This window comes from Tamandua tetradactyla, chromosome 16 (genome assembly GCF_023851605.1).
Source record: "Tamandua tetradactyla isolate mTamTet1 chromosome 16, mTamTet1.pri, whole genome shotgun sequence".
Taxonomy (NCBI): domain Eukaryota; kingdom Metazoa; phylum Chordata; class Mammalia; order Pilosa; family Myrmecophagidae; genus Tamandua; species Tamandua tetradactyla.
In genome coordinates this window covers 15,997,613-16,069,701 of record NC_135342.1, presented here as the reverse complement: position 1 = coordinate 16,069,701, position 72,089 = coordinate 15,997,613, and positions in this window count along the sequence as shown.

The window sequence follows — 72,089 nt, the reverse complement described above, 5'->3', positions numbered from 1 at the left end:
TTTCACATTCTGTTGTTATTTCCACAGTTCCAGAATGCATAATTGGAATAGACATGCTCAGTATGTGGGGCAGAATCCCCACATTGGTTCTCTAACTCGTGCAGTCGGGGCTATTATGGTGGGAAAGGCCGAGTGGAAGCCACTAGAACTACTCCTACCTAGAAAAATAGCAAATCAGAAGCAATACTGGATTTCTGGAGGTATTGCAGAGATCCATGCCACTCGTAAGGTCTTGAAGGATGCAGGTGTGATGATTCTCACCACATCCCCCATTCAACTTTCCTATTTGGCCTGTGCAGAAAACAGATGGGTCTTGGAGGATGGCAGTGGATTATCATAAACTCAACCAGGTGGTGACTACAATTGCAGCTGCTGTTCCAGTTGTGGTATTATTTCTTGGGCAACCAATACATCCCCTGGTACCTGGAATGCAGCTATTTATCTGGCAAATGTTTTTTTCTCAATAGCTGTTAGTAAGGAACACCAGAAACAGTTTGTTTTCAGCTGACAAGATCAACAACATACTTTCACTGTCCTACCTCAGGGGTATATCAGTTCTTCAGCCCTATGTCATGATCTTATCCACAGAGAGCTTGATCCTTTCTCCCTCCCACAAGACATCACACTGGTCCATTATATTGATGACATCATGTTGATTGGACCTAGTGAGCAAGAAGTAGCAATTACTCAAGACTTACTGGTAAGGCATTTGCATGTTAGAGGATGGGAGATAAATCAAGCAAAAATACAGGGGACTTCCACCTCAGTGAAATTTCTACACATCCAGTGGTGTAGGGCATGTCAGGATATCTTTTCTAAGGTGAAGGATAGCTGCATGTGGCCCCTCCTACCACCGAAAAAAAGGCACAACACCAGGTTGGTCTCTTTGGATTTTGGCAACAACATATTCCTCATTTGGGTGTGCTACTCCAGCACTTTTTTTTAGATTATACCATCTCAATCTTTATTGTCTATCTTTCTGATTTCATTTATGCCCTCTGCCCTCCTCCCTCTATCATTCTCACATTCAGCTTCATTCATTATTTTAACATAATTGTATTACAGTTAGGTAGGATTGTGTTGTCCATTTCTGAGTTTGTACATTCAGTCCGTTGCACAATCTGTATCCCTTCAGCTCCAATTACCCAGTATCTTACCCTATTTCTATCTCCTGATGATTTCTGTTACCAACGAAATTCTCCAAGTTTATTCACTAATGACAGTTCATATCCGTGAGACCATATAGTATTTTTCCTTTCGTTTTTGGCTTATCTCATTCAGCATAGTGTCCTTAAGTTCCATCCATGTTGTTACATATTTCATAACTTCATTCTATCTTATGGCTGCATAATATTCCATTGTATGCATATACCAGATTTTGTTTAGCCACTCGTCTGTTGATGGACATTTTGGCTGTTTCCATCTCTTCGCAATTGTAAATAATGTTACCATAAACCTTGGATGTGCAAATGTCCATTTGTGTCCTTGTCCCCATGTCCTCTGAGTAGATACTCAGCAATGATATTGCCGGGTCATATGGCAATTCTGTATTTAGCTTTTTGAGGAACTGCCCAACTTCCTTCTACAGCGGTTGTAACATTTGATATTCCCACCAACAATGGATAAGTTTGACTCTTTCTCTGCATGCTCTCCAGCACTTGTCATTTTCTGTTTTATTGATAATGGTCATTCTGGTGGGTGTGAGATGATATCTCATTGTGGTTTTGATTTGCCTTTCTGTAATGGTCAGGGAAGTTGAACATCTCTTCATGTGCCTTTTGGCCACTTGTATTTCCTCTTCTGAGAAGTGTCTGCTCAAGTCTTTTGCCCATTTTGTAAATGGGTTGGCTGTCTTTTTGTTGTTGAGTTGAACAATCTCTTTATAAATTCTGGATACTAGACTTTTATCTGATATATCATTTGGATACTAGACCTTTATCTGATATGTCATTTCCCAATGTTGTCTCCCATTGTGTAGTCTGTCTTTTTACTTCCTTGATGAAGTTCTTTGATGCACAAAAGTGTTTAATTTTGAGGAGTTCCCATTAATTTATTTCTTTCTTCAATGCTCTTGCTTTGGGTGTAAGGGCTAGAAAATCGCCTCCAAGTATAAGATTTATAAGATATTTCCCTACATTTTCTTCTAACAGTTTTATGGTCTTACATCTAATGTTTAGGTCTTTGGTCCATTTTGAGTTAACATTTGTACAGGATGTGAGATATGGGTTCTCTTTCATTCTTTTGCATATGGATATCCAGTTCTCTAGGCACCATTTAATGAAGAGACTGTTCTGTCCCAGTTGAGTTGGCTTGATTGCCTTATCAAAGATCAATTGTCCATAGATTGTTAGGGTCTATATCTGAACACTCCATTTGATTCCATTGGTCAACATATCTATCTTTATGCCAGTACCATGTCATTTTGACCACTGTAGTTTTGCCTTAAAGCAGCTAGTGGAAGATCTCCAACTTTATTTTCCTTTCTCAGGATACTTTTAACTATTCGGGGCACTCTGCCCATCCAGATAAATTTGGTTATTGGTTTTTCTATTTCTGAAAGGCAAGTTGTTGGGATTTTAATTGGTACCACATTGAATCTGTAAATCAATTTAGGTAGAATTGACATCTCAACTATATTTAGTCTTCCAATCCATGAACACAGTATGCCCTTCCATCTATTTAGTTCTTCTGTGATTTCTTTTAACAATTCCTTGTAGTTTTTTGTATAGATCTTTGTCTCTTTAGTTAAATTTATTCCTAATATTTTATTCTTTGGGTTGCAATTGTAAATGGAACTCATTTCTTGATTTACCCCTCAGATTGTTCATTACTAATGTTCATTACTAGTGTATAGAAACATTCTATACATTACTAGTGTATGGAAACACTATTTTTGAGTGTTCATCTTGTAACCTGCCACTTTGCTGTACTCATTTATTTGTTTTATTAGTTTTGCTGTGGACTCTTCGGGGTTTTCGACAGATGGTATCATATCATCTGCAAACAGTGAGAGTTTTATTTCTTCCTTTCCAATTCTGATGCTTTGTATTTGTTTTTCTTGTCTAATTGCTCTAGCTACATCTTCTAATACAATGTTGAATAACAGTGGTGATAGTGGACATCCTTGTCTTGTTTCTGATCTTTGTGAGAAAGTTTTCAGCTTTTTCCCATTGAGGATGATGTTAGCTGTGGGTTTTTCATATATTGCCTTCATCATTTTGAGGGATTTCCCTTCTATTCCTATCCTTTGAAGTGTTTTAAACAAGAAAGGATGTCAAATTTTGTCAAATGCCCTTTCTGCATCAATGGAGATGATCATGTGGTTTTTCTGCATTGATTTGTTGATATGGTGTATTACATTAATTGATTTTCTTATGTTGACCCACCGATGTATCTGGTCAATGACATGGCCCAGGAGCTGTTCTGTTCTGTTCTGTTCCTGGTTATTTAGTAGCTATTTTGGAGGATGAACTAAATTGCACACCTTGCTAAGCCACCATCTTTGCACCTCCCCCCTTATGATCTACTGCAACCCATTTATTGAGTGACCAGAATAGCTGCTAATTTTGAGTGGAGACCTGAACAACAGGAGGCTCTGTGACAGGTCCAGTCTGATGTACAAGCTGCTATGCCACTTGGACCATATGATCTAGCAGATCCAATGGTGCAGGAAGTGTCAGTGGCAAGCAGAGATGCTGTTTGGAGTCTTTGGCAGGCCCCTATAGGAGAATCACAATGCAGACACTTATGATTTTGGAGCACAGCTTACCATCTGCTGCAGATAACTACTCTTCTTTTGAGAAACAGCTTTTGGCCTTCTACTGGGCCTTATTAGAGACTGAAAGCTTAACGTTGGTCCTCCAAGTTACCATGAGACCTGAGTTGCCTATCATGAGCTGGGTGTTATCTGACCCACCAAGCCATAAATTTGGGAGTGCGAAGCAGCACTCTATCATAAAATGGAAATGGTTTATGAGATAGGGCTGGAGCAGGTCCTGAAGGCACAAACAAGTTGTATGAGGAAGTGGCCTAAATGCCCATGGACTCCACTCCTGCCACGTTACCTTCTCTTTCACAGACCAGAGCTATGGCCTCTTGGGGAGTTCCTTACAGTGAATTGACTGAGGAAGAGAAAACTCAGGTCTGGTTTACACATGGTTAAGCACCATTGTAGGTACCACCTGAAAGTGGACAGCTACAGCACTACAACCCCTTTCAGGGGTGTCCTTTAAGGACAATGGCAAGGGGAACTCCTCCCAGTGGGAAGAATTTCGAACAGTGCACCTGGTTGTTTGTTTTACTTGCAGGTAGAACTGGCCAGAGGGGCGTTTGTATACTGACCATGGTCTGTTGCTAATACTTGGGTTGGATGGTCAGAGACATGGAAATACCATAATTGGAAAATTGTTGACAAAGAAGTCTGGGGAAGAGATATGTAGATAGACCTTTTTGAGAGGGCTAAAAACATGAAAATATTTGTGTCCTATGTGAATGCACACCAGAGGGTGACTTCAGAAGAAGAAGGTTTTTGGATAAGATGACCCATTCTGTGGATACCAGCCAGCCTCTTTCCCCCAGCAACACCTTTCATTGTCCCATGGGCTCATGAACAAAGTGGGGGCCATGGTGCTAGGGATGGATGTTATACATGGGCTCAGCAACATGGACTTCCACTCACTAAGGCTGAATTGGCTACAGCCAGTGCTTAGTGCCCAATCTACCACCAGCAGAGACCCACACTCAGCCTCTGATATGGCACCATTCCCTGAGGTAATCAGCCAGCTACCTGGTGTCAGGTTGATTGCATTGGACCACTCCATTCATGGAAAGGGCAGTGATTTGTTCTAACTGGAATAGACACATTCTCTGGATATGAGTTTTCTTTCCCTACATGCAATGCTTTTCCCAAAATTACCATCTGTGGGCTTACAGAAGGCTTTATCCATCTTCATGGTGTTCCACTGAGAATTTCTTCTGATCAAGAACCATACTTCACAGCAAATGAAGTGTGGGAATGGGTACATGCTCACGGAATTCTCTGGTTTTACCATGTTCCCCATCATCCAGAAGCAGCTGGGTTGATAGAATGGTGGAATGGCCTTTCAAAAACTCAATTATGGTACCAATTACATGGCAATAACTTGAAGAGCTGGGGTAATATTCTCCAGGAAGCTGTGTGGGCTCTGAACCAGCATCCACTGTATGGTGCTGTTTCTCTGATAGCCAGGATCCATGGGTCCAGGAACCAAAGGGCCAAAATGGGAGTGGCACTAGTCACTGTTAACGCTAGTGGTCCACTAGGAAAATTTTTGCTTCCTGTCCCTGTGACCTTGAGCTCTGCTGGTCTACAGGTTTTAGTTCCAAAAGGGGCAGTGCTTTCACCTGGAAAACAACAGTGATTTCATTGAACTGCAATCTAAGACTGCCACATGGTCACTTTGGGCTACTCACGCCCCTGCATCAACAAGCTGAGAAGGGAATTACTTTACTGGCTGGGGTGATTGACTCTGTCTATCAGGAGGAAACAGTACTGCAACTACACCATGGCGTTAAAGAAGAGTTTTTCTGGGATATAGAAGATCCCCCTAGGGTGTGTTTTAGTACTACCATGCCCTGTGATTGAAATCAATGGAAAACTGCAACAACCCAATCCAGACAAGAGTACCAATGGCTCTGAAACTTCAAGAATGAAAGTTTAGGCCAGCCACCAGGCAAAAAACCATGGCCAACTGACATGCTTGCTGATAGTAAATGGAACATGGACTAGATAGGGGAAGAAAATAGTGATAAATATAAACTAAGACCACGTGATCAGTTACAGAAACAAGGACTGTAACACTATTTTGCTCATGTTATACTATTTAAATTGTAAGCTTTCAAGTTTAAGAATGAATATTACCCAAGGACTTGCACCTTATTCTGGGGAGATTTAGTGCATTTCCGGTTATATGCAGGACAGCTGAGTATGGTTAGGTGAGGGAAAGAATGTGTCTTTTATTGTTTTCTATTTACAAATTAGGTGTGGTTTAAGGTGATGGGTATAGCTGTCAAGTTAACAGTCAGCTTCATGGGTCTACTTGGCTATGTAGTGGTACCTATTTGTCTGGTTGGGCAAGTGCTGGTCTTTCTGTTGCTATGAGGACATTTCATAGAATTAAATCATGATCCTGCCAGCTGAATCCATAGCTGATTCCATTTGTAATCAGCCAAGGGGAGTGTCTTCTGCAATGAGTGATGCTTAATGCAAACACTGGAAGCCTTTTAAGGAGGATTCAGAAGAGACAGTCTCTCTTCCTGCTTCAGCCAGTGAGTCTCTCCTGTGGAGTTCATCCAGACCCTACATTGGCATCATCAATTTCACAGCCTGCTCTATGGATTGTGGAGTCTATGTTCCCAAGGTTACATGAGACACTTTTATTAATTTTATCTATATGAATATTTCCTGTTGACTATGTTTCTCTAGAGAGCCCGAACAAATAAAGGTGGCCTCCCCAGTGTTCCCAGCATTCAGAGAGAGGTAGGCCACTGCATAGGTCCTTGGAAAGGATGCAACTGACACTTTCTAAACACTTGAGGATAAATGACTCTCAGGTTTTGAAATATAATGGCGATTTCCCTGCAAGGTTTTGGGTCCAGTGATCCTTGTATTTCTTCCCATTCCTCCCTATGGTAAAAGAAATATGTATCATATGATTGTTCCTTCTTTGAATATTGGTAACAAATATCTTTTTCTGAGTTTTACATGTCCAGATGCAGAGAAGAATTTTTCCTCAAAACAGACCATGGCTTTTGCTGACTTTGATGTGATTTTGTACAGTTTCTGGCTTTGTATTGCTACTAAAATGATTTAAAGCTTTCTGATATTGTGACGGAATGAATGTATTTTGTATATGGGAAAAAACATGTCATTTTTTGGTTCTAGAGGGTATAATATGATGGTTTGAAAGGATTTATGTACCCTACAAAAATTTTATAAAACATTTTTAGATATGACTTATGTACCCATGTTTTAATCCTGATCCAATCTTGTGGGAGCAACTTCTTATTTTAATCCATATTCAATAATGTAGGATGGAGTATTTTGATTAGATTGTCTCCATGGAGATGCAACTCACCCAAATGTGGTTATTGACCTTGATTAGATGGAGATGTGACTGCACTCATTCCAGGTGGGTCTTGATTACTTTACTGGAATCCTTTAAAAGAGGAAGCATTTTGGAGAAAGCTTGACAACAATGAGATAGCCACAAGAGTGACAAAAGCCCATGCAGCTAGAGACTTTTGGAGGTGAAGAAGAACAATGTCCTTGGGGGACCTTCATGAAACAAAAAGCCTAGAGAGGAAGGCAGCAGACATCAACATGTTCACCCTGTGCCTTTCCTGTTGAGAGAGAAACCCTGAGCTTCATCAGCCTTTCTTGAGTGAGGAAAACCTCTTGTTGGTGCCTTAATTAGGACATTTTTATAGTCTTGCTTTAACTGGGACATTTTCTCAGCCTTAGAACTGTGAATTAGCTACTTAGTAAATTCCCCTTTTAAAAAAGCCATTCTATTTCTGATTCTGACAGCTAGCAAAGTAGAACACCCTGATATAAGACAATTAAGGTATACTGGTGGCCTTGTCAGCTGAATGCACACTGTTTCTGGTGGTCCTTATTAACACCTTTTGGATAAAAAGCATTTGCTTGATGTGCCAGGTCAAAACTGTTGTGTACCCAATAAAAGCCATGTTTTTTAATCATTATTTAATATTGTAGAGTCAGATCTGTTATATTAAGTTGTTTCAATGGAGATGTGACCCACTCAATTGTGGGTGGGATTTTTTTTATTAAGTGGTTCCCATGGAGATGTGTTTGGAGTCCTTTAAGAGAGAATCATTTTGGAAGGAGCTAGAGAGCTGATACAGATGGAGACCTTTGAAGATACAGAAGAAAATGCCCCCAGGGAAGCCATTTGGAGGAGAAGCCAGGAGAGAAAGCTAGCAGATATCCCCATGTGTGTTCTCACTGGCAGAGAATCCCCAAATGTCATTGGCCCTTTCTTAAGCCAAGGTATCTTTTGCTGGATGCCTTATTTTGGACATGTTTATGGCCTTAGAACTGCAAATTTGTAACTTAATAAATTCCCCTTATAAAAGCCAACCCATTTCTGGGATATTGCACTTCTGGCAATATTGACAAACCAAAGCAGATTTTGTTACCTCAGTGAGGTGCTTCTGTTTGCAAATACCAAACATGTTGGGATGACTTAGTAAATAGATAGGGGAAAGTTCTGGAAAAATTGTGATATACTTGACAGAAAAGGCCTAAATTGCTTTGAAGAGACTATTAGTAGAAATATGGACTCTAAAGATACTTCCAATGAAGACTTAGACAGAAATAATGCGTGTTTATTGCAAACTGGAAGAAAGGTGACCCATGTTTTAAAGTGGCAGAGAACGTGGCTATTCTAGTTTACTAAAGCTGCCAAAAGGCAACATGCCAGAGCTGGATTGGCTTTTGATAAAGGGGCATTTATTTAGTTAAAAACTTATAGTTCTTCAGAGCTAACTGTCATCTGTAGTTCATTCTTACATGGGAAGGCCCAGGGTGTCTCTGCTGGCCTTCTCTCCAGTCTTCTGGGTTCCAACAGCTTTCCCCAGGATGATTCCTTTCTGCATCTCCAAAGGCCTGGGCTGAGCTGCAAGTTCTCAGGTGTGGTACACTGAGCTACTTGGACTGTACTGTGTTGAGCTCTCTCCTTTAAGCATCCAGCCAATTAAATCAAACATAATTCACTGCAGCAGACACACCTCCTAGGTGATTGCAGATGTAATTAATGACAATCGAGCTTCACATGCCATTGGCTCATGCCCATAGCAACAGAACTAGGCACCGTCATCTGCCCATGTTGACAGCTGAACCTAATGACCACGCTGGCCAAATTGAATACTGCTGTTGGATGGAAGTTAGAATTTGATGGTGAAAACCCAGGGTATTTAGCTGAAGAAATTTCCAAACTAAATGTGGAAAATTCAGCCTGGCTGCTCCTTGCAACTTATAGTAAAATGCAACAAGAAAGAGATAAGTTGAAAACTAAACTCTTGAGTACAAAGAAAACAGAAATTGATGGTCTGGAAAATTCTGGGCTTCTAGAAAGTAAAAGCCCACTGAATATCACCCCATGTGAGGATTTAACCAAACACGTAGCCATTACCAGACAAGTCAGGATTGGAGATAGTGCTATCCAGAAAGGATGGGTAGAAAATCCTATTGTCTGATGTGTATTATCCCGGTTTACTGCATAGAAAACCACTAAGTGTTGTGGGATCTGTGTAAATGAACCACTGCCTGTCTGGACTAAAAGGGTTGGAAAAGTGACAAATTGAAGGAAAAACAACTTTGAAGGCAGAACCATGGAAGCTAAGGTCTGAAACCAAGGAAAGCTGGACCAGGAGAATAGAACCACCCATATACTTGGAGAGGGTGGGTTTGCCCCAAAGATAGAGGGCAAGACTTCAACCTCCATGTTCAGGAACAGTTTGGTGCCCCAGGCCTTGGAGAGGGTGGAACATCTTCCTTAGTGATTGAGGAGAGCTTTGCTGCCACTTTACTGTTCTGAGGGTGTTGAACATGTGCCCCAGAGATGGCAGAGAACTAGTATGCTGCTCCAATTCTTGGAGAGGGTGGAGCTGAGAAAAAGGTGGCTTCACCAATGTCAACTCCATTGCAACCCTCATCCCAGTGTTTGTAGAGAGCAGGGTCAGTGTGTAGGCCCTTGGAAAGGGTAGGACTGCTGCTTTCTAAAGCCCCAAGGATAAATAACTCTCAGACTTTGAAATCTAATGTAGTTTGCCCTCCAGGTTTTTGGAACTGTTTGGGTCCAATGACTCTTGTGTTCCTTCAAATTTTATCCCTATGGAAATGAGAACATTTATTCTATGACTGTCCCTCTTTTACATATTGGAAGCAGATAATCTTCTCTAAGTTTTCACAGGTCAACAGCCAGAGGAGAATTTTGCTTTAGGACAGTTCATGCCTGTAACTGACCTTAATGAGATTTTGTACTGGTTTTGACTTTGTATTGTATTTGCATTGTTACTGAAATGGTTTAAGTCTTTGTGATATTGCAACTGAATGAATGCAATTTGTAATGGAAAGAACATGTCTTTTAGGGGTCCAGAGGGTGGAATGTGCTGGTTTGAAACAGTTGTGTACCCCCGAAAACCCATGTTTTTAAGCCATATTAAATATTGTTGAGTGTGATCTGTTTTATGAAGTTGTTGCCATGGAACAAATATTGTGGGTGGGACCTTTTGATTCAGTGTCTCCACTCATTCAAAGTAGTATTGTTTACTGAAGTCTTTTAAGAGGGAATCATTTTGGAAAGAGCTAGAGAGCTAACGCAGACAAAGACATTTGGAGATGCAAAAGAATATGCCCCCAAGGAAGCCATTTGAAAGGTGAACCCCAGAGAGAAAGCTAGCAGACATCCCCATATGTCTTCCCAGCTGACAGAGAAACCCTGAACATCATTGGCCCTTTCTTGAGTCCAGGTGTCTTTCTCTGGATGCCTTAGGTTGATCATTTTTTTAACGTTCCAAATGTAAACTCATAACTTAAGAAATTCCCCTTATAAAAACCAACCCATTACTGGTATATTGCATTTCTGGAAGCATTAAAAACCAAAACACAAGATCAATAGCTGCATACCAGGCACCAGAAGATGTGTTGACTTGCTCAAGCAATGATACCACATGTAGAACAGCAGCTGAAATTGGAGTCACCATCTGGTTATGTTTATGATAATCCACTTTCATCCTCCAAGCCCCATCTGTTTTCTGCACAGGCCAAATAATAAAGTTAATGTGGATATCACCGGAATCACTACCCCTGCATCCTTCAAGCCCTTAACAGTACCACTAATCTCTGCAATCCCGCTGGTAATCTGGTATTGTTTCTGATTTACTATTTTGCTGGGTGGAGGAAGTTCTAGCTTCCATTTGGCCTTTCCTATCATAAAAGCCCTCATTCCATGAGTCAGAGAACTAACACGGGGATTCTGGCAGTTGCTGAGTATCTCAATTCCAATTATGCATTCTGGAACTGGGGAAATAACTGCAGAATGGTTCCAGGAACACGCTGGACCCACTGTGAGATGTACTAGAGCTGAAACTCCATTGATCACCTAACCTCTGTTAGCCCCTACTCTGACTGGTGGACCAGAGTGATGTTTTCTGTTTCCTGGAATTAGTGTCACTTCTGAGTCAGTGTCTTCTAATCCACAAAATAACTCACAATTTCCTTTTCCCCAGAGCAGTCACACTGTAAATGGCTGTAGGTCTCCTTGGGGAAAGCTGGTCTGAAGGTTGACAGTGTAAATTCTGGGCCATGTAACAGGATCCTTCCCCAAGGATACCTGGCCTTCCCCTCATTCGAGGGGCTCTGGGTCTCTAAACCGTCTCAAATCTGTGAACTGATTAAGGGACAGTGACTCTTTGTTTCTGTAATTCCAGTTCTACTTCTATTCATTTGCCCTAGACTCTTCTGCTTATACAGCTCAAACAAGAATTTAGGAGACTGCCCATCTATTTTACTTCTAGGAACCCTACTAGCCAACACCATAAGTCTCTATAAGTCAGACTGACTGCTGCTCTAAGTCTGCTGTCAATTATGGTGGCCATGCCCTCCTTGTCTATGCTGATTTGCTGTTGCCATATGGTTTCTCCCAACTCAAGATCTGATCATCCCCATTGTATTTTAAAGATTTCATCTCAGTGACAGCAGTTACTTCAGTAATATTTGACTTACAGAAAACAGCATCTATAGAACCCTTCAGGGATGATGGAGCTAATCTCACAAACTTATTCCTCAAGGTCCTGGTGAAAGATGTGTCCTCTGGACATTCTTGGGGGTATGAATAGGTCTTCCAAGAGAAATCCACTCTATCATTCCAATTTTTCTAAGCCCCTGGATCTCCATCATCTACATTATACCAGGGTAGTTCTGGCATTTCAATCTCAGGTAATGTCAGCCACCTTTTGATCCATGTTTCAGCCAATCACCCCAAAATACTGTTAATACCCTTTCTAGCCCCTCAAGATACAACATTGAATACAGAATGTCTACTTGGTGGGCCTATGTTAATAAATTCAGCTTGATCCAACTTTATATTCCTCCCACCATTATCCCACACTCTTAATATCCATTCCCTCATATATTCCCCTGATTTCTATTTATATAAATTGGAAAACTTATAAAGGCAGTTCTTTGGAGAATAGTTTACCACCTTATGGGTTACACTTTGTATCTAACCTTTCAGGTCCCCTTGGGAGTTTAGTATAGTTATAGGTCCTGAAGAAATGAGGGGTATTGGGTGTAAGTCTTGAAAAGAATCATAAGTACCTTTCAAGCCAATTGCCACAGGGTATTCTGCTTCAGTTTCTTCTGGTGAAACAGGATTAGTCACTCCAGATAGAGGAGTGAGAGCTCTTTCCCCAGGGGAGGTAGTTAGCTATTCAGCAGGCGCTGAAGGGTTAATCCTTTATGTGGAGGTTGGGAAGCTCTTACCTCAGAACAGGCTGGATGTTGGGTAGATGTCTCCTTGGGGTAGATGTGTCCTCAGGGCAGGATGGTAGGGAAAACAGGTGTTTCCTGAGGACAGACATTAAAAGTCTATCTAACTCAGTTTCTATGTCCCCAGTGCCATCATATCAGGCAGTATGTCCCCATTCAAAGTTTTAAGATCTCATTATTTTCCAATGAAAGTCATCATTTTAACAGCAGACACCATGGAAGGTTGAGAATTTAATTTATGTCTTAAGTCTGCACTTACATAATAAGACTCTGGAGTCTGGTTTTCAGGGACCTCAAGTCTGCAACCACAGAAAATAAGATTCTCTTTCAGAACACAGAGAAACTTTTACATGTTTCATATGACATTTAAGTTGCAAACTTGAAGACTTCAGCTCAACCCTTTCCCTCATAACAGAGACAAACAGCCCTAAGACAAACAACCAGCACCATTATACCTCTTAACACAGCAGAACTCTGTTAAGGTGTCACAAACACTCTCACCCAGAGCTTTGTCTTGTCTAAACATATAATTAGCAGAATCAAATGGTGATACATTGCATATCTCTATTTCCAATTCACACCATGGGCTGTCAGTGCCATCTTGATTACCAGGTCTAGAGTCCATAGTGCCTCTGAGTCTACTCAGAGTAGTAAGCCAATTGCAAAAACCAATTTTTAAGATTCTGTTTCTCAAGACCCACTCCCTATACCAAGCCTTATTCATTAGGGTTCTTTAGAGAAACAGAACCAACAGGTGATATTTGTAAATATGAGATTTATAAAAATGTATCACACAACTGTGGGGATATTAGAGTCCAAAATCCGCAGGGCAGGCTCTGAGGCTGGCAACTCCAATGAAGGGTCTTAATGAACTCCACAGGAGAGGCTCACAGGATCAAGAAGCAGTGAAAACTCTCTCTTCTAAAGTCTTCACCTGACTGAATCAAATCCACCTGATTGAATTACATTATTCGTGGGAGATATACTCTTTGCTGAGTGTAGATGTAATCAGTCACAGATGCAATCACCTGACTGATGACTTAATAAGCCTTCTGGTTTATCAACCAGCCATGAAATATCCTTGCAGCAATAGTCAGGCCAGTGCTTGCCTGACCAGACAGCTGGGCACCATCACTTAGCCAAGTTGACATCTTAATCTGATCATCACAACCTTGAATTATATTATTTCTGGCTATTGGGTTCATTATCCTAAAACCCATCTTTTGATACTATAAAACTATCAGAGTTACTGTAGTTCAGGGAGACAGATTTTTAGGCCTGTAGGCCATTTGATTTCCTGCTTTATGTTTAGCAATAAACTCTTTCTGTCTTTGAATCCCTGGTGTCTCAGCAGTTGGTCATTCAAGTGCATCTGGATGAAAACCCATTGCTTTTGATCAGTGTCAACTGCATGGATCTAAAATTATTTTGTTTGTTGTTTTATTTTCTGTAGACCAAGTTGTTTTTCTGTATAGCCAGACAGTAACTTAGTTTCAAGGTAGTGGTGGTGCTGGGGGAAGTGGGTAGGTCAGGGTACAGCCTGCAGCTCTTTTGGTCACCATAAAAACAAAAAAATTAGAAGACTGTGTCATCACACACTTCAGTAATAGCCATCATGGCAAGATCTACTGGTGGATGCTAAAATTAATGTTAAAAAGTTTGAGGAGAAATGGAGTGTCATGTGTTTCAAAGTATCTTTCTGGGGAAAGTTTTTCAGCACAAAATGTAAAATACTATCTTCACACTGAAACCATCCACCTCCAACCCCTCTTGCACAAACCAACTTAACAAAATGATCAAAGTTAACACAGTCAATGATAAGACATATCAATACGTTGTATCCCTAACAGGATGTGTTGAGAAGGGTTCACCACCGTTTCTGGGTATTCTTGACCAAAATGCATAACATAAATCAAATTACAAAAAATTCAGACAAATGCAAAGTAAGGAACATTCTACAAAATAACTGATCAATATTCATCAAAAGTGTTGAGGTCATAAAAAACAAAGAAAGGCGGAGGAATTGTCACAGGTAGAGAGAGACTGAGGAGAGAGAACATTTAAATACAGTGTTGGACTTGGAACAGAAAAAAGATGTTTGTGGAAAAACTAGTGAATCTTAATAAGGTCTGTAGTTTACTTAATGTGGTACCAATGGTAATATCCCATGAGACCATGCCATTCTTACAAGAAGGAGGGAGAAAGAGTTCTGAAGATGAGACAGATAACTGATGACCCTAGTAGAAAGAGAGAGCTTTGAAGATGCTATGCTGCAGGCTTTGAAGATGGAGGATGGGGTCATGAGCTGCTATGCAAGCTGCTCTACCACTTGATCCAAATAATCCAACAGATCCAAAGGTGCTGGAGGTATCAGCAGCAAATAGAGATACTGCCTGGAGTCTTTGGCAGGAGGCCCTTTGAGGAGAATCACAGCACAAGATACTTGGGATTTTAGAGCAAAACTCTGCCATCCTCAGCAGATAACTATCCTTCTTTTGAGGAACAGCTTCCCTGTTTCTCTATGATTCCCACCTCTAGGTCTTAGCAAAGACTGAACCCTTAACCACGGGTCACTGAGTTACCATGAGACCTGAGTTGCCCATCATGAACTGGCTGTTCATGACCCACCAAGTCATAAATGTGAATGTGCACAATTGCATTCCATCATCAGGTGAAAGTTGTATGTACCTAGATTGGGTTAGGATCTGAAGGCACAAGTAAATTATATGAGGAAGTAGCCCAAATGCCATGGCCCCAACTCCTGCCACATTACTTTCTCTTTCCAAGAGCAGAGCTGTGGCCTCTTGGGGGACGTTCCTATGATCAGTTGACTGAGGAAGAGAAAACTGAGGCCAGGCTTTCAGACAGTTCTGCATTGATGCAGGAATCAACCAAAAGTGGACACCTGCAGCCCTAAATCCCTTTTCTGCAATGTCCCTGAATGATAGTCATAAAGGAAAATCCTCCCAGAGGACAGAACTTCAGGCAGTGCACCTGATTGGTTATTGTGCATAGAAGGCAAAATGCCAGAGATGTCTTTATATGCCAGTTCATGGACTAAAGCCAATAGTTTGGCTGGATGGCCAGGAACTTGGAAGGAACATGATTGGATAATCGGTGTCAAAAATGTCAGGGAGAGAGGTATATAGATAGACCTTTGTGAATGGCCTAAAAACATGAACATATTTGTGTCCCAGGAGGTGGCTTCAGCAGAGGAGAATTTTCAGAATCAAGTGGTTAGGATGACCCATTCTCTGGTTACCAGCCAGCCTCTTTCCCCAGCTACTCCTGTCATGTCCACTGGACTCAGGAACAAGTGGTCATGGTGTTAGGGGTGGAGGTTTTGCATGGGCTCAGCAACATGGACTTCCACTCGCCAAGGCTGACCTGGCTATAGTCATTAACTATTGAGTGTGTCCAATCTGCTGGTGCAGAGAACATCACTAATTACTGTTTTTTCCCCAAGGTGACTAGCCTGATACCTGGTGGCAGGTTTACACATTGGACCACCTACAACATGGAAAGGTCAGTATTTTGTTCTAACTGGAACAGCACATATTTTGGATATGAATTTGCCTTTCCTGCATGCAATGCTTCTGCCAAAACTACTGTCCATAGACTTACAGAATGCCTTATCCACCAGCATGGTATTTCACACAGCATTGCTTCTAGCCAAGGAAATCTTTAGACAACAAATGAAGTGTGGGAATGGGCACATGCTCATGGAGTTCACTGTTCTTACCATGTTCCAAACCCACCACCCTGAAGCAGTTGGACTGATATAATGATAGAGTGGCCATTTGAAGCCTGGTTTACAGTATAAATTGGGTGGCAGTAACTTGCGAGGCTGCAGCAATGTTCTCCAGGAGGCTGTGTATACTCTGAATCAATGTCCCTGTACTGTCCTGTTGCTCCCTTAATCAGGATTCATGGGTCCAGAAATCAAAAGGTGGAAATGGGAGTATCACCACTCAATAATTCTCCTAACGATCGACTAGGGGAATTTTTGTTTCCTATCCGTCTGACCCTATGTTTTGCTCATCTAGAGGTCTTAACTCCAAAAAGAGGAGTGATTCCACCAGGAGACATAACAATGATTCCATTGAACTGGAAGTTAAGATCCCCACCTGGCCACTTTGGGTTCCTCAGGCCTTGGAGTCCACAGGTAAGAAGGGGATTACTTTATTGGGTGGAATGACTGATCCTGATTATCAAGGGGAAATAGGACTGCTACCACAAAATGGAGGTAAAGAAGCATTTGCCTGGAGTGCAGGGGATCCCCTTAGGCATCTCTTAGTGCTAGCATGACCTGTGATTCAAGTCAATGGAAAATTGCAACAACCCAATTCAGGCAGGACTGCTAAGGGCCCAGAACCTTTAAGAATGAAGGTTTGTCTCACTCCACCAGACAAAAAGCTGGGTGCTTACTGAGGGTGAAGGGACTATGGAGTGGGTAGTGGAAGAAGGTAGTGACAAATACGAGCTATGACCACATGCAGAAATGAGGGCTTAATGGTTATGAGAATTTCTTCCTTGTTTTGTTATGAATATGTTTGTATATATACATAAAGGAAATATCTTTGGTTTCTTCTCTATCTTATCCCCTTATCCATACAGGATATTATGAATAAGAGTGAACATGGTATGGTGGCGTGGTTCTACACGTGTAGTTCAGTGATACAATTCTCACCTGCCATGTGGGAGATAATTCCCTACTCACGTACTCCATAAAGAAAAAGTTTGTTTTCAACAAAATGGTGTTATGATAACAGGATATTCACACAGAGAAAGAATGAAATGTGACCCCACCACATAACATACAAATAGAAAAAAAGAATGAATATCAGCCAAGAACTTGCTTGCTCTTCTGGGGAAAGGGTTGGTGGGTTTCCTGTTGTATGGAGGACACTGAATTATGTTAGCTGAACTACGACTATGATACTGTATTCATTTAGAGACTGAGCATGGTTTAAGAAGACAGGTATGAGTGTCCAGCTGACAAGGGGTGGTCTGTGGTGGTTAATTTCATGTGTCACTTGGCTGGATTACAGTGTCCAATTGTTTGTTTACAGGAGCACTGGCCTGGTTGTTGCTGATGGATCTAAATAGCTAGTCAGTTGATTGCACCTATGGTTGATTAAGTCTACTGTCATCAAAGGGAACAGCCTTCACCAATAAGGAGAGTCTCGTCATCCAATCACTTGGAAGCTTTCAAGGCAAAATGGAGGATTTCAGCAGCCAGAAAAAAGAATCTTTACTCTATTGCAGCCAGCTTCTCCTGGGGAATTCATCATCACCTTCCTCAAGTTCTGAACTAGCAGCCTGACCTACAGAACTCAGAGTTGCCATCTTCATGGTCACAAGAGCCAATGCCTATAATAATAATGTCTACATATGTACATATATATGTAAATATGTATCTTGTTCTGTTTTTCTGGAGAACACTGATGAATGCGAACATATATATTGCTTACATGACCGCCATGCTGATTTTTCACCTTGCACAATTCAAAGGAATTCTTTATCATTATCTAATAATCAATAATTGAAATGTCTCCACTTTTCTCAATGTTGTCTCTCTGGAATTGGTTTGCTTGACTCAGAATCCAAATAAGATTCACAGTTTGTATTTAGTTATGTCTCTGAAGTCACCTTTATTCTAGAATAATCCCCCTAATTTTTTTTAAATGTGGCTGATTTATTTTAAATGTCTCTTAAAAACAAGGCATCATTAATTTTGTGGTTTCCATCATGATCTGGCAATCTTCGTCTTTATTTGTAATTAAATATACTTTTTAAATTTAATGTACATTTCACATGTAATGTGATTTATATTTAGTGTGATTTTAAATTACATTTTATGTGATTACCTCTCCAGGCAAACTACAGGGATTCAGTCACGCATTCATGGGTTCACTCATTCAAAAGGTATTTACTGCACACTGACTGTGTGCTGCACAGTGCCGTGGATATGGAAGTGCACAAAAGAGGACACTGAACCTGCCCTGGTTCACGAGGTGGAGCACGTGTTCTGGAGAAAAGTACACCAGGCAGAGGGAAGGGCCAGCACCAGAGGCCCTGCTGGCACCTCAGAGGGCAGCGTGGAGATCATGGGCACTGGTGCAGTGCAGGATTTCTCTGAGCTCAGACGGATACCTGAGGCCTTAGCACAGGTTGCAGATGCCCCTGGAAAACCTTCAGCTTTTATTCTCCATGATATAAGGACCCATTCATTCAAGCACTCATTCCTTCATTCATAGATTCATTCAAAAAGTGTTTCCTGAGCACTTCCTGGTCTTTGCTGGGTTATTCTGGGAACACATGGCGACTGTCACAGACCTACTCCAGCCTGTTCCCTCCCCAGGTCTCCATCCAGGCTTCCTGCCTGGACCCTGGTCCCAGTCTTGCCCCCTCCCATCCATTCTCCACTCAGCAGCCGGTAGGGTCTTTCCAAAGCCCAAACCTGCTCCTACCTCTCTCCTGCTTAGGACCTGCCTTGGCTCCCCAGAAGCCTTGGATTAAAGCCACACTCCTCACCCCAGCCCAAAGGCCCTGCAGGGCTGGACCCCTGCCTGGGTCTCCTGCCAATGCCCCTCTAAGCAATTCCAGGCATGGCAGTTTTCTGAGCCCCTAAAATGATTGCTTGGATTCCTCTGCCTCTTCTGCCCTTCCATTGACAATCAATGGAAGGAGCAATCAAATATTTGTGGAACAGATGATGTTAACATAGGAATGATCAGCATTGGGGCAGGTTCATGTCTGTCCTCTCAACCTGCATGTCCGAGGGTGACTGTTCTGTGTGACCTAGTGTCCATCGGCTTCCAAGGGAGGTTGAGGCCAAACTCCTCAATGGCTCCTGGTATCTGAAAGGATGATGCTGTATGTGTGTGTGTGTGTGTGTGTGTTTACGCGCTCTCCCCGGGCATTCCTTCCTTCAGCACACAGTTCCCCAGCATCTGTGCCTGCCTGGCACTGCCACAGCCCCACCCTCCTGATGTTCACAGTCTAGAGCATGTGACAGATGGTCACAAACCAGACTGTCAGCAGCGGCAAGGGCATATCCACACGCGCCCACCCACGTCATTTGAATAGATGAATCAGGGACTATGATGGGGGAAGGAGAGGGGCTGGAGAGGGGCTCAGTACACACCTGACACGGGAGGGTGGGGTGACAGAGGCAAAGCTTCCTCAAGGAGGGGATTGGACAGATGGCACAATCTCAGTTTAGCAGGGGCGACCCACAAGCAGATCTGAGGAACTCCTGCCCTAACACACCGTCTCACACTTTCCTCACCCTTTTGGCTCCAAGGCACGGCTCACCTCGTGCACCGGAACCCCTGCCAATGCCGGAAGTGGCTCCTGTCACCACTGAAGAGGATCAAATGAGGCGCGGGGAGTGGGGGCGGTGTCTCCCACCGAGGCCCTGCACGGCTGCGTCTCCAGGCTGGGGAGGACTTAGCCCCAGCGCACCCTCAGCCGGTTCCAGATCCTTCCCCCGCGGACCCCAATCCCTCCCCGCGGCCCTTCCCTCACCCTCTCTGGCATGGGCTCACCGGGAACCCCCTTCCCCATTGTCCTCACCCCTCATTGACCCGCGCCTCTGACACCCGCTCTCTTGTGACCGCTCAGGGACTTCCCGGGTCTTTTGTCCCCTCCCCTGTTGTTCCGTCCTTCAAACGGGGCGCTCCGGCGCACCTCGGGCAACAGGAAGACATCGACGGCGCGGCCCAGCCCCCAGAGCCCCCGCAGCAGGAGCCACGCGGCGGTGACGGCCCCCAGCGCGCTCAGCGTGGACCACCCCGATTCCATCGCAGCCGGAGCCAGTCACTCACCGCGCCCTGACCAGGAGGCGACTCGGGAGCCTGTATTTGCGCCCCCAGCCTCCCCCGCCTTATTCTAACCCGCAGCCCCGCCCACCTGGACCACCTGGGCGAGCTTCACTTCCCCGCGCTCCCCAGGGCTGGACAAAAGCACTCGCAGGTGCCCTTGGTTTGGGTCGCTGAACTCGGGCATCTGGTGGTCGCTGCCCGGGTTTGATTTTGTGCGGATGGAGGGCGCTGTGTCCCCACGCAAGCGCCCAGGAACCCCGACCTCTGGGCTCCCTGCGACTAACGTTTCGGGCCTTTTCTTTCTATTTTGATCTTTCATTTGCTTGTTATCAGTTATTGAGAGAAATGTGTTAAAGTGTTTACCTGTGATTATCATCTATTTCTCTCTCGCTTCTGTCAACTTTGTGCTTTGTGTGTTTTCATAGAGTCCATCCAAATATACAACCAATGGCTCACAGTATCACCACATTGTTGTGTATTCATCACCATGATTATTTTTAGAACCTTTGCATCATTCCAGAAAAAAAATAAAAAGAAAAAAGAATACATCCCATAGCCCTTATCACTTGTTCTGCTTTGTTAAAGCTTTTGGAATGCAATATATCAGAAATGTAAAGACTTTTTAAATAATATTTTTATTGATAAAATGTAACGTTCTTAATATGTAAACATTTCGTACATGGTGTACAATTAATGCCATCACGCAGTTGTGTATTCATCACCAGGATCATTTTTTGAACATTTGCCTCACTCCAGAAAACAAAAGAAAAAGAAAAAGAAAAAACTCATATGTACTATTCCCCTTGCCCCCCTTATCATTGACCACTAGTATTTCCATCTACCCAATTTATTTTAACCTTTGCCCCCTTATTATTTGTTTAATTTTATCCATATTTTTTACTCTTCTGTCCATACCCTAGATAAGAATACCGTCAGATAAAAGGTTTTCATAATCACATGGTCATACTGTAAAAGTTATATCATTATACAATCATCTTCAAGAAATGTGGCTATGGAACACGGGTCTACAGTTTTATGTACTTCCCTCTAGCCACTTCAATATACCATAAACTAAGAAGGAATATCTATATATTGCATAAAAATAACCTCCAGGTGAACCTCTCTAATTTATTTGAAATCTCTCCGCCACCGACACTTTAATTTTTTTCTCATTTGTCTCTTCCCCTTTTTGGTCAAGAAGGTTTTCTCAATGCCTCGATGGCAGGTCCTGGCTCATCCAGGGACTTCTGTTTCACATTGCCAGGGTGATTTACACACTTGGAAGACATGTCCAATGTAGTGTGGACAGGCAGTGAGTTCTTTTGCTATGTTAGCTTAGAGAGAGAGGCCACTTCTGAGCAACAAAAGAGGTATCTTTGTTCGTACAGAAGTCATTAATGAGAATTATAAAGATGAAATTCAAATTATAATTTCAGTACAAGAGCCATTTCAAATTGTAGAAGAAGACCAAATTGCTCAATTATTAATTTTTCTGTATTATAAAATGGGACATTCAGGAAAGAAAAGAATAAAAGAATTTAGCAGCACCATAAAATAAGAAGTCTATTGGCAAGAATTATTATAGAGAAAGACCTGAATGTATTATACAAATTGAAGATAAATTTTTTAAAGGACTTGTAGATACAGGAGCAGACATTACTATCATTGCTTTAAAATACTGGCCATTAAGCTGACCTCTGCAAACATTAAGCCAGCCTTTACATGGAATTGGCATGGTTAACACAGTTCAACAAAGTGTTAATATCTTATCTTGTAAAGGGCCAGATGATCAAAAAGGCACCATTCAGCCTTATGTTCTGGATATAACAATAAATCTCTGTGGTAGAGACTTGTTAGAGCAATGGGGAGCATATGTTAACATTCTGTTCTTAGCTCCCACAGTAAAAAACAGGATGAAAAATATGGGTTACAATTCACTTCAAAGCCCCTCACAAAATTTAAATATTCAAGGACAAAGTTCTTGCAAAGGCCTTGGCTAGCCAAATTTATAATTGGGTCCACTGCTGACATTACACTCTAACCCATACCTTTAACTTGGAAAACAAATGAGCCTATATAGGTTGAGCAGTGGCCCCTATCTAAAGAAAAATTAGAGGCTCTGACTTAGTTAGTTCAAGAACAATTTAATGCAGGACATATAGGAGAATCTCATAGTACTTGAAATTCTCCAGAATTTGATGTAAAAATGAAATCAAGAAAATGGAAACTGTTAACTGATTTAAGAAAAACTAATGCTGTAATTTAACCTATGGGGTCATTACAAACTGGCTTGCCCATACCAGTTATGATTCCTAAAAACTGGTTTATTATTGTGGTAGATTTAAAAGATTGTTTCTTTACCATACATTTAGCAGAACAAGATAAGGAAAAATTTGCCTTCACTGTGCACACAAACAATCATCAAAAGCCAGTTCATAGATATCAGTGGAAAGTTCTTCCTCAAGGTATGTGAAATAGTCCTACAATATGCCAAAGACATGTTGGACTGGTTTTACAACCTATTCAAGACAAATACCCTGAAGCATGTATCATTAATTATATGGGTTATATTTTAATAGCCATGAAACAAGAAGAACAGTTACAAATTCTTTTTCAAAGCTTAGAACAAAGACTAAATAAAGCAGGATTAAAATAGCAGCAGAAAAAATTCAAAAAACAGTTCTATATAAATATTTGGGCAATATAGGAAATAAAACTACTGACTCCTCAGAAAGTTCAGATAAAAAATATCATTTGCAAACACTAAATAATTTTCAAAAATTAATAGGAGCTATTAATTGGTTATGACCCATGCTTGGAATTCCTACTTAAGCTTTACATCATTTATTTGATACTTTAAAAGGAGATCCTCTAATTAGATAGTCCCAGAAAATTAACCATTCAGGCTGAAAAGGAATTAGAATGGCTTCAAGAACATATTCATTCAGCTCAATTACATAGAATTTGAATTGGAGTACCTGTATGGTTTTTTAATTTTTCCCTCAGAACATTCTTCCGCATGAATTTTAACACAACATGAAGCTATACTAGAATGGATATTTTTGTCTCATTCCACACACAAAAAATTAACAACTTACCTAGATAAAATGGGTCTATTAATATTCAGTGGCAGATTACGGCTAAGACAATTGTGTGGATTAGATCCAGAAAAAAATATTGTTTCACTTGCCAAACAACAAACTAAAAGTGCCTATCAAACTAATTTAAATTGGCAAATAGGCCTTGCAGATTATATAAATGAAATTGATAACCATTCTCCTGAAACAAAATTATTTCAATTTTTAAAGCTTACTATCTGGATTTTGCCTAAAATAATCAGTGACACACTCTTAACTGATGCTGATACTTATTTTACAGATAGGAATAAATCAGGGAAAGATGGATATTATGGAGCAGACACAAAAGTATGGGACACCAAGTGTACTTCGGTACAAAAAGCAGATTAGCAGCAATTATTCAATTAATAAAAGATAAACCAAATTCACTTAATATTATAACAGATTCACAATATTCTGTTACTGTCACTCATTATATTAAAACAGCTAATTTAAACACTGGCAGCTCTGAATTAGGTCAGTTATTTAAACAACTACAAAATGTTGTCTGACAATGTACTCATAAAATTTACATTGTTCATATTCGATCTCATACACAATTACCAGGTGCTTTGGTAGAAGGTAATGATAAAATGGATAAATTATTCATTGGAACTGTGGAAACTTCTAAATGTCATAATCTTACACATTGCAATTCTAAAGGTTTACAACAAAAATTTCATTTGGCTCATGCTCAGGCACAAAAAAATATTCATCATTGTCCAATTGTAATCCTTTACATTCTACATCATTTACAGATGAAGCAAATCCATGGGGTTTACAAGCAAATGAAATCTGGCAAACTGATGTTACGCATGTACTCTCATTTGGAAAATTAGCTTATGTTCATGCTTCTATTGATACTTATTCTGGCTATTTTGTAGCTTCTCCTTTAAGTGGAGAAACAACTCGACATGTTATTGCTCATTTTCTGGAATGTTTTGGACATATGGGAACTCCTTCACAAATAAAAACAGATAATGGATCAGCTTATATATATATAAAGGTCCAATCATTTTTTTCAATTATGAAACATAAAGCATGTGACAGGAATTCCATATAACCCACAAGGTCAAACTATTATAAAAAAAAGCTCATCAAATGCTCAAAATGCAATTTCAAAAACAAAAAAAGGGGAAAATGGGGAGATATTCTCTCTTACTCCTAGAAATCAATGTAGCCAAGCTATGATAATGTTAATTTTTTCATTATTAGAGGAGAAGGCTCTGAAACAGCCACAGAAAAACACTGGTCAAAGGTATCACATAAACAATTTTTAGAACAACCTATTTGGTAGAAAGATTTAGATACAAATGAATGGAAATCTGGATGGGTAAAAATGTGGGGAAAAAGATATGCTTGTGTTTCTGCAGGTGATGGACAGCCATTGTTCTGGATTCCTTCTAGAAGAATCAAGCCAAGCTATGAGAAGGAAACCATAGAAGAAGCAATGTGTGGTAATGCTCCGCACCCAACAAATTAAGCCACCTTCATGGGGGCAAATAAAAAAGTTAGCACAGAAAGTTAAGGATACTCTTAAGGAGTCAGCAAGGAAAGAAATACACTTAATTTGATCCTTACTTTGATGATTGTAGTTGAACTCTCCATAAGTCACTTTGTCTTACACTTTAATAAGCACTCAAATAAATTGATGTTGCTTGTTATCTTTGCAACTATATAAATATACTTACAACTAAAGCTGAAAATTATAGTTATTGGGCATAAGTACCTAATCCTCCATTACTAAGACCTGGTACCTGGCAGGACAATCCTGTAGCTGTTCATATTAATGATTCAATTTATCTTCCTGGACCAGTTGATTCTCATCTTCCTTACTTTCAAAAAGAGGAAGGAGAAAAATTTAATATTTCTGTAATGGCATGTCAAGGCTTTCCTTTATGTCTCTCAAACCATGATAAAATGCTTTGTTTAAAATTGGAATGTCAGAGATGGCTAGGTTATACCCCTAAGAAAAATAATTCTCTAGTTAAATTACATTTGCTTTCTGGACTAAGTTTTGCATATAATGAAAAATCAATTTCTGAGCCTGTTCCTAATGAACTGCCTTTATGTAAAAATTCATATACATGGACACCTGAGTCAGAGGATATTCAATTGGAACAATGCCATGCTGGACAAAAGTCAGTTCTCATTAATGGTTCCTATGGAATTGTAATGGATTGGTCTCCTAAGGGATATGCAATTTGGAATTGTAGTTCTGACTCAAACTGTTTGGTTATGTTACCTTGGTTTACTCTGAATAATTATTCTACTGAGATTTATACCAATGCTACAAATAAAATCTTGTGGCATGGGAGGGAATGGTAGCCCCATCTCCTTTTGTTAACTCAGGTCCTTGAAAAACAGCAACTTGGAAACTGGCCATGAGTTTAGTTCCTATTCATATTTGGAAAAGAAATTACTCTTTAAAAAATTCAATCTGTTGTCTTAAATTTAAAATTGATCAAACTGGTTATATTCAAGCTTTTGTGATTAATCCTTACATTACTTTAACCCAGAACAATTGCTTTTAATTCATCCTCATCAGAGATACAATGTTCTGATTGTCAATTATTTACCTGTCTTAATTCTTCTATTTCCAAAAAATCAGACTTTTCTTCTTTTAAGAAGGCACCTTGGAGTATGGCTTCCTGTGAACCAAACTCAACCTTGGGAATCTTCACCTGATAGATGCATTTTACTCAAAACTTTACAATATGTGCTTAAACATACCAAAAGATTTATTGGTACTTTAATTATGGTAATCTTGGGAATCATAGCCCTCACTACTACACCTGCAGTAGCTGGAATGGCTTTAACAGAAGAAATTCAAACTGCGCATCATGTGCAAAAATGGCATGAAAATACAAGTAAAGTATGGACTCAACAGGTTCATATAGATAAAAAAATTAATCTGTGAGTAGATAACTTAGAACAAATTGTAATTATGCTAGGAGATGAAACTCAATCATTTAAAATACAACAGCACTTGTGCGATTGGAATATCACATCTCTGTATTTCTCCATATTTATGTAAAGAAAGTGAACATAAATGGGAAAAAATAACACATTTATTAGGGCATCAAGATAATTTAACTATAAATATTAATGAACTTCAAGCAAGAGTAGTAGATATGCAAAAGAACATTCCAAAATTATTATAAAGCACTGATGTTGTGAATGGGATTGCTCAAGGGCTGCAACCTCTAAATCCATTAATGTGGCTAAAAACATCAGAAGGATTTACTATTAGCTTAATAGTGATATTAATTCTTCTCTTTTGTCTTTTATGCATAGTCTGAACATGCATTCAAAGAAAGCAACATGAATCCAAATTAAAGACAGCTTCCTTAACCTCTGTCATGCTAGTGCTACAAAAATAAAAAGGGATTTAGATATTAAATTTGTTGATAAACTAAATGCATTGAAATCTGCAGTGGTTTAACTTAAAGGCCAGGAAGCATAAGCTGTCAAGGAGGCAAATTAGACCCTCTTGGGGGGTGTTGCCCCTCCCTCACCTTACATCACTCTGCTTGGCCCTGGAAGATGGCTGATTAGCCAATGACAGGTAAGATTCCTCAGGGGAGGAACAACCTAAGACAGGCACAGTTGCCAGGGGCCATCAGGAGAAAACTTGGACTCTTCATAAAAAATAAAAAAGGGGAAGATGTTGGGGCCCAGCAGCATGCCTCCGATTGTTGGCAGAGCCGTGTCAGATAAACCTTGGAGGCACGGCCCCTTGGTCTCCTGTGAAATGAAGTCCAGCCTGTATGCATCTTATCTAATCTGACCTTACTGTGAGAATGTTCTGCCTCTGCAGTTTCAGGCAGATTAGTCAATGTTCACTCTGCTCTCAAGGATGCTGATTCTAGAGACCAAAGAGAACAGTATAGAAAACATTATGATAAGTATAAACAGTCCCTGGGACAGGAACTAAAAGATTTCAAATCAAAGTGAGAGGTCATTCTGGAAATTACTCTTATGCATGTTTCAGCCACATATTGCAAACTGTCACAATATGGTAAACTCCGGTGTTCTTGAAACCCTGAAGAAACAGCCTGTGCTCTATAAAACTTTACTTATTAAGTTTGTTTTTCAGAGTTTCTGGGACAGGAACTGTGAACCAAACTTTGTAGCTTTGCAGGCATGACAGATACTAAAAATAATTTTGCTTTGATATACTCCCTAAAGCAGTCCCCATGTAACAGCACAATAAATATGCAGATGTCAGTTTATTTGGGACTCTTGCTCCTGATGAGCTTGAGTCCCCTGACCCCACTTAACTAACTTCTTATGTCTGTCATTTCTTAATTCTGCATGGTGCCCCTTCTTCTCCCCTGTTTCCTAGGAAAATTCCAACACTGTATAATGATTCAGTAATCAAAATTACCCCTTAAATCCTGATTTCTCAGGTACAATTCCTCCTTCTCATTTGATAATTATCACTCAATCTTGAAGGATATCTGGATGGTGACTGTTCTAATTGCTTCAGGGCTGTAAAGGGGCATTGTTATTAAGGCAAAAAGGGATGAACTGATGAAACCTGTTGTTATTTTTGGAGAGTCCAGTATCTCTGGGTTTCAGAGCTTCTCTAGCATTGGAACAATCTGGAGGTTTCAAGTCTCTGAAAAACAAACTTAATAAGTAAATTTTTATAGAGCACAGGCTGCTTTTTCAGGGTTTCCAGGAACACTGTTGTTTGGAGGTTACCATATTGTGACAGTTTGCAATATGTGGCTGAAACATGCATAAGAGTAATTTTTAGAATGACCTCTCACTTTGATTTGAAATATTTTAGCAATGCAACTCCATGTCTATTTCCCGTTTTGGTCAACTTTTATGATGTAAGGGCCAGGGTCATCTTTGAAAGTTACATTTCACACTGCCAGGACCAGTTATGTCCTATGATGCCAGGGCTGGTTATGTCTTGTGATGCCAGGGCTAGTTATGTTTCATAATGCCAGTGACAGGCTTACACCCCTGGAAATTGTGTCCCACATTGGGGTTAAGCTAGAGTTTTGCTTAGAGAGAGACCACACTTGAGCAACAGCAGAGATTTTCTGGAGATGGCTCTTAGGCACTAATTTTAAGTAGGTTCAGTTTACTTTTACAGAAATAAGTTTATAAGGGTAAGCTTAAAAATTGAATGCTTGGCTTATTAATTTGGAGCCCCTCTTGTTTAAGAAAAATGTCAGGAACTCTCCAGGTGGGGAAGCTTAATAGTTTTATCTTTTCTAGTCTCTTCACTTTCTGCTCAAAATACTCTGAAATGCATCATTACTTGACATTAACTTGTACAGAACCTTTATTTCAAGTACTAGATCAAATAAAGTTGAATTATGTTGTTTAGCTGACTAGACAGGTTAGATAGTACAAATTTTAGACAAAATAAGCATTTTTCTTTTTTCTTACACAAAAGTAAAAGCTCTAAAATACACACAACATCATTCTTTACCTTGTATATTGATTTACCTTAGTTTTAACCAGATCACTTTTGTCACATTTTTAATTGCTATTTGATCTTTTTCAGTTTTTTGGGTTTTTTTTTTTTTTTTTTAGCCATTGTTGTCTGCGTTCATGCTAATTTTCAGAGCTGGAGAACCAAATCTGAGTTTCAGGTGTCACACAAATTCTTAAAGTTCCAGGAAACTACTGGGCTATTCAAAGGGTAAAGCACATCAGAATTTAATAATAACTGTTAATGCTTGCAATCTGACTTTAATCTTTGTAAGCATTTTAAATGAAACTTCTTTCAGAAATAAAAACATTAGACAGCTGTTTTATATTAAGAAACCATAGCAGATGTTTTGTTCTGTTTCATTTTTACACATTCACCAGAGTTATGATATTTAATAGATAAAATATAACATATATATTTGTTCAACTTTTCTTTTAAAGTTGAGCACAGCCTAGCTGAGATCCAACCAGTATGAACCTCAGCACATCTTCCTTGATAGGGCAGGTGTGTGTGTGGTTGATTAAGCAAAGTCTTACCTCATCCCAGCAGCCATATAACACGCACTTATGAATACCCAGCTTTATATGACCACATCTAATGCATCCTTGTAACACCTTTGTACTATTCCAACAAATATCCTTAATTGAAAAAATAAAGTTGAACACTTATACTTTTAGATAAGCAGTAGAGCAAAGCAGTGCAGCAGCAATTTGGCTGTTTTTATTATCTATAGCCTTTTAAAATAACTAAAACCATGACTAACAACACCATACCATTGCTTAACATCATACAGATTAGTTTCAGGACATAACAGGGACAGTAGAACATTATCAAAGTTTTAGGAACTTGTACAAACTCTAAATATATGAATAATACTTTTTCTATACAAATTTAACCAGAAATAGAATAGAAAATCCCTTTCAACCACTGTAATATTTCCCAAATATGTCCTATGCAAGAGGTTCAACTATTTTAGTACTTTATTTATACAAGGTGAAAGAACAAATTATTTATAACAGTTTTCCCTTAACAATGAGAAGACTTGTCTTCTGAGATAAAGGATAATTCCAACATAAACATTAGCAAGGACCTGATGTCCACATTATTTTAACAGGGGGAAAACTAAACTTTAGTTTTATATGAATACTCAGCGTAACATAAAACTCTTTTCTTTTTATATGATACACAAAGCTTTTGAACCTGCATACTTTTTTCCAATAGCAGTATTCATGAAGGGGGAAAGAGACAGAGATACTACAAAATAATGGAAGAAGGAAGAAATGTATGCTTGGCTTTGAAACACAGCCAGCCATCTATATACTTTATGCTCAGAACACACAGATGATTACCTTATAATATACCTAAAATCCCTCAGTCCAATTCAGCACTACCTTCAGAGGTCAGGAAAGCCCCAAGTTTGAAATATAATCAACTTTTTATATTTAAGGGGTTTATAACAAGAAAAAAATTCTCAACATTATTTCCAATTCTAAATAATGCTAGGAATGTGTTAGTTGACAAAATTAAATTATGGCTTCTAAAAACTACTTCAGAGTTCTATTTGTTTAAATGCTGCTTTTTACTTAAAGGTTTTACATGCCTCATCTCTTCTACAAGGACTTCTTAGGTCATTCTTTATCTATCTGCTTTTTAAATTCTTCCAGTGTTTTTATTCTTTTGTTACCACTGTCAAGCACTATACTGGGTACAAGTATATTCTAGCTAGAATATAAACTCTTTGAAGCTAAGACTTATATCTTTTCTATTCATGACAGTATTTATTAACAACAATTTACTGATTGACCTTAACAAAGCCACTACAAATTCAAATTCTTACATGTACTGAGGTAACAAATGGCCAAGTAACAAAAAGCCAGATTCTTTGGAATCCAGGTAGTCAAGGTTATTAAAAAATCCATTTATTTTTCTCACTAAACTTAACTGATTCCTTAAATAGAATATATTGGAAGCATCAGTATATTCTTAATTATATTTTATTTGTTTTAGTACCACATTCATTGCTCAGTACATGTAACCTAACCTATCTAGTTAGGATACTTTAAGAAGAATTTTGAGAATGTATTTATAATACTAGCTTATTTTTTAATAAGCTTATATAGATTTAAGGAGAACACATCAAAGTATAATAAAATTGCATTTGTTTATTTCAAAATTTATCATGAAATTCCTTTTATCTGAGGTTGAAAAAAATCTCTTTGTTTTAATAATATCTTAAAATGCAAACAATTTTAAAAGTACATTGACTATTGTTCAGTTTGCTAGCTGCCAGAATGCTATATACCAGAATCAGAATGGCTTTTAAAAAGGGGAATTTAATAAGTTCTAGTTTATAGTTCTAAGGCTGAGAAAATGTCCACTTAAAACAAGTCTATAGAAATGTCCAATCAAAGGTATCCAGGGAAAGATACCTTGGTTCAAGAAGGCCAATGTAATTCAGACTTTCTCTCTCATCTGGAAGGGCACACAGTGGACATGGCATCATTTGCTAGCTTTTTCTCCTGGCTTCCTGTTTCATGAAGCTCCCCGGGAGACATTTTTCTTCTCCATCCCCAAAGGTCGCTGGCTATTGGGCTCTCTGCTTCTCATGGCTATGTTATTTATCTCTGACTCTCTCTCTGAATCTCTTTCATTCTCCAAAATATTTCCTCTTTTATAGGGCTCCAGAAACTTATCAAGACCCACCCAAATGGGTGGAGACATGTTGTCACCTAATCCAGTTTAACAACCATTCTTGATTAAATCATATCTCCAGGGAGATGATCTGGCTACAGTTTAAAACATACAGTGTTGAATAGGGATTATTCTGCCTTCATGAAATGGGATTTAGATTAAAACATGACTTTTCTAGGGGACATACATCCTTTCAAACCAGCACACTTATCAAGTTCTGTAAAATAAACTGCAATTGTTTAATTTGTCCCAAGTCTAAATTCAGGAAAAACTTTTCCATATCTCCCAAAGATCTCTCATTTTACTTACTGAAATTTGATTATTAAATTTTATTCAGCTACTCCTACCCCAAGGGTATTTATATTTTAACAATAATCTGATTACTAGTTACCATTGCAAAAAATAATATTAGCAAATATAGCTTATGCTATAGCATTTTTATGCTTACTATTTCTAATCTCCAGACCCAGTAAAAAAAAGAATTACAGACAATACCTCTCCATATCTCTCTGTGCCTAATACTTATCCATAACTGATTTATGTGATTGGGCCATAGGGCAGGACAGGTTGCACAGGCAGAAAGATAGTAGGCTTTCTGAGTTTGGATTTGAAAGTTTTAGGTGAGGAATATAGAATTTTGAGAATTCCTATGCCCTTCTTTTAAGTGTTTCCAGATATTACATTTATTTTACTAAAATGTGTGACCAGGACCATTGGAAAAGGTCATTTTTTTCACAGGTAGTCCTTTGGCAATTTTTGGCTGCCTTAAGGAAATTCCAGAGATGGCTTCTTTCTAATGTCCTGGTTTGTTTACAGTAAATTTCAAAGCTTTTGAATGTTGCCATTCAAAAGAGTTTTTTCTCTTTTTTCTCTTTTACTTCAGAAGTACCAAATTATATATTTATACCAAACACCTAATTATTTCTAAACAGTTCAAATAAAGCTCTTTTAAGAATTTTCTTACTAGTTACTCAAAAACAAACAAACAAACAAAAAATTGAAATCCCAGAAGTACAGAAATACTTTTGAGAGAAACAAATAAAGGATTGACTATATTATCTCATCAATTTATACTTTTTTGCAGAACAATTCTAACTGTAACATCTTTAAGTTTGACTATAATGATAGTATTTTCATTTTAAATCATACCGAGGTCAGATTATACTACAGAAATAAAACTTTTTTGTAGACTCACCGACAAAATCTCTTCAATTTTCAATATAGCCCAAAGGTTTTCTTTTTAAAAGAACTTCTATAATCCATAAGCAGTGATGAACATTTGACCAATATAAATGCAGGTACACACCAATTAATAACTGGACTGAACACACCAGCTAACAAACAGGCATTAAACACTTAACACACTGATTAACAATTAAACAAACATTAACTTTTACTATATCCATGTAACACACTGGCTAGTAACGCTAATTTAAACAGGCTACTTAACTTCATTAAATACCAATTAATTGTTGGATTACTCATTTTTAGGAGTAGAGTCAACAAACAAATTTAGATCATGGCTTCAAACCCTGTACAGAACATACATGGATTACATCACTTAACAATTAAATAGACATAAAACATTTATCACACCAATTTACAATTAGCCAATACCTAGGTAATATGCTGGCTAAAAATTAAACAAGCTGAGTTAATTTCAATAACACCAGTTAATTGTTGGATTAGGACAGGGCTCCAAATTTTGTCCCAAAATCAGAAGGTATAGAAGTCAGAGCAAAGGAATCATTCTGGAAGCATGACCCAGGTCAAAGGGAACTCAAACTGCTTATTTAATTTCCAATCCAATTCTACCTTGATGACCCACTCAACCAGTCAGATATCTGGACCTGGAACTGGAAACAGTTTCTCTCTTTGAAGCTTTTCAAAGCACCAAAAGTTGCTGGAGTGCCAGCAGGAGAGAGAAATCCTAGCTGTCAAGCCTCTAAACTAAATTCAATCCAGTGGCTGCAAAAGGCTCAATTAGCTGCCTCACCTGCTCCACTGGAGCTCCAGAGATTCAGGCATTCATCCCTTCGTGGCCACCAATTGTTACTGGAGAAAGGCCATGGATTCTTCTGCCCAACACCCTTAATAACCAATTCCTGAGATATAGAGGTTTCAAAGAGTTTATTACTACACATGTAATAGGAGAACAGACAGCTTAACAGCCCAAAATCTGTCTCCTCAGGGAAGAGCTTTGAGGGCTTTGAGGTTTTTAAGGATTCTAGCAAGGGGAGATGGTGTCATTTCAGATAGCAAATTTAAAGCAGTAAAGAAAACACTGTTAAACATTGTTAACATCAGCTGAAAGGAAGGTGGGCAGAGCTATCTATCTTTCAATAGCAGAGTCTAGTGGATGCAGTTCACAAATGTAAGGGACTGAGGCTAGTTGATGACTGTTTCCTTAGCATTAAGGCCTACTAAGAAAATGACCATATAAAGGGAATAACAGGTCTTTCAGTTACAAAGGCACCAGACAAGAGATCAGGGCTGTTGTAATCCTTTCAGATATCCAGACAGTTTAATTATAGTTTAGGGCTTTCAGGTATTCCCCTCTGTCTACTCCAATATCCCAAAAAGCAAAAGGAAAATCTGTATAATGATTCAGTAATCAAAATCATCCCTTAAATCCTGTTTTCTCAGTTACAGTTTCATATATGCCCCCAGCCCTTCTCCCTCTAGCATACTCACATTTAGCTTCTGTCAGTATACTTATTTATTGTGCTACAATCAGGAATATTGTGCTATCCATTTATAAATTTTTACAATCAGTCCTGTTGCATAATTTGTATTCCTTCAGCACCGATTACCCAATCTCTACATTATTTCTCTCTCCTGATAACCTGTGTTCTTAACTGAAATTCTCCAAGTTCATTCATCAATATTAGTTCATATCAGTGAAGCCATACAGTATTTGTCCTTTTGTTTCTGGCTAACTTTTCCCAGTATAGTGTCCTCATGATCCATCTAAGTCGTTACATGCTTTATGACTTTATTCTGTCTGACAGCTGCATAATATTCCATCCTGTGTATATACCACAGCTTGTTTAGTCACCCATCTGTTGATGGTCATCTGGGTCATTTCCATTTCTTGGCAATTGTGAATAATGCTGCTATAAATATTAGTGTGCAAATGTCTGTTTGTGTCCTTGCCCTCATATCCTTGAATAGATACCTAGCAATGGAATTGATAGATCATATGGCAATTCTATACTTAACTTCCTGAGGAACAGCCAAACTGCCTTCCACAGCAGTTGTACCATTTTACATTCCCACCAACAGTGAATGTGTGCCTCTTTCTGCACATCCTCTCCAGCACTTGTCGTTTCCTGTTTTTTTTAATAATTGCCATTCTAGTGGGTGTGAGATGATATCTCACTGTAGTTTTGATGTGCATTTCACTAATAGCCAGTGAAGTTGAGCATCTTTTCATGTGCCTTTTAGCCATTTGCATTTCCTCTTCTGAGAAGTGTCTGTTTATGTCTTTTGCCCATTGTTTTAATTGGACTTTTGTTGTTGTTGATGCTGAGTTGAAGAATCACTTTATATATTCTGGATACTAAACACTTATCTGATATGTGATTTCCTAATAATGTCTCCCATTGCATAGGCTACCCTTTTACTTTCTTGACAAAGTTCTTGGATACATAAAAGTGTGTAATTTTGAGGAGTTCCCATTTATACATTTCTTTCTTCAGTTCTTGTGCTTTGGGTGTAAGATCTAGGAAATCACCTCCTATTACAAACTTTATAAGATATTTCCTTACATTTTCTTGTGAAATTTCGGTGGCCTTAGCTCTAATCTTTAGAACTTTGATTCATTTTGAGTTAATTTTTGTATAAGGTGTGAAATATGGATGCTTTTTCATTCTTTTGTATATGGATTTACAGTTCTTCAAATGCTATTTATTGAAGAGTTTGCTTTGTTCTGGGTGAGTTGACTTGACTGCCTCATCAGAGACCAATTGTCCATAGATGGGTCTATATCTGAACATTCTACTCAATCCCGTTGTTCAGTATATCTGTCTTTATGCTAGTGCCATACTGTTTTGACCACTGTAGCTTCATAATATACTTTAAAATCAGGTAGTGTGAAACCTCCCACTTTATTTTTTATTTCTCAAGATATTTTTAGCTATTCAGGGCACCCTGCCCTTCCAAACAAATTTGGTTATTCATTTTTTATTTCTGTAAAGTAAGTTTTAAGATTTTTAATTGGTATTACATTGAATATATAAATTAATTTGTGTAGAATTGACATCTTAACTATATTTAGCTTCCAATCTATGAACATGGCATGCCCTCCCACTCATTTAGGTCTTCCATGATTTCTTTTAGCAATTTATTGTAGTTTTCTGTGTATAGGTTTTTTGCATCCTTAGATAACTTTATTCCTAAATATTTTATTCTTTTGGTTGCTATTTTAAGTGGAATTTTTTCTTGATTTCCCCCTCAGAGTGCTCATTACTAGTGGATAGAAACACCACTGATTTGGGGATGTTGACCTTGTACCCTGCCACTTTGCTGTACTCATTTATTAGCTATAGCAGGTTTGTGTGGACTTTTTGGGATTTTCAACACATAGAATCAACTCATCTGCAAACAGTGAGGGTTTCAGTTCTTCTTTTCCAATTTAGATGCCTTTAATTTCTTTTTCTTGTCTAATTTTTCTGGCTAGAACTTCCAGCACAACGCTGAATAAAAATGGTGACAGTGAACACCCTTGTCTACTTCCTGATCTTAGGGGGAAAGCTTTCAGTCTTTCCCCATTGAATATGATGTTAGCTGTGGGTTTTTCATTTATTCTCTTTATCATGTTGAGGAAGTTCCCTCCTATTCCTATCCTTTTGAAGTGTTTTCATCAAGAAAAGATGTTGAGTTTTGTCAAATGCCTTTTCTGCATCAATTGAGATATCGTGTATTTTTTTTTCTGTTTGGATTTGTTGATATGGTGTATTGCACTAATTGAGCTTCTTATGTTGAACCATCCTTGGATACCTGGAATAAATCCCACTTGTCATGGTGTATAATTCTTTGAATGTGTTACTGGATTTGAGCTGCAAGAATTTGGTGAGGATTTTTGCATTATATTCATTAGACAGATAGGTCTGTAATTTTATTTTCTTGTAGTATCATTGCCCAGCTTTGGTAATAAGGTAATGTTGGCATCATAGAATGAGTTAGGTACCCTTCCCTTCTCTTCAATATTTTTGAAAACTTTGAGCAGGATTGGTACTAATTTTTTCTTGAATGCTTGATAGAACTCACATGTGAAGCCATCTGGTCCTGGACTTTTCTTTTTGGGAGCTTTTTGATGACTGATTCAATCTCTTTACTTGTGATTGGTTTATTGAGGTCCTCTATTTCTTCTCGAGTCAATGTTTGTTGTTCATGCCTTTCCAGCTAGTCATTCATTTCCTCTACGTTGTCTAGTTTATTAGCATATAGCTGTTCATAGAATCCTCTCATTGCCTCCTTTATTTCTGCTGAGTCAGTTTTTATGTCTTCTGTTCCATTTCTGATTTTATTTGCCCCCTATCTCTTCTTATTGTCAACCTTGCAAAGGGTCCATCAATTTTATGAACTTTCTCAAAGACCCAACTCCTGATTTTGTTGATTTTCTCAATTTTTTCATGTTCTCAATTTCATTTATTTCTTCTATAATCGTCATTATCTCTTTCCTTTTGTTTGCTTTGGTGTTAGTTTGCTGTTCTTTCTCTAGTTTTTCCAAGAGAACAGTTAATTCCTCAATTTTTGTTCCTTCTTCTTTTTTGATATAGGCATTCAAGGCAATAAATTTCCCTCTTAACATTGCCTTTGCTGCATCCCATATATTTCGATATGTTGTGTTTTCATTTTCATTTGCCTCGAGATACTTACTGACTTCTCTTGTAAATTCTTTCTTCACCCTCTGGTTGTTTAAGGGTGTGTCATTTAACCTTCATATATTTGTGAATTTTCTGGCCCTTTGCCTGTTAATTGATTTCCAACTTCATTACTTTATGATCCGAGAAAGTGTTTTGAATGATTTCAATCTTTTAAAATTTATTGAGACTTGTTTTGTGACACAACATATTGTCTATCCTTGAAAATGATCCATGAGCACTTGAGAATATGGTGTATCCTGCTGTTGTGGGGTGTAATGTTCTGTAAATGTCTGTTAAGTCTAGTTCATTTATTGTTTTATTCAAATTCTCTTTTTATTATTGATCCTCTGTCTAGATGTTCTATCCATTGATGAGAGCTTGGAATTGAAGTCTCTAACTATATGGTAGAGGTGTCTATTTCTCCCTTCAGAGTTGTCAGTATTTGCCTTATGTGTTTTGGAGGACTCTGGCTTGGTGAATAAGTATTTATGATTGTTTTATCTCCTTGCTTAATTATTCCTTTTATTAGTACATTATTAGTACATAGTGTCCTTTTTGTCTCTTTTAATTGTTTTGCATTTGAAGTCTAATTTGTGGGATATTAGTATAGCTACTCCTGCCCTTTTCTTACTGTTGTTTGCATGAAACATCTTCCCCTAACCTTGCACTTTCAATCTATTTTTGTCCTTGGGTCTAAAATGATTCTCCTGTAGACAGTATACAGATGGGTCCTGTTTTTTAATCCATTCTGTCAGTCTATATCTTTTGATTTGGGGAGTAATAACATTTAATGTTATTACTATAAAGACAGCACTTTCTTCTCTCATTTTACCTTTTGGATTTTGTATGTCGTATCTAATTGTTTCCTGTTTTTACCTTTACTGATAGTCTTCATTTCCACACCTCTCTCTCCTGCCTTTTCCTATCTGCCTATAGTGCTCCCTTTAGTATTTCTTGTGGAACTAGTCTCTTGGTCAAAAATTCTCTCGGTGATTGTTTGTCTGAAAATATTTTAAGCTCCCCCTCATTTTTGAAGGGCAATTTTCCTTGATATAGAATTCTTGGTTGGCATTTCTTCTCTTTTAAAATCTTAACTATATCATACCACTGCCTTCTTGCCTCCATGGTTTCTGCTGAGAAATCAGTGCAGTCTTAATGTGCTTCCCTTGTATGTGATGGATTGCCTTTCTCTTGCTGCTTTCAGAATTCTCTTTCTCATTGACATCTGACAGTCTGATTAGTGATTGTCTTGGCATATGTCTATTTAGATACATCCCCTTTGGGGTATGCTGCATTTCTTGGATCTCTAACTTTATTTCTTTCATAAGAGATGGGAAAATTTCAGTGATAATTTCCTCCATTAGTCTTGCTCCTCCATTTCCCCACTCTTCTCATCCTGGGACACCCATAATGAGTATATTTGTGTGCTTCATGTTGTCATTCAATTCCCTGAGACCCTGCTCATATTTTCCCAATATTTAACTTGTGTGTCATATTTCAGACGTCCAGTCCTCTAGTTCACTAATCCTCTCTTCTGCCTCATCAAATTTAATTACTGTAGTTTTCCATTGTTTTTTTTTCCTCTCTTCAAATGTGCCTTTCATTCCCAGAAGTTCTGTGATTTGTTTTTTCAAACTTTTGATTTGTCTTTTTTGTGCACCCAATTCCTTCTTTATATCCTCCCTCAACTTGGTGATTTAATTTTGGATGAGATTTTCTATGTCTGTTCAGACATCCTGATTTAGTTGTTTCAACTCCTGTATCTCATTTGAATTGTTGATTTTTTTCTTTGACTGGCCATTGTCAAATCCCAGTTCAAGTAGGGGTTGCTCTGGTCCAGTAGCAAATTGAAGGAAAGCATGGGGAGCCAGTGGTAGAGTGGTCATTATTTATTGATATCCTCCACTCTGATGCTAACAGAGCAGTATTTCCTTATATACTAAATCATCCAAAGGTGGTATTTTGCTCACAGGTGACATCATTCATGCGATATATGATTGGATACATGTGTGCTACATCATTGGTTGAATGACAGATGCTGAATCATGCCTGTTATATAACCAATGATGCAACACACACTTGATAAGCTATGCTGTATCAATGTCCCCCAGAGCTTCAGAGCCAGAAGCACTTATGGCAGCCATCTTAGCAAGCTGTGTATAATGAGCAATTTTTCGGGGCCCACATTCCACCTCTTAAATGGCCTGCATTCTAAGGGACACCTTCTAAGGCACCTTAGAACCTTCACAGGGCTGCCCCTTGGTCCCATAAGTCATAACAGCAATAAAGCAAGCAACAAAATATTACTGAAAAATTTGGACAGACATGTTAAAATTACTATTACCCAACACTAAGGTCCCTGTCATAGAGCTCCACCAGGACTATAAAGGATCCTGTGAGAGGGAGTGAATGGTTGTACTTCCTCATCCTTTTCATGCAAGTCACCTTGAATACAATCTTGATTGTCAAGAACATATATACAGCATTCTACATGTAACATTGCACAAGTACCCCCATTGAGCATCTGTCAAGAGATCTAAAGCCTTTCTGTTTTGTAAAACAACTCTTCTCACCTGGGTAGTTTCATCCATCATTAAATTTAAAGCCTGTTTTATTTGACTAAAAGCACAGGCACTGTGCTCAGCTAAAGCTTCAATTTCTAATTCTACTTTAATGGTTCCATCTCCTGGAAGAAATATGGCTAGAGGATAAAACCACCAGGCAGCTTATTTTTTTAAAGTGCCAACAATGATATACCATATCCCAGTTATGGGGTGTTTCTGGGAGGGAGGTGAGAATCTGCCCTTTTATATAGGGTCATCCCCATATGTACCACCCTGTCCAATTAACAGGTAAGTAGGACCACCCATATCATCCACAAATCCATATACACCCTTTAGGGAGCCAATCAGTTGGCTTGGTCCTTATATTTGGATGGCCAGCCCTTTTGGGAACTGTAGATATTATGGTCCTATGACAAAAAAGACTTGGGAATCCACCCTGCTACCCTCTGGGGATCGCCCTGATGTTGCTAAATGCACCATGGTACTTTTTCTCTTAAATCCACATGTTCAGCCATAAGTCATCCCCAACCATTTTGGGTGGCATACTCAAAAAGAGGGAGGGGGAGGTATTGCCCATGTCCCAGGTGAGCAAAGTGTCAACTGTTTGCTGTACTTATTTCCAAGTTGGAGAACTGCGATTATCTTATTCTAGCCATGTCCAGTTTTGTTCAGTGGCTGATGTTATCTGCCATGGGAGCATTTCCTCTGCATCTGCTGGAAGCTTAGTACACACCCAGCAATGAGAGACATGTGGACCTTAGAACAGGTGTGTACCCATGCTGTCAGGCTGTTAGCTGCAAGCAGCCTGGTCAGATAGATAATAAAATTTTAGAAACCATTAGAGGCAAATGCCTTCCCTCGGGGAAGATGCAAGCCACTTGTTCATACTGGAGAGAATAGTGGCAGCCAGGGATTTCTGCCCTAGGTGAGAGTAGCAAACTAGGTCCCCTCGCACTATACAGGTGCGATCAGGATGAAGTTCCACAGGCATAAGGGATACAGGCCAAAAATGTAGGACATACTCTCCTTGCAGCAGAGAGCTTTTCCCATCATCGGGTAAGGACACATGTACTGGAGTTGGCCACCATAGAACTCGTTTGTACCTGCAAACCTCGGATAACATCGTTGCCTAAGGGCAAAAGACATACTGCCCAGGAAGAGGTTTCAGTCAATATTTTCCAGGGCCATGTCCATTCATCCAAGGTTCCTGGTTATGAAACACAAGGGTAAGGTAATAATAACCCTTTTCCACACACGGGGTTTGTCTAATACATCACTGCATTTGATTTGAATGTGCAAAGGCACTGCACATCCTTTAATCACCAAGTCCAAAAGGAGAATATCCAGTTTGTCTAGACTGTTCGTTCAGCAAGAAAATAGCAGTAGCCAGTTGGGTGGTCCACCCCTTCAATGTTGGCTCTCTTGGAGCTAAAACCCAAAGTTTCTCTTTTGCTAAGCCATTGCATTTTTCAATCCTTCCCGCAGCTTGCAGTCTATATGGGACATGCAGTGTTCACTGTATATCCAGACCTTTGGCCCAATCCTGGACAATAAACCAACTGCTATGCAACGGGGGGGGGGGAGGGGGGTGCCTCTATCACTTGCAATTTCTGCTGGTCTTCCAAACAGGCCTGTAATGGAACTAACTTGGTTGCAGGGCAACATAAACAGCAGCTACTTGCCACTCAATGGGGGAGTATCCCATATCTGCTCCCTTTTATAACTGGGACCAAAATCATATGGAGACCTTCCATTTACCCTAATGCTGCCAAAGTCCCCAACCAAAGGCTACTTCATAGGCTGTCACGTTCAGGTGGAAAGGAACTGCTTTATCCACCATCTGTAGCACCTGTACCTGTGCCGCTGCCTGTTTTTGCTACCACAAAATTGTGTTTGTGGTCATCAACCCCAGTCCTAGTGGGTGCCTTTGTTGACCAGGAGCACATACAGGTGGAAAGGGACTGCCTTATCCAACACCTGTAGTGTTTGTGCCTGCACTACTGCCCCTTTTCCTGCTGTGAATGTGTATTCCTGGTCATTTCCCCATCACTGCAGGTTCCTTTTAAACCAGGGTGTATAGAGGGCATAAAATTTGGGTCAAATGGTGGACAAACACTTTCCAGAACCCTAAAAGGCCTAAAAAGCTTGTAGCTGCTTTACTGTTGTCGGTCTAGAATATGCCTGGACCTCACCTATCACAGCTTCTGGGATGACTTTTTGTCTTAAACTACCAGACAACTCCTAGGAACTTGAAAGACAATCCAGGCCCTTGGATCTTTGCCAGTCATTGATTGCCCATCCCCAAGTACATAGTGCATCATGCAGGCCATCTGTGACTTCCTCAGATCTGTAAGAAAATCAGAGGTTAGCATAACATCATCTATATAAACTGTAGACTTATGTAGCCAAGTCCTGAGCCACCAACCCATGGCAACCAACATCATTCTCCACGTGCCATCCAGCTTTCAGATGGGACATGCCAGAGAGTTGTAAGGGCTATGGGCATCCTTATGATTCCTGACTTGTCCAGCTGCAGGATCATTTGCCTTATCTCCTCATGTCCTCTATGCAATTGATATTGCCACACCTTGACAATTCTTCGGGGCTCAGGCAGATGTCCTGGGAAATGGTGAGGATGATTTCTAAGCACAGGCTTTACTACCTGTACCCATAACTGAAATTCTCCTTAGGTGGTTCTTGAAGTCAGTCCTTGCAAAATATCCACATCTAATATATATTCATGAATAGTAGAGATACATACTGTGTAGGCTCAGGAGGTAAGCGACCAATGCCAGGTGCTGCCATGGCTTGCCTCACACAGACCATGCACCTTCCATATCCATCAATGTGAATCAGAAGGCCATCAAGCCAGTCTGGGTTTCCATACAGCAATGTGCATTCTGCACCCGTGTCCACTAGGGCCAAGACATTTTGTATTGTCTTGTGGGGCAACCAGTATATTGAAAGTTCTACATGTGGTTTTCAGTCCCCTGATTCCTCCACCACCTGGGCTCCCTGACCAGCATGTCAGTCAAGCAAGTCCAAGTCATCCCAGCTGCTTTTGCATAAAACATCAAGTAAGCACAAGGGACAGGGCTCAGCTTGCTTTTTCCCCTTTAATTTAATGAATCTTTGTTCCTGGGGCAACTCCTCCCACACTGTTGATCAATTTTCTCTGGATCCACCTCTGTGGCTATTAAATCAACATGCATTTGCAACTGAGATACCTTGGTGGACTGCCAGTTTTACTAATCCTTTTCCAGTCACAGGGTGGCTTCCATTTGGATGGCATTTCGACCCCTTGCTTTACTGGATGTACTCCCTTCTCCCATTTGCATATTATCACATCCTCCAATTGTGCCATTTTGCTTTCTGAGAGTTCCAGTCTGCCAGCCCCATTATCCCACATGCATAACAGCCATGCTAGGAGTGTTTCATCAGGTTTTGTGAGACCTCAGAGTCCCTCTGGAGTATATGCTATGCATGTCATCTTTCGGTGGACCTGTGGGGGAACCACTGATTCTTCCCCTGGAGCCAAGGGCTGGTCATGCCCTACCTGTTGTTTTACTATGGGGTGGGTATGAAATAATGGAGGAGTACTTGCCTGGGACAGCCCCAACTCACTCCTAACTCCCTCCATTTCAGGCAGCCCTGGCACTGCCACTTTCTCTTCCAGGGCTTGGGCATGGGTTTCCAATTCTTGCAATTGCTGCAGTGGTTGGACATCCACTTATGCTGCTAAATATGTTGTTCACACAACATAGTCAAGAAAACCAAGACACCTCCCCCACCATACCTCACTGAAGAACTAGAATGTTGGCTTCAATATCTTTCAAAGCCTTAGCAATTGCCTATGAAGTGGGATCCACATGATCCCAAGCCTCTGGAGTGGCCCATTGCAGCAAAACAGCTGCTACAGGATACCACAAGTTTGTGGAGGGCAACATCCCTTCCAGTCCAGCATCCTCTGGGGCAGAGGGGCCACTCATAGAATCCTGCTGACTATGCTAAATGTCAGGTCCCAGCTCAAGGAGAGGTCACTCTGGTATGGCAGCAAATTGAAGGGAGACACAGGGAGCCACTGGTAAAATGGGCACCCTCTATTGGTTCCCTACACTCTGATGTTTTCAGAGAAGTAGTCCCTTATATACTAAATCACACAAAAGTGGCACTTTGTCCACAGGTGACATCATCCCTGGGTTGTATGATTGGATACATGTGTGCTATATCATGATTCAGCACCTGTGAATCATGTGTTGAATCATGGTTACATAAGCTATATGGTATCATATTCCCCTGGAACTTCAGACCCAGAAGCACTTATGGTGGCCTTCTTAGCAGACTGTTTATAATGAGCAGTTATGGGGATCCCACAGTCATATCTTCAATTTTTCCAAATATGACTCATTATTTTTTGCTGATCTCTAGGCATTTGTTTTCCTTAATTAGTTTATTCTGGAGGCTGATTTCACTCTTTTCCCTAGGGTTTCTTGCTGGATGGATTTGTTCTTGATCTAATCTTTGACACTTCAACTTGTTCTAGGTCTCTAGCAAAGATTTGGTTTAACTGATCAGAATTTTTCCTTTCTTCTATTTCTGTTTCTTGCCCTGCCTATATGGAGCATTTTTTTAGGAGGGACTGCTTAGATATCATAAACCTCAATAAGATTGTCCCAGACCAAATGGCCCTCCTCTCAGGAGGAGAGAGCAGCCAGCATCAGTTTTCCCTCAGAGTGAGACCCAGCAGGTTGACAGATTTTCCTAAGAAGCCTCTTGACTCTGTGTTTTTCCTAACTTGCCCAGAATGTGGTACTTGTCACCCATGGCTTCACACCAGTGTAAAGTGATGTGGTGCTTTAACTTCAGCAAATTCTTCCTGCTGGAGTGTGTTTGAGACAGCGATGAGGTTGGAGGTTGGTATTAATTGCTTCAGTTTTCCAGTTCCTGGGACCCAAATTCTTTGCAGGAGGGGTTCCACTTGAACTTGGTCCCACCTTTCTTTTGAAGAAGATACAGCCTTTAGGGAATTAACTTCATTCACTGGACTAGTTACTTTGTCTCTCAGACAAGCTTAATTCTGCAATTGCCTGGGGGCACTGCTGGAGCCTGAGAAGGCTTCCAGTTCTATCTAATGAGTTGTTAAGTAGTAGAAACAAAGCAAAAATAATCTTTTTCAGAGCAGGCCCCCTGCTCCTAAGAGTTGTCAATCAGAAGCTTAAGTTGGTACATTGCTCCATGTATCTCCAGGCTCTATTTGCTCCCCCTTTTTAGAGTCCAGTCCTTTTTAAGCACTTTGTGCTGTCTGATTAAAAAAGCCTCTGCTTTTGTTTTCATTAGCCCTGACTTCTCTCTGCCAGGGCAAAAACTCCTAGTGCCTGTAGCTCTTATTTCAGGTTTATCTGAACTGGAGGCATATTTTCAGTAGTCTGCAATTGGAGCTTGATTGAGCTAAGCCCGTCTTCTAGTAAAGTCTGTTTCCTTTCCCCTCAGAGAATCCATCTGCTGTGCCTGTGGGGCAGAAGCACCAGCCTGTGCAGCTTGGGGGGCTTACAGTTCTGTGTGGAGTTTCAGCCAGTGTAGCATGTCCACATGGGTGTATACTGTGTGTCTCATCACACAGTGTGGCACCAGCAGTGGTTCTGTACTGTTCCTGGCTATTTCCTAGTTTCTCTGGAGGTTGAAGTAAATTCCATACCTCACTAAGCCACCATCTTGCCCCTAGCCTCTTCCTCTCTAATGTGGAATGGATTTTTTAAAGGGAATTTATTAAGTTGCAAGTTTACAGTTTTAAGGCCATTAAAATGTCCAAACTAAGACATCCATGGAAAGATACCTTGGCTCAAAAAAAGGCCAATGAATCCAGAACACTTCTGTGAACTGGGAAGGCATGTGGCTCACATTATTTCAAACAGCTTCCTGAGGGGCATTTTCTTTCTTAATCTCCAAACATCTGGGTCTGGTATTGGCTCAGAAACGTTTTTCAAAATGATTCCCTCTTTAATGGATGGAGACACATCTCCATAGAAAACACCTAGTTAAAAGCTCCCACAAACAATTGGAGGTCGCATCTCCATAGAAAAAATCAAAAAGATTTCACATGAATATTGAATGAGGATTAAAGAACATTACTTTTCTGGGTGTACACAACAGTTTCAAACTGGCACACCCTCCTTTTCATTGACCACTAGTATTGCAACCTGTCCAACTTTTCTTTACCCCCTTATCACCTCCATATTATTTATGCATTTTTGCTCTTATTTTTTTTAACTAATTTGCTTATACCCTGGATAAAGGAAGCATAAACCACAAAAATTTCACAGTCACATGATCACATGTAAAGGCTGTATAGTTATCCAATCATCTTCAAGAGTCAAGGCTACTGGAATACAGTTCAACAGTTTCAGGTACTTCTCTGTAGCTGCTCAATACACCACAAACTGAAAAGGGATATCTATAAAATGCATAAGAATAACCTCCAGGATAATCTTTCTACTCTGAAATCTCTCAGCCACAGAAACTTTATTTTCTCTAAATTCCCTCTTCCTCCTTTTGGTCAAGAAGACTGTCTCACCTCCATGATGCCACATCCTGGCTCTCCCCCCAGGAGTTCTGTCTCAGGTTGCCAGGGAGTTTTACACCTCTGGGAGTCATGTCCCATGTAGAGAGAGTTCATTGGCAGAGTTGGCTTAGAGAGAGGTCACATCTCAGCAACAAAAAAGGTTCCATTGGGGTGACTTCATGCACAATTATAAGCAGGCCTAGCTTCTCTTTTGAAGGAATAAGCTTCAAAGGAGCAAACCCCAAATTTTAAGGGCTCAGCTTATTGAATGTGTTGTTTCCACTGCTTGAGAGAATATCATGAATTTCCCAGATGGGGGAAGTTTAACATTTCCTCCATTCTCCCCAGTCCCAAAAGGGGATTTTGCAAATACTTGTTTATTCTCTGCTCATATTAATCTAGGATGTATTGGGGCATCATGCTAACCTGTACAAATCAACAAGATCTCATTTACTATTCAAGATTCCATGTAATTATGGTGTTTGATTAAATGGACCATACAAGTTAAATTTTGCAAATATGATTTCTGCACTCAATAAACATCTCTCCCTTTGGTCTCACACAGAAGTGAAGTTTTAAAATACAGACCATATTATCTTTTACTCTGTATTCTGATTTACGTTAGTCCTATACAGATCAGCTTCATTCATATCTCTAGCAAAATCTGGTCACTTTTCCATCTTTGTAAACAGTTGCTTTATGGGGTAATGTTGACTTTCATACTTTCAGAGATCTAACTCTCAGTCTCAGGTGTCATGTTTTAGTTTGTAAGTTCCTGGAATGTGATATACCAGAAATGGTATGGCTTTTAAAAAGGGAAACTTATTATGTTGCAATTTTACAGTGCTAAGGCCATGAAAATGTCCAAATTAAGGCATCCTGGGAAAGATACCTTGGTTCAAGAAGGTCGGTGATGCTCACAATTTCTCTCTGAGCAGGAAAGGCCTATGATGATGTCTCCTGGTTTTCTCTCAAGGTTTCTTCAACAGTTTCCCCAGGGACATTTTATTACTTAATCACCAATGATCTCTGGCTGTGTGGGTTCTGTCAACATTGAAGCCTTTTTCAAAATGGTTCCCTCTTAAAGGGCTCCAGTAAGCAACCCCACCTTGAATGGGTGGAGACACTGTTGTGGGGCACACCAAAAGAGAGACCACATAATTCAAAACTGCAAGCCAATTGGGAGTCTTTATTAGCTGGCAGTGACTGCCTCAGAAACTCCCAAGAAGGAAGATTCAGAGAGCAGCCCCAAGAGGTTTTCAAGGTGTGTTTATAAAGGCTAAAATTATGTTGTGGTTTTGCAGTTGCTAGCAAGCAAGTGTATCATAGAAGCAGAAAAATGCCATTAGCTGTTGCCAAAGCACATCCCATTCTCTCAGTTTCCTAACATTGGTTATTGTTTAACTCATGGGGACATTACACCCCAATGTTGTGGGAATTTTCCCTGCTTGGGCCTGATTGATTGCTCCTGGCCCTCCACATTCCCTACTGGTTTTATGAGAGAATCAAATTATTGTTTCTTTATTTTGATTATAAATTTGCTGATATTGGGTTCCAAGGGCTAAAAATTTAACAGTTTGTATATTTCTTTACATGTATGTGGTTAAACAGTTGATTATACAGGGTCCAAATATTGAGCTTAATAATATGGGAACTAGTGGTCCTGCTATGGTGGACAAGAGTGTGATCAGCCATGGGGACCAGGAAAATAAGTTTTCATATCATTGACAGGGTTCCCGTCCACCAGGCCTCCAAGGTGGCTGGCTGAAGCTTCTTTATTCAGACTAGGTCTCTGGGCTGCGCCTGAAATAGATCTTTTTTTTTTTTTAGGGGCAGGATTTGTTGGTCCTGGATGGGCCACCTTCACCAGTTCCTGAGTTTGCTGAGTGGCAGATTGCAGGGCCTGTAATGATTTTAGAAGAGAATGGTTATTTAATTTAGCTAATTTTTTTCTCCCAATTTAGGGATTAGTGGGAGGTAGTTACCCGAACATGATTTCATATGGGGTAATTCCCTTAACATAGGGAGTACATTTAGTTTTTAAGAGGGCAAATGGAAGGAGACTCACCCAGTTTTCGCCAGTCTCGAGCTTTAGTTTATTTAAAGTTTCCTTTATTGTTTTATTCATTCTTTCAACTTGCCCTGAACTCTGTGGCCTATAAATGCAATGTTTAATATTTTTGCTAATAATTGTGTAATTTGGGCGATGAACACCAGCCCATTGTCAGACCCCATTGCAGTTGGGAAGCCAAATTGGGGGACAATTTCAGAAATCAGTTTTTTTACTATTATTTGTGCTATATTTGTTCTGGTAGGAAATGCCTCAGTCCATCGGAGAAGGTGTCAATGAACACTAACAGGTATTTGTATCCATATGGATCAGGTAATATTTCCATGAAATCTATTTCCCACTGTTCTCCTGGGGCTTGTGCCCTCAGCCTGGTTCCTTGGGGCATTTCTTTTCTTTGGCCGGAATTTACTTGGGCACAGATGTGACATCTGGATAATACCTGCTGGGCTTGTTGTTGCAATTGGGGAATGTAATAATCTCTCTGTAAGAGTTCAGTTAGCTTTGTACTGCCTGGGTGTGTACTTTGGTGAACCTGGGTAACCAAATTTTCCCCAGGTGCTCTGGCAATAGAATTCTCCTGTCTGGGAGAATCTTCCAACCATCCAGATCTGTTTTAGTGCCCAGAGTTTTGCCCAGTTTAATTTCTTCCCTGGTATATTTTGGAGGGCTTGGCAGCACTTGCCCAGTTAAACAGAAAGTATCTGTAGCATTCCCCACTGGCTTTGGGGCAACCTGTTTTGTCATTTTACCAGCCAGGGCATGTCCTCAGGCAATTTGAGTTTTGGCAGTCTGATGTCCTTTGCAATGTATAATGGCTGCCCTTTTTGGCAACCAGATAGCCTCTAGCAAGGCGAGTATTTCTGGTATGTTTTTTATTTCTTTTCCTCCAGATGTAAAAAGTCCCTGCTCTTGATATAGTGCCCCATGGATGTGCGCAGTTGTGAAGGCATAACTGCAATCCATGTAGATGTTGACAATCTTCCCTTTTCCCCATATTAGAGCCTGGGTCAGAGCTATTAGTTTGGCCTTCTGGGCCGAAGTACCATGTCTTAGGCCCTGAGCCCAGATGACCTGGTCCACAGTTACCACCACTGCCCCTGCATACCTGATTATCTCCGAGACATAACTGCTCCCATATGTATATAATTTTTCATCTGGATTTGGCCAGGGGTTGTCGGTGAGATCAGCCCTGAGGTTCATGAGAGATTCCAAGATCTTGCAACAGTCATGGATGGGCTCAGACGGGTCATCATTTGAAAGCAAGGTGGCGGGGTTAATACCCACTGTTTTTAGGAAGCAGATTCTTTGGGGATCCAGTAGCAATACCTGATCCTGGGTTATCCAGGCATTTGAGAGCCATCTCTTGGGTGGGCTCCTTAGTATTGTTTCTACTGAATGTGGGGCCACTATGTGTAAGTCCTGTCCCAGAGTTTATTTGGATGCTTCTTTTACTAAAATGGCAGTGGTGGTAATGGCTCAGAGGCAGCTTGGCCACCCAGCTGCTGCATAATCTAGTCTTTTAGACAAGTAGGCACCTGGCCTTTTCCAAGGTCCTAGCATTTGGGTGAGGACTCCTTTTGCTATTCCTCAGGTTTCAGAGACGTGTAATTGAAAAAGTTAGGACAGGACAGGCAAGGTTAAGGCAGGGGCACTCACAAGCACCTGATTCAGCATTTTAAAAGATTTTTGCTTAGCCTTGGTCCAGGTTAGCGCTTCCTTCTTTCCCCCTGTGCTAGTGTGCAGGGGGGTTGCTATCTCTGCAAACCCTGGGAATCCAGAACCGGCAGTATCCAACTGCTCCTAAGAATTCCCGTACCTGCCTTTTCATTTTGGTTGGGGTATTTTTAGGATATCTTCAATCCTATTAGGTGACAGAACTCTTTGTCCCCCTTCTAATCCATACCCTAAGTATGTTGCTGAACTGGTGCAGAGTTGGACCTTTTTGGCTGAGACCCAATAGCCCAACCGGGCTAGTTCCTATAACAAGTTTTCAGTTGCCTTTTTGCAGTTTGACAGATTATTAGCTGCCTGTAAGAGGTCATCCACATGTTGAGGGAGGGTTATCTCTGGATGCTCTTGTCTAAAATGAGCCAGATCCTGGCTTAAGGCCTCATCAAACAGGGTGGGAGAATTTTTGAAACCCTGAGGCAACTGAGTCCAGGTTAGTTGTCCAGAGAAACCCCTCTGGGTCAGTCCATTCAAAAGCAAAGATGGGTTGACTTATCATGGCCAGGGGAAGCAAAAAGAAGGCATCCTTTGAGTCCAGAACAGTGCAGACCTGCTGGCTGGGAGGTAACAGGCTCAATAGAGTATATGGGTTAGGCAAGTGGGGTGAATGGTTTCAATTCTTTTGTTTATTTCTCAGAGATCTTGCACTGGCTGGAAATCATTGGTCCCGGGTTTTTGGACTGGAAGAAGTGGGTGTTTCAGGCTGAATGGCAGGGAACTAGAATACCTGCCTCCAGGAGTCTTTTGATATAGACTGCAAGGCCTTTTTTTTTTTAAGGGGTGGACATGTTATTTTGAGCATGTAAACATATGACATGTGTCTACTTGGGTTTGTGAAATGAACATAGACTATTTCATTGCATCCTCACAACAATCCTATGAGGTGAAACATGCTATATCCATTTTTTTCACTTTTTTTATTAATTAAAAAAAGATTAACTAACACAACATTTAGAAATCATTCCATTCTACATATGCAATCAGTAATTCTTAATATTATCACATAGATGTATGATCATCATTTCTTAGTACATTTGCATCGATTTAGAAAAAGAAATAGTAAGACAACAGAAAAAGAAATAAATGATAATATAGAGAAAAAATAAAAATACAAAATACAAAAAGTATATATAAAAAACACACAAACAGGAAAAAAAACTATAGCTCAGATGCAGCTTCATTCAGTGTTTTAACATAATTACATTACAATTAGGTAGTATCTAGAATACCTGCCTCCGGGAGTCTTTTGATATGGACTGCAATGCCTTTTTTATCTTTTAAGCTTATTGGGTATTGTCGGACTTTGGGGTGGTGGTGCTAGTCAGCTGGGCAACAATGGGGGGCCAATGGGAGGCTGATCCTAGTAGGTTACTTTCTGCCTTGTATTTTTTCTTTAAATTCCCACAAATATGGGCTTGGGCCTAGCAGTGTCACTTCTGCAGTAAGTAAATACTCTTCTGATAAAGGGCAAATAAGGAGGATTGCTGAGGGATTTGCATTGAAGGAGAGCTTGGCTGAATTGTTTTTGAAAGAGATGGTGTTTTGTAATTTCTGGAGAAGGTCTCTCTCCAAAAGGGGGTATGGACACTCTGGCATTATAAGAAGTGAGTGGGTGACAGTTCCTTCCCCAAAGTTAGTGATCCTAGTCTTAGTCCATGGGTAAGACTTTGTCTTTCCTGTTGTTCCCTGTATGGGGATTTTTTCCTTAGACCTGGGCCCTTCTGCTTGCTGGAGGATGGAGAAGGTTGCCCCAGTATCCACAAGAAATTTTATAGGCTTGTCCCAGATTTCTAAGGTGACCTTGAGCTCCCAGGGACTCAACGGAATGGAGCCCCAGTCCTGTCAATTCACCTTTTCAACTAGAACAGGGGCCAGTTTCAGGCCTTTAAGTCCTCTTTTAGGTCATTCATTTTTCCTATGGTTGTTCTCTTTGCAGTAGGTGCATTGGTTTGCACTTAGGCTGAACCTTTTTCCTTGGATTTCCTTTCTTTTTTCAATGGTTTCCCGCCTACCTTTTTGTTTTTCCTGTTCAGCCATTGGGAATACTAAAATTTTGGCTATTTTTTGGACTGCATGGTCCCGGGGTTATCTCTGTTATTAAAAGTCTTTTGGGCAGTCTCTATCAGTTTGTACAGCACTTTACCCTCAAATCTTTCTAATTTCTGTAACTTTTTTTCTTATATCTGGGGCTGACTGGGTGCAAATGCTATATTTACAGCTTGCCTATTTTCGGGTGCCTCTGGATCTATAGCAGTGTACAAGCAGTATGCCTCCAGGAGGTGCTCAAGGAAAGCGGCCAGAGATTCATCCTGCTTTTGTACAGTTTCACTTACCTGAGAAAAGTTGGTCGGCTTCCTGGCCGCCACTCATATTTCCCACAGCAGAGTATGGCAATACCAATGGAGAGCCTCCTTACCTCTATCAGTGTTGGGGTCCCATCTGGGATGGGTGGAGAGGAACACAGCCTCTAATTGGGTTGATTCAGGAGAGGTTGTCCATCAGGTCCAAGAATTAACTTTCTCACCTCTTTCCTGACTCCGTCTTGTTCCTTGGAGGTGAAGAAGGCCTGGAAGAGTTGTTGGCAGTCATCCCAGGTGGGCTGCTGGGTAAAAAAGACAGTCTTCAAGAGGGAGATGAGCCCTTGGAGTTTTTCAGAGAAAGAGGGATTCTGGTTTTTCCAATTATACAGATGGCTAGAGGAAAAGGGGTCATAGACCATGAATGGTGGGTGGTCATCCCCCGGGGCAGGGCCAACCTGCCTCAAGGGTAAAATTAGAGCTCTGGAAGAATCCAGTGATTGTGCACCAGAAGAAGGGTTGTAAGCAGAGCCACTTCTGGTATGGGAGGACTGAAGATCACCTCCCAGCTATTAGAGGGGCTGGTTGCCGTCTCTTGGCCATTTCTCCCCTCTGGTCTCAGAGGGGAAGGAGGGGTTGTTGGGTATAAGGGAGGGTCCATCAAGAGTGGATCCTCCAATGGTCCTGTCAATACTGGGATCTCATTAATCCTTCCTTTTTGAGAAGCTTTTATTAAGACAGCATTTTGGCTCTGGGGGGGTCTTTCTTTTTGGGACTCCAGGCAACACTGTAACCACTTGGGTTTTTCTGTTAAAATTTCTATCCAAATTAGTATATAAGGGATTTGGTCAGGGTGGCCTGGATTACCAAAAATTGTCCTTTGGACTTTATAAGCCACAGATAGGTCTGTGGTTCCCTCAGGAAGCCACCCAGAACCAAAAGTTGGCCACTCCCATGAACAGAATTTTTCAAGTTGAAGGCATTGACAGGAGCTCTGTAGTCTCTGGCCTTTCACTGAAATACCTGGAAATTTTTTTAGAAAAAACATTAAAACATTGAAGGGGAGTGCAAACAGATAAGCTTGACTGACCCATGGCAATTATGACAAGAATGACACAGAATGTGGTGAGACCAACAGATGAGAGAAGGGACAAACTAAACCAAGACACACAAAATCTTTATCCTTAATTGATTCCTAAACAGAAGCCCTGGGCAACATCTTGCTCCGGGACTTGACCTTGGAAATAATGCTGCATTGAGCCTTCAAGAGGTCCTCACTGGATCCAATAATAGACCTGTACTCACTAGTGAGGTTTCCAGAAACAGATGACTCCACCAGATTTTGCATAATTTTGGAGGGTCCTGTAGAACTGTTCCAATTCCTAGTTCTTGCCTGGAGGAACATCTTTCCGAGGCCTTCCCCTAGGCCGGACCTCAGGTCTGAAGGTGATCCCCAGGACCTGTGGTCACCAGATGTTGCATTAAGGATGATCTCACATGGGCTGCCTTTTTACTTTTCAGACAAAGTTCTTTGATGCACAAAAATGTTTGATTTTGAGGTGATATCATTTATCTTTTTCTTTTTTCATTGCTTGCACTTTGGGTGTAAGGTCCAGGAAATCACCTCCTATCACAAGATTTATAGCAAATTTCCCAACGTTTCTTCTGAAAGTTTTATGGCCTTAACTCTAATATTTAGGTCTCTGGTCCATTTTAAGTTAATTTTTGTATAGGGTGTGAGATATGGGTCCTTTTTCCTTCATTTGAATATGAGTATCCAGTTCTCCAAACATTATTTATTGAAGAGACTGCTCTGCTCTGTCCCAGCTGAGTGGACTTACCTGCCTTATCAAAGATCAATTGTCCATAAATAAGAAGGTCTATTTCTGAAAAGTCAATTTGATTCCATGGGTCACCATATCAATTTTCATGCCAATACCATGAGGTTTTGACCACTGTCATTTTGTAATATGCTTCAAAGTCAGATAGTGTATAATAGTGTGAGACCTTCCACTTCATTTTTCTTTCTCAAGAAATTTTTAGTTATTTGAGGCACCTTGCCTTTCCAAGTACATTTGGTTATTGGTTTTTCTATTTCTGCAAAATAAGCTGTTGTGATTTTATCTGGTATTGCATTGAATCCATAAGTCAATTTGGATAGAATTGATATCTTAACTGTATTTAGTTTTCCAATCCATGAACATGGTATGCCCTTTCATTTATTTAGGTCTCCCATGATTTCCTTTAACAATTTCTTATAGTTTTCTTTGTATAGGTCTTTTGTGTCCTTAGTTAAATTTATTCCTAAATCTTTGATTGTTTAGGCTGCTATTGTAAATACTTTATTGATTTAATCATCAGATTTCCCATTATTGGTGTATAGAAACACTACTGATTTTTGAGTGTTGATCTTGGCCCCTTCCACTTTGCTGTGCTTATTTATTAGTTCTAGTGTATTTGTGGTAGATTTTTTGGGATTTTTCAACATATAGTATCATGACATCTGCAAACAGTGAGAGTTTTACTTATTCATTTCTAATTTGGATACCTTTTATTTATTTTATTTTAATTCTTCTGACTAAAACTTCCAGCACAATGTTGAGTAACAGTGCTAATGGTGGGCATCCTTGTCTTGTTTCTAATCTTAGTTAAGCTAAGATTAGTTAAGCTTTCAGTCTTAACTCATTGAGCATGATGTTAGCTGTGGGTTTTTCATATATTCCCTTTAGCATGTTGAGGAAGTTCCTGTGGTAGTTAGATTCAACCTGGCCAGGTTCTATTGCTGTGAACATGAGCCAATGGCATGTGGACCTCATCTGTTGCTGATTACATCTGCAGTCAGCTAGGAGACTTGCCTGCTGCAATGAATGATGTTTGTCTTAATTGACTAGTGCTTAAATGAGAGAGCTTAATGTAGCACAGCCCAAGCAGCTCAGCATACCTCATCTCAGCATTCACAGCTCAGCCAATGCCTTTGGAGATGCAGAAAGAAATCACTCCAGGGAAAATTGTTGGAACCCAGAGGCCTGGAGAGAAGGCCAGCAGAGATCGCCCTGTGCCTTCCCACATAAGAAAGAAACTCAGTTGAAAGTTAGCTGCCTTTCCTCTGAAGAACTATACATTAAATAAATAAATCCCCTTTTATTGAAAGCCAATCCATCTTTGGTGTGTTACATTCTGGCAGATAGCAAACTAGAACAGTTCCCTTCTATTGCTATCTAGAAAGAATGTTGAGTTTTCTCAAGTGCCTTTTCTGTATCAATGAGGATAATTATGTGATTTTTCCACTTTAATTTATTGATGTGGTGTATTATGTTAATTGATTTTCTTGTGCTGAACTATCCTTGCATACCTAGAATAAATCCCACTTGATAATGGTGTATAATTCTTTTAAGGGCTTGCTGGATTCAGTTTGCAAGTATTTTGTTGATGATTTTTACATCTATATTCATTAGAGAGATTTGTCTGTAGTTTTCTTTTCTTATAGTATCTTTATCTGGCTTTGGTATTAGGATGATGTTGGCTTCATAGAATGAGTGAGATAGATTTCCCTGCCCTTCAATTTTTTTAAGAGTTTGAGAAGGATTAGTACTCATTCTTTCTTGAATGCTTGATGGAATTCACATGTGAAGCTATCTGTTCCAGGACGTTAAACAACACACTATTAAACAACCAGTGGGTCAAGGAAGAAATTACAAGAGAAATCAGCAAATATCTTGAAGCATATGAAAATGAAAACACAACATATCCAAACTAACAGGGCAAAGGCACTGCCAAGAGGGAAATTTATTGCCTTAGATGCCTATATTCAAAAAGAAGAAAGATGAAAAATCAAGGAATTAACTGCTCACGTGGAAGAACTAGAGAAAGAACAGCAAAGCAACCCCAAAGCAAACAGAAGCAACAAAGTAAAGAAGATAAGAGCAGAAATAAATGAAATTGAGAATATGAAAGCAATAGAGAAAACAAAACCAGAAGTTGGCTCTTTAAGAAAACCCATAAAATCAATGGCCCCTTAGTGAGGCTGATGAAAAAAAAAAACATAGAGGATGCAAATAAATCAGAAATGGAAGAGGAGACATAATGACTGGCCATGAAGAAATAAGGAGGTAATGAGAGGATACCATGAGCAACTATATGCTAATAAGCTACACGATATAGGTGAAATAGAAAAATCTTAGAAAAACATTAACAACTAACATTGTGAATTTTTAATCTTTTTATCAAAATGTTATATGCATGTGGGTATCAGCCTCAGTCCAACCAGAGAAACCACACACACTCATAAACACATAAATAGACACATATAATTCTGTTTCTGATGTCCATATTACATATATAGATATACAGGTATTGCTAAAAGAAAAATTTTCCATGCAAGTTAGGGTGTCACAACTTCACTGATTGATTTATGAATCAGGCAGCAACCCTTCCATTCAGACAACACAAAGGAGCCCCACCCAGGGAGTGGAAAGAAGGAGCATATTGAGGGCAGAGGCAGAGGCAAGTGAACAAATGTTCTGATTGGCTGGTATTGAATATCCATTTCACAAAGGGGGTGCCTCTTACAAAGTGGGGAGCATGTGCACACTGGTTAGAATGGCATGCCTCTCCATTCTGGCAAGCTCTCTCTATGGGACAAAAAGTGGTTTATCACCAGGTATTGCTTACCTGCAACCCCATAGTTGGTGTTCCATTTTCTCAGAAAGCCCAAGGAGGTCAATTGCTTTTGGCTTCTCAGAAGGGAGTTCCTCCTGGCAATGCCTAACTCACGTGGTCATTTTATTTTATCTAACAATTTAATGAATTTTCTCCAGAGATATGATCTTACGTAGCTGTTGGAACTGGTTAAACAGACTTCAGGCTTGTCAGCCAGGTAGAGACATCAGAACTGCTTGTTAAACCTCTGGAAGATCATGGAAGAGTATGCCATTTTGAAGACAACTTTCTCTGTCTTTTTTTTTTTTCTTTTTCAGCCTGGTGTCCTTGATAGCAATGCAATCTCAGTTTTTCCACATCTGCACCATTTCCCAAGCCTGGAATATCTGGGGTACTGAGAGTCCTGGTGGTACAGGGATACATCTGCCACAGGAGAGGGAAGAAAAGGGTGGTTTGATAGTGGGGTGGAGTTGCATCCAGAGACCCAAACACACACAGGGTTTATGTTCCTGTCCAAGAAAAAATTTCACCAGACAATGTAAAACAGGAAAGGACAACTTTATTAAGGGGCCACTATCACAGAAGAGAGAGGATTCTTTCTATACTTTAGAAAAGGCAGAAGATAATACCTGAAATTACTGAAACTCAACCAGTCTCACCCTTGTGTAAACTCACTATTACAAAGGTTGTTATAGCCTAGTCTCAGCCCTGCTTACAGCAACTACTGCAGTGGTAATGACTCCATCCCACCCCTTGATTGACTACATAAAAATCCTGAACACCTTAGACTCAAGGAGACAGGTTTTTGAGCTGTTTGACCATCTGATCTCATGCTTCATGTGCAGTATTAAACTCTTTCTCTCTTTTAAACCCTGAGGCCATGGATTTTGTTTCGTATATGTTTTGATTTGCTAAAGCTGCCTGAATGCAATATAACAGAAATGGGTTAGTTTTTACAATGGAGATTTATTAGTTTACAGATTTACAATTCTCAGGTCATGAAAATGTCCAAATTGAGGCATCAAGAAGAAGCTACCTGTTGAGGAAATGCTGCTGGCATCTGGGTTTCTTCTGTTGCATTGGAAGGCACATGGCTGGCATCTACTCATCCTTCATTCCTGGGCTCTATTGTGTTCAGTTTCTGATTCAGGTAGTTTTCTCTCAAACAATCTGTGTGTCCTCTCTTAGATGCTCCAGGACATTTCTCTCTAGGCTGTCTGACAGTGTTTCTGCTTTTTCCCTTTCATAAAGGGCTCCAATAAAGGGATAAAACCCACCTTATATTGGGTCAGTCACATCTCAATTGAAACAACCTAACCAAAACGTCCCAGCCACAATAGGTATGGACCCACAAGAATGGATTTAAAGAACATGGTTTTTCTGGGGTGTATTACATCTCCAAAATACCACAGTATCAATTACCCAGGGGATTTTATCCCTTTCTCGTATATTGTAAAATGACCAAAGGCAAATGCCCCGAGGTTGCTGAACTCTCGCCCAGCTGTCTTGATCTCTAAAAATGATTGTATAACAATATAGCCTTTATCTTGTGATTATAAAAACTTTGTGACTAACCCCCCACTTGCACCCCCTTATCCTGTTTTCCAACTTTAAAATCTTATGATCACAAAACACAGCCCCTAATGTCTATAAGTGAAGGACCTTGAGTCAGTCTAGAACTAGCCAACCCCATTTCTTAAACTTGCTTGCTAGCTGCAGGTGTATCTAGCCAAAATTGGCTCACAAAAGAAGCACAACAGCTGAGACTTTAACCTATAATCCACCTATACCTATTATAATACTAAAATGCATGTCCATCATCATATTAATGCTGACATTTTCTTACATATATTTTGTGACTAAGCATGTAATCAGTCTGTGCATATTCAATGATTAGATCACCTCTGTATTAGTTACAGTTCTCTAGAGAAACAGTAGCAACAGAAGATATCTGCAGAAAAAAGAAAAAGGTTTATAAAAGTGTATCAAGTAACCATAGTGATGCAATAGTTCAACCCATAGGACAGACTGAGAGGCTGGCATCTCCAATGAACGGTCTCAATGAACTCCACTGGAGAGGCTTGTAAGCTGAAAAAAGCAGTGAAATTCTCTCTTCTCCCTTAAAAGTGTTAAACTGACTGGATCAAATCCAACTGATATGACTATTTTATTTGTGGGAGACTTACCCGTATTTGATTGTAGTTATAATCAGTCACAGATGTAATCAACTGACTAGTTTAATAAACCAGTCTTCTGTTTTATCAACCAGCCATGAGATACCTTGCAGTAATGATTGGACCACTGCTTGCTTTACTGGCTGGACACCATCACCTGGTGAATTTGATAGCTGAACCTGACCATCACTGTCTACCCCTTGTCAACTTGGCATCTATACACATCACCTCAAACCATACTTAACCTCTAAATAGAACACAATAACAAACATATGTTTCAACTAACAATACTCAACCATTCTGTATACAACTGGAAACGCAAAATCTCTCCAGAATAGGGTCCAAGTCCTTAGGTGACAATTACTCTAACGTTCGATATCCTATAACTTAAATACTATAGCATAAACAAAACAATTTATGTCATATGATGAGAAGGAAACAAGGTATTTGTTTTATATACAAATACAAATATACTCATAACAAAACAATGAAAAAACATTCATATCATTGTCCACACTTCTGTAACTGGTCATGTGGTAAATAGTTCAGATTTATCACTGCTTTCTTCCTTACCTATTCCATGTTCTCTTTACCCACGGCAAGAACTTATGTTGGCCATGGTTCTCTGCCTGGTGGAGTGACAAGAAAGTTCATTCTTGAAGGTTGTGGGTCATTGGTAGTCTTGCCTGGATGGGTTATTGCAGTTTTCCATTGACTTTAATCATAGGGCTTGGTAGTACTAAGAGATGCCCTGGATTTCCTGCATTTCAGGAAATCTCTTTACATCCATTGTGTAGTTGCAGCCCTACTTTCATTTCACAGTCAGGATCAATCACCCTAACAAGTACAGTAATCCCCTTCCTTGCCTGTCAATTCAGTGAAATGAGAAGCCCAAAATGGCCAGGTGGCAGTCTTAACTTCCAGTTCAATGAAATCATTATTGTACCTCCTGGTAGGAGCACTCCTCCCTTTAGAACTAAGACCTGTAGACCAGAAGAGCTTAAGATTGCAGGGATAGGGGGCAAACATTTTTCCAATGGATCACTAGGGGTTATAGTGAGTGTACCCCTCCCATATCCACCCCTTGATTCCTGGACTCGCAAATCCTGATTATGTGAGAAACAGCACCATATAGTGGACACTGATTCTGAGTATACACAGCCTCCTGGAGAACATTGCCCCCACCCTGCAAGGCATTGCCACCTTAAAAGGCCATTCAACTGTCCTATAACTCAGCTGCCACTGGATGATGGGGAACATGGTAAGACCAGAGAATTCCATGAGCATGTGCCCATTCCCACAGTTCATTTGCTGTGAAGTGGGTTCCTTGATCAGAAGAAGTGCTGTGTGGAATACCGTGACAGTGAATAAGACATTCTGTAAGTCCATGGATGGTAGTTTTGGCAGAGGCTTTGCATACAGAGAAGGCAAACCCATGTCCAGAGTGTGTGTCTATTCCAGTTAAAACAAATTGCTGACTCTTCCATGATGGAAGTAGTCCAATATAATCATATATATCATTCCTGCCACCAGTAAGCAGGTGGATCACCTTGGGGAATGGGTTACTTCTGGAATCTTTTAAGAGGGAAGCATTTTGGAAAGAACTAGAGAGATGATAACACAGAGACCTTTGGAGATGCAGAAAAAAACACCCCTGGGGAAGCCATTTGGAAGGAGAATCCAGGAGAGAAAGCTAGCAGATATCCCCATTTGCCTTCCCACTGACAGAGGAACCTCAAACATCATCAGCAATTTCTTGAGCCAAGGTATCTTTTGCTGAATGCCTTATGTGGTAGTTAGATTCAGTTGTTAGCTTGGCCAGGTGAAGGTACCTAGTTCTGTTGCTGTGGACATGAGCCAATAGGACGTGAACCTCATCTGTTGCTCATTACATCTGCAGTGGGCTAAGAGGCATGCCTGCTGTAATGAATGATGTTTGGCTTAATTGTCTTGTGCTTAAATGAAAGATCTCAATGTAGCACAGCCCAAGCAGTTCAGCGTACCTCATCTTAGCACTCACAGCTCAGCCCAGGCCTTTAGAGATGCAGAAAGAAATCTTTGGAACCCAGAGACCTGGACAGAAGTCCAGCAGAGATCACCCTGTGACTTCCCACGTAAGAAAGAACCTCAGTTGAAAATTGGCTGCCTTTCCTTTGAAGAACTAATGAAATAAATCCCCTTTATTAAAAGTCAATCCATCTCTGGTGTGTTGCATTCCAGCAGCTAGCAAACAAGAACACCTTAGTTTGGACATTTTTATGGCCTTAGAACTGGAAGCTTGTATCTTAAGAAATTCCCCTTATAAAACCAACCCATTTCTGGTATATTGCATTTCTGGCAGCATTAAAAAACCAAAACACCAGATCAATACCTGCATGCCAGCCACCAGAGGTTGTGTTGACTTGCTCAAGCAATGATACTACATCTTGAACAGCAGCAGCAATTGGAGTCACCACCTGCTTAAGTTTGGTCCAAGACACATCTGTTTTCTACACAGGCCAAATAAGAGAGTTGAATGGAATGTCACCACCCCTGCATCCTTCAAGCTCTCAAGAGTGGCATGAATCTCTGCAATCCCACCAGGAATCCAGTGTTGCTTCTGACTTACTATTTTCTTGGTAGAGGATGTTCTAGAGGCTTCCACTTGGTATTTCCTATCATAAGAGCCCTTATTCCATGAGTCAGAGAACTAACCTGGGGATTCTGACAGTTGCTGAGTATGTAAATTCCAATTATGCATTGGAAGTAACCACAGAATGGGTCCAGGGATCCACTGGACACACTGTGAGATGGACCTGGGCTAAAACTCCTCAAGTCACCTGACCTCCATAAGTCCCTACTCTGGCTGGTGGACCAGAGTAATGTGTTGTGTTTCCTGGAATTAGTGTCACTTCTGAGCCAGGGCCTAGTAGCCCATAAAATATCTGACTATTTCCTTTTCCCCAGCACACAGTCACTCTAATAAAAGGATGTAGGTCTCCTTGAGGAAAGCTGGGATAAAGGTTTACAGTGTAAATTTTTGGCTGTGTAACAGGGTCCATCCCCAAGGATGCCTGTCTCCTTCTTCATTCGAGGGGCTCTGGTTTGTAAACTTTCTCAGATCTGTGAATTGATTAAGGGACCATGACTCTCTGTTTTGTAATTCAAGACTTACTTCTTTTCATTTGCCCTAGACTCTTCTGCTTATACAGCTCAAACAAGAATTTAGTAGACTGCCAATCTATTTTACTTCTAGGAATTCCATGATCTACTAGCCAGTGCCACAAGTCTCTGTGAGTCAGATTGACTGCTGCTTTGAGTCTGTTTTCCATTGTGGTGACCACACCCACCTTGTCTATGGTGATTAACTGTTGCCATATAGCTTCTGCCAACTTGGGAACTGTACGTCCCCATAAAATGTGTTTTAAGGATTTCAGCTCTGTGACAGCAGTCCCCACAGTAATATCTGACTTGCAGAGAAGGATGACTACATAACCCTTCAGGGATGATGGAGCTAGTCTCATAAATTTATTCCTCAAGGTCCTGGTAAAAGATGTGTCCTCTGGACATTCCTGGTGTATGTGAGTAGGTCTTCCATTAGAAATATGCTCTAACATTTCAATAATTCTAAGCCTTTGGATCCCCTCATGTACATTATACCAAGGCAATTCTGGAATTTTGACCTGAGGTAATGTCGGCCACCTTTTGATTCATTTCAACCATATCAATAAATTCAGCTTGATCCAACTTTATACAACATCCACTTTTAATATCCATTCCCACACATAGTCCCATGATTTCTATCTATATAAGTTGAAAAACTTAAAAAAGCATTCTTTTGGGGTATAGTGTACCTCCTCATGGGTCACACTTTATATCTCACCTTCCAGGGTCTGTTAGGACTTTAGTCTAGTTATAGGTCTTGAAGAAATGAGGGATGATGGGGTAGGTCATGAAAAGAATTGTAAGTGCATTTCAAACCAATTACTTTAGGGCCTTCTGTTGCAATTTCATCTGGTGAAACGAGATTAACTGCTCCAGACAGAGGAGTGAAGGCTGTTCCCCAGGGGAGGTAGTTACCCATTTAAGAGGCACTGAAATGTTAATCGCTTTAGGTGGAGGTTGGATGGCAGAATCCTCAAGGTTGCCTGGAGGTTGGAAAGCTCTTTCCTCAGGGCAGGCTGGATGTCAGGCAGCTGTCTTTTGGGGGTGGCTTTGTCCTCAGGGCAGGCTGGACAGGAGTGGGCAGCTGTTTCCTCAGGACAGACATTACAGGTCTATCTTAGTAGAATCCAGGGATTCCACGTCCCCACAACTCCTATGTCCCCATTCAAAGTTTCAAGATCTCTTTTTTTTGTAACAAAGCCTTCACTTTAATGGCAGACACTCTGCAAGGTTGAGAATTTATTTTATTTTGTAAGTCTGCTACTTGTATTATAAGACTCTGGGGCTGGTTTTCAGAACTCTCAAGTCAGTGACCACAGGAAGTAATATTTTCTTTCAGAGTACACAGAAACTTTAACAACTTTTATATGATGTTCTAGTTACAAATCTGAAGACTTCATCTCATACATTTCCCTCATAACTGAAGGACAAACAGCCCTAAGAAACATAACCAACACCATTATATCTCTTAACTCAACAGAACTCTGTTAAGGTGCCAAAAGCACTCTCATCCAGACCTTACCTCATCTAAACATACAATTAGCATAATCATATGGTGACATATTGTGTATCTCTATTACCAATTCACACCACAGACCGTCAATGCCATCTTGATTATTGGATCTATAGTCATTAGTGCCTTTGAGTTTTCTCAGTGTACAAAGCCAATTGCAAAAAAACAATTTTTTAAGATTCTGTTTCTTAAGAACCACTCTCTTGACTAATACCAAGCTGTATTAGTCAGGGTTCTCTAGAGAAACAGAACTAACAGGTGATATCTGTAAATATGAGATTTATAAAAATGTGTCACACAACTGTGGGAATGCTAGAGTCCAAAATCCATAGGTCAGGCTGTGAGGCTGGCAGCTCAGATGAAGGGTCTCTGACAACTTGAATGATGGGTCTTGACAAACTCCACAGGAGAGTCTCACAGGCTGAAGCAGCAGTGAAAATATTTCTTCTTCCATGAAAGTCTTAAACTGACTGGATCAAATCACTGATTGGATTATATTGTTTGTGGGAGACAAGCCCTTAGTTGGCTGTAGATATGATCAGTCACAGATGCAATCAACTGCCTGATGATTTAATAAGCCAGCCTCCTGGGTTATCAACCAGCCATGAAATATCCTTGCAGGCACAATCAACCCAGTGCTTACCTGACCAAACAACTGGGCACCATCACTTGGCCAACTTGACACCTGAACCTAATCATCACAACCTCTAATTATATAATCTCTGGCTATTGTGTTCATTATCCTAAAACCCACCTTTTGATACTATAATACTATCAGAGTTACTGTACTTCAGGGAGACAGATTTTTAGGCCTCTAGGCCATTTGACCTCCCACTTTGTGCTTAGCAATAAACTCTTCCTGTCCTTGAATCCCTGGTGTCTCCGGAATTGGTCATTCAAGTGCATCAAGAAGAAAACCCATTGCTTTTGATCAGTATCAATGACAGGGACCTGAAATTATTTTGTTTTGTTGTTTTTTTCTGCAGACCAAGTTGTTTTTCTGTATAGTCAGACAATAAGTTAGCTTCAAGGTAGTGATAGTGGTGGGGGAAGTGAGTTCAGAGGTACAGACTGCAGCTTTGTTGGTCACCATAAAGAAAAAAATTTTGAAAGACTGTGTCATCACACACTTCAGTAATACCCATCAAAGGCAATATTTGCTGGTGGATGTTAAAATTAGCCCCAAAAATTTGAGGAGAAATGGAATGTTGTGCAGTTTCAAAGTATCTTCCCAGGGAAATCCTTTCAGCACAAAGTGAAAGATAGTAACTTCACACTGAAACCATCATCCCATTGTCCTGGCAAATACTACCATTATAAATGAGTAAGGTTAACACAATTCATTATAAGACTTATCAGTGTCTTGTACCTCTAACCAGATGTCTTGAGAAGGGTTCACCACCACTTCCTGGGTATTCTTGACCAAAATGCATAACCTCAATCTAATTATTATGAAAAATTTAGACAAACCCAAAGTAAGAAACATTCTATAAACTAGCTGATTAATATTCATCAAAAATTTTAAATTGATATATATATATATATTCACATGCCATTATCATTCAAAATCTACAATTGATGGGTCACAATATCGTCATTTAGCTATGCATTTATAATCACACTTAACTTTTTTCTTTTTTATGAAAAATAATATATATATATAAAGCAATAATTTTCAGAGCACATCACAATAATTAATCATAGAACAGATTTCAGAGTTTGGTATGGGTTACAATTCTACAGTTTTACATTCCGACTTCTAGCTACTCTAAAATACTGAAGACTAAAGGAAATATCAATATAATGACTCAGCAATCATACTCATTTGTTATAACCTACTTTATCTGTATTACTCCACCATCATCTTTGATCTTTTTCCTGCTTTCTATAGGGTATTTGAACTATGATAATTTTAACTTTTTCATGTTGGAAGGGGCTATCAATACCATGGGAGAGGGGATGGAACTAGTGGATGTTCTGGAGAGACTGGGCCCTCTAGATTTCAGGACTTATCTGGTCCAGGTACACATCTGGAGGTTGCAGGTTTCTTGAAAGTTACCCTGGTGCATGGAAAATTTCTAGAATCTTATATAACACCCGAGGTGTTCTTTAGGATTGACAGGAATGATTTTGGTTGGGGTTTGGCAAGCTATGATTGGTAGCAATGTCTAACTGAAACTTGTGTAAGAGTGAGCTCCAGAATAGACTGCCAACTCTATTTGAAGTCTCTCAGTCACGGCTTTAGTTTGCTAGCTACTGGAATGCAGTATATGATAAATGAAATGGCTTTTAAAAAGGGGAACTTAATAAGTTGCTGGTTTACAGTTCTGAGACCATGAAAATGTCCCAATTAAAGCAAGTCTATAGAAATGTCCAATCTAAGGCATTCAGGAAAAGATATCTTGATTCAAGAAGGCTGATGAAGTTCAGGGTTTCTCTCTCAAGTGGAAAGGCACATGACAAATATGGCATCATCTGCTAGCTTCCTCTCCAACTCCCCAGGAGGTGTTTTCCTTCTTCATCTCCAAAAGTAGCTGGCTGGTGAACTCCCTGCTTCATGGTTCTATGGTGTTCTGCTCTCTCAGAATATCATGGCTTTCTTTCTTGTCCTTCTCTAGCTTTTTCCAAAGTGCTTCTTCTTTTAAAAGGATTCTAGTAAAAATCAATCAAGACCCACCTAGAATGGGTGGAGACACATCTCCACCTAATCAGGTTTAATACCCACACTGATTGAATCACATCTTCATGGAGATAAATTAACTAAAGTTTCCAACATGAAGTACTGAATAGGGATTAGAAGAAATGGCTGCATTTATAAAATGGGATTAGGATTAAAACATGGCTTTTCTAGGGTACATACATTCTTTCAAACTGGCACAGCCACTGATATCTTATTTGTTACACTTCTTTCCACCTTTTGGTCAGGATGGCATTGTTGAACCCATGGTACCAGAGCCAGGCTCATCACTGTGAGTTGTCTCCCACACTGCCAGGGAGACTGTGATCCCTGGATGTCATAGCCCATGTAGAAGGGAGGGCAATGATTTCACTTGCAGACCTGGGTTTCGAGAGAGAGAAGCCACAGCTGAGCAACAAAAGAGGTCCTCTGGAAGTAACTCTTTGGCATAGTTCATAGTTTGCAATAGGTACATTTTCCCCATATACCCCTCTATTATTGACTCCATGTAATGGTGACATACATTTACTTTAGTTCATGAAAGAACTTTTTAATATTTGTGAGGTTAATCACTAACATTGTCCACTACAAGATTCACTTTTATACATTCTCATGTTTTAACCTTGAACTTTCCTTTTGGTAATCTAACAGACTTTAAACTTCCCTTTTCCACCACACTCATACAACATTCAGCATTGTTAACTAGTCTCACAGTAATGTGTTACCATAACCTCTGCCCATTTCCAAAAGTTGAGTTCACCCTAGTTAAACATTTTACACATATTAAGAAACTGCTCCTCATTCTTTAGCTTCATTCTCTATCTTGGTAGTCTATATTCTATAATTTAAATCTACAAATTTACATATTTTAATTAATTCATTTCAGTGAGATCATACAATATTTGTCCTTTTATGTCTGACTTATTTCACTTAACATAATATCCTTAAAGTTCATCTCTGTTGTCATCTGCTTCAGGATTTTATTCCTTCTTACTGTTGAATAATAGTTCATCATATGTATATGCCACATTTTTTTAATCCATTCATCTGTTGATGGGCACTTGATTCATTTTCATCTTAAAGAAATTGTGATGGTTTGTGTATGTTGTACACATAGAATGTTTACCAGATACACAGAAAAATCCAGATGGAAAAGTTTATGAAATAGGTGAAAATGTCCCCTCTTTCTCTAATCTTGCTCCTCAAAAGTTGTTCCTAATTTAAAATATGTTGCTTTTCTTTCCCTCACTGTATACATATGCAAGTGTGTAGATTTTTCTTTTTATCCAAATGGCAGCACACTGTTCCACACTTTGCCTCCTTCAAGTAGCAATATATCTTGAGGATCATTCCCTGCATATTAAAATAGCTACTCCCTTCTTTTTACTTGTTGCACCATGACCCACGCACCTGCCACACTGCATTAAACCACTGGTACTGAGTGGTAATCAGGTGCTGCCAATCACTTGTGACTACCACTTGGTGTTACAAAGAATGTCTTTGGACATATTCATTTGCTGCATGCATGTGCATGGCAGAGGCATTCCTAGAGGCAAGGATCCTGGGTCAAAGTATGTGTGAATTTTAAATTCTAGTACCAGTGCTACTTTTAAAAAATGTATCCCATATGAAAAAATATTGGGAAAAGTTACATTTTTTCAAAGAAATAAACACACAGTCAATAAGCACATGACAAGAAGTTTAACACTATTAATCACTGGGGGAATGCAAATCAAACCACTGCACACTCCCCTAGAGGGATACTATTAAAAAAATAAGGCAATTAAGTGTTGGTGAGGATGTGGAGAAACAGTGAAATCACTGCTGGAATGTAAAATGGTGCAGCCACTGTCAAAAACTTTAGGGGTTCCTCAGAAATTGCCATATCTCCTAGCAAGTCCAGTCCTAGGTATAGAAAGCAGGGACTCCAACAGCTACTTGTACACCCATGCTCAGGGCAGCAGCACTCTCAATAAAAGGGGGTAACAACCCTAATGTCCAATCAATAGATGAACGAAAAAACAAAATGTGCTCTGCCTATGCAACAGAGCATTATTCAGCCCTAAAATGAAGATCTGACACATGGCACAATGTGAATGAACCTTGAACTAAATACTGAGACAAATATGATTGAATTTCTTGTGTATGAAATGCTTGGCATGAGCAAATTCAGAGACAGAAAGTAGGCTAGAGGTTACCAGGAGCTGGAGGGAAGAGAGAATGGTGTGTTAATGCTTAATGGACACAGAGTTTCTGTTTGGGATGATGAACATGTTCCCACTTGGGTAGCAGCGACATCAGTAAATTATGATTGTCCTTAATGCCACCCAATTACAACCTCAAAAATGACCAAAATGGCCATTTTTATATTGCAGCTGTCTGACCATAACAGAAATGAATCTAGGCAATAAAAGAGGACAAGAGTTGTGGCAGGATGGAGAGGGTGGGGGTAACAGGGCTGCTTTTCCCTTCCCAGGGCCTGTTGGATATTGCGAACTGCAATGTGCTGTCTGTGGTTCAGGAGAGACCAGGCTCGGGGGGCTGCGCCTTGGGCCCGTGGAGCTCCAAACACTTGGGTGGTCCTGGCCCCACCCCCAGCTCCCGCACTGGGCCTGGCACAAAAAGGGTGTCCTGGGATGTGCCCTGAAGGAAAGCTGGAGGTGGGAGGCCCTGGGAGCAGGTAAGAGGATGGGAAAGGAATGACCCCCGCTCACTATGCTACTGTCCAGATGACCCGAATCATCTTGTCTCATATGGTTACCAGGTGAGCACAAACTCCCTCTCTCCTGGGCTGGGCCTACCCTCCCACCCCCGTCCACCTCCATGCCTTTCCATTCCTCAGCTTCCCCACCCACGTTTCCAGCTCTTCCCTGTCTCTCTGAGCATCTCAGATCTGGTGGGGGCGTCACCAGGACCCTCTCCTCCCACCCAAGCACTTCCTCCTGCAGGGGCAGAGGCATCATCATCAACATCTCCTTTGAGGCTGAAAATGACCCAGACCTTTCCTAGCTGCCTACAGAGCCACCAAGGTACCCATCCAGACCCTACAGACCCAAGGCCTGGGCTGGAAGGGAAGCTGGGGAGGCGGCAGTGGGGCTCAGGTCCCGAGGGGGAAATTTCTTGATCCCCAGACTCTCCCTCTCCTTCATCCACAGAACTTTGTGAGATGCTTCTCGGGGGCAGTGGGAGCCGAGTACCTCTTCTGGGGGTCACCGTGAATGTGCTGACAGTGGGGGCGGGACCCTAAGTAAGCTTGGGGAGTGGCAGCCCAGAAACAAGGAGGGCCCCTATCTATCATGGGGTGTAGGGAGATTAGAGACAGTGGAGGCTCCTGGGGGAAGGGTTTGAGGGGGCAGGGAGTGCGGTTGGCAGAGTCCCAGGGAGGACAGGGTCTCCTGCGGGATTTAACTGGGCAGCGCTGGGGAGAGCCATGTCTCCTTGAGGTGTGGGGCCACGGAGGGGGCGGGCGCTGGGAGACCTGGCTGGAAAAGCTGGAACCCAAGGGAAGCAAGAGTGGTGGCCCAGAGGAGGGTTCAGAGAAGGCCTGGGGGCATGGCGGGGAGGAGTTTTTCCTTTACCCCCTTGCCCCCCAGACGGTGAGCCCCCTGTTCGTCTCCACAAATATGACCTCCAACATGAGCCCCGGGCTGCTGGTGCCAGGCACCAAAGACTTTGCTCGGCAGGCCTTGGACACCCTGATCCTCTCCTCCCACACCTCCGGGTGCCTCAGCCATGCTGTACAGGTGCCCAGGTGGCAGCCTGGGGTAGAGGGCTGGGTGCGCCTCCCCAGTGCAAGGGGGCAGAAATGCCCAGAGGTGTAGGAGCCAAGGGTTAATAGAAAACCTGCAGAATTTATTGGGAGTGACTGGCTTCAGAGTGGCTTTGAGGAGGTCTGCTGCAAACAGCGAGTTCCTGGTTATGAGCCTTATCTGGGGGTATAGGATGCGTACATGAAGTATGGAATGTTCCCTTTTTGCTTCCTAGATATCCGGGAGGGAGGATTGCTAGATAACAAGAATGCAATGAGAATGATACAAATAAAGTAGGCTTGGTCAGCGAAAGAGCTGGGAGAAAGGATATAAAATAAAGCAGCTGAAGCTCTTCGGGGCTGCAGTCATCTTCTCTGTCTCATACATCTCGTGTGTCTGTGTGTTTCATTCTGCAGGGTTGCTGAAAGATTGCAACACGGAGGAGGGGAGGACCCTACCCAGCGCTGGAGGGAAGGGGGAAGCCAAGGGCAGCCGTGCCCTGATTCCTGGTGTTGTTCCTTTCCAGAGTTTCCTACTGTGTTTCTCTTTGGCCAATCGTTTTACCCAAAGTCAGATGGCAGTTAGGTCAGCATCTCTCATTTTGGGGTCAATCTGAGGCAGAGGCAAACAAAAGGGCTTGGGGAAGGTGTGGCAGGCGTGGCTGCTTGTTTATCCCCTCCTCACTCCTCCAACACTGGGCTGGGACAGCTGACAAGCGCGTCCCACATGTCAGAGTAGACAGACAGGTCCGTGGACCCCGAACACCTGGGTATTGAGTGACAAGGATGCTACCTCAAACCTCAGATGGAAAGATGGGGCTTTTGATGTGTGGTGCTGAGAGAACTTTATAGTCATTTGGAGAAAAGCAAATATTTTAAAATATACAAAATTGTGGCAGTTATCATTGCACAAGTTTGTGAATATGGGTAAAAAAACACTGAATCATACACCTCAAACAGGTGAATTTTATAGTAGGCCAATTATATCTGAATCAAGGTAATAAAAAAAAACATTGATCCCCATACCAAAAATCATATAAAATATATCATTGTTTCCGGTCTTCTATTTTTGTATTATTTTTCTATTATTGAGTCTTCTATACTTTTTTTGGCTTTTACAAAGGGGATTTATTAGGTTATAAATTTACAGTACTAAGGCAATGAATATGTCCAAATTAAGGCATCAACAAAAAAATTCTCCCACTCAAGAGAGGTCAATGTCATGCAGGGTTTCTCTGACCCATGGGAAGGACATGGTGACATCTGCCTGCCCTTCTCTCTTGGGTTGGTTTCTAAAATTGTTCTCAGCTCCTGTGGCTCTTTCTGGCCTCTCCTCAGTTTTCCTCCTTTAAGCCATGGTGAGTTCTCTCTGAGCTTCTCCTGGGAAAATCCCAGATGTCATCTCTTAGCTTAGAATCTTCTGGGCATTTTCTGTCTC